This window comes from Bos indicus, chromosome 18, assembly GCF_029378745.1.
Source record: "Bos indicus isolate NIAB-ARS_2022 breed Sahiwal x Tharparkar chromosome 18, NIAB-ARS_B.indTharparkar_mat_pri_1.0, whole genome shotgun sequence".
NCBI lineage: Eukaryota > Metazoa > Chordata > Mammalia > Artiodactyla > Bovidae > Bos > Bos indicus.
Genome location: NC_091777.1, coordinates 40,148,516 through 40,204,305, shown reverse-complemented (window position 1 = coordinate 40,204,305; position 55,790 = coordinate 40,148,516). Strand labels below are relative to the sequence as shown.

General features: G+C 41.6%; 2 protein-coding genes across 11 annotated transcripts; both read right to left on the bottom strand.

The window, feature by feature from the left end:
• Positions 1-1,386: 1,386 nt before the first annotated feature.
• Positions 1,387-15,969, bottom strand: ZNF23 (zinc finger protein 23). 7 transcript variants are annotated; one of them, XM_019979769.2, is made up of 6 exons: positions 15,850-15,938; positions 15,335-15,451; positions 10,387-10,451; positions 7,841-7,967; positions 7,064-7,177; positions 1,387-3,677 (listed from the first exon to the last, which is right to left on the bottom strand). In XM_019979769.2, the coding sequence occupies exons 3-6, from the start codon at positions 10,417-10,419 to the stop codon at positions 1,879-1,881; spliced, it is 2,073 nt and encodes a 690-aa protein (XP_019835328.2). In that variant the 5' UTR covers positions 10,420-10,451; positions 15,335-15,451; positions 15,850-15,938; the 3' UTR covers positions 1,387-1,878. The 7 variants fall into 7 exon arrangements, with proteins under 7 accessions (XP_019835328.2, XP_019835330.2, XP_019835331.2 ...); XM_019979771.2 differs by lacking the exon at positions 15,850-15,938 and adding an exon at positions 15,563-15,843 and having other exon boundaries at positions 7,841-8,017; positions 10,318-10,451; XM_019979772.2 differs by lacking the exon at positions 15,850-15,938 and adding an exon at positions 15,563-15,843 and having other exon boundaries at positions 10,318-10,451.
• A 2,346-nt stretch (positions 15,970-18,315) lies between these two features.
• On the bottom strand, positions 18,316-39,108 carry ZNF19 (zinc finger protein 19). 4 transcript variants are annotated; one of them, XM_070770872.1, is made up of 5 exons: positions 39,007-39,108; positions 36,334-36,397; positions 33,601-33,727; positions 32,943-33,056; positions 18,316-31,827 (listed from the first exon to the last, which is right to left on the bottom strand). In XM_070770872.1, exons 2-5 carry the CDS (start codon positions 36,364-36,366, stop codon positions 30,740-30,742), a joined length of 1,362 nt encoding a protein of 453 aa, XP_070626973.1. In that variant the 5' UTR covers positions 36,367-36,397; positions 39,007-39,108; the 3' UTR covers positions 18,316-30,739. The 4 variants fall into 4 exon arrangements, with proteins under 4 accessions (XP_070626973.1, XP_070626975.1, XP_070626974.1 ...); XM_070770874.1 differs by having other exon boundaries at positions 36,139-36,397; positions 39,007-39,076; XM_070770873.1 differs by lacking the exon at positions 32,943-33,056.
• Between the last annotated feature and the right edge of the window lie 16,682 nt (positions 39,109-55,790).

Here is a 55,790-nt window from a genome sequence, read left to right as displayed (position 1 = left end):
TGGAAGGCCTCGACTGGACCCAGGCAGCTTCTTCACTGGAGTAGTGAACATCGAGGCGACAGGGTGTCAGGACTTCTGGGCCATAGAGGCCACATGACTTCATGAGACTGCGGTTATCTGCTTTCTTCACCCCCGTATCCTTGGGATCTAAGCGGGGGACTTGCCATGGATAGTAACAAAGCTACAGAGAGGGAGAAAACTCTCAGGAGCCGTCTGGGTGAGATGGGCCTTACGCCCTAGGTCCAGCCCCAAACCTGCAGATCAATAACCTTGAGACCCAGAGGCCAAGTTCACACAGGATTTGGGGGCAGATCTGGAAGATAGGTTCTGTCCTCAGTGATTTTCAGCCTTCCTAGAGTCCCTGCCTTGGTCCTGCCACAGCAGAGACAGTGCTAAGACTCTACCTGGAGCCAGGACTGCAGGACTTCCTGTCCCCATCTCCCCTGTCACATCCAGAGACTAGCTAGAGAATATTCATGACCTAGGTGGGGTGGGGTGAGCCACGGCCTTCTACCCTCTTCTCTGGCCTGGGTAATGGGACACATTAGCTAGCCACTGATTTGCTGAGTGACCAGGGGCAGTGGCATCTGTCTCTGGTTTTCAGTGTTTCTGTAAATAAATGAAGAACTTGGATCCTATGGCCTGGGGCACTTCTGGGTCTGTGTGGTCTAGATCTGCCCAGAGGAGGAGGCAGATGATTGGGTGAAGGACTATGCTCTCCCGTGTCCGGGGGCCTCCAGGGTCTGCCTCCACCCATGTGCAGCTTCCAGAAGCTGGAGTCGGGTGGGGAGGGGTCACTTACACAGTGGTCCTGGACATTCCGCTGAGGTGCTACACCATGTCATTAGTTTTCTGGCAGGAGTGGTTCCTCTGAGATACACAAGACAGTACTCCCAGAAAACACTGGTCTTCTGAGCTACAAAGTGCAGGAGCAGCTATGGGGTAAGTGGTGCTGTGGGGCATATGGTGTGTCTGAGAGTCTGTGTTCATCTTGATGTGGGACAGAGGTCTGAGGGCTTACTATGTGTGACTGTATGCTTTTAATATTTACTCCTTAGAGTACTCCTGAGACTGAACATCTTCCTTTATTAGTCACTTTTATATCTTTTTTAAAAGCTGCCTGCTATTGTTGTTTGCTGGGTTTTAGAATTTCTCTTAACTATAAGATTTCTTTGTATATTACATACATGTTAATAACACACATTTTAGAAATGTATTCCCACTTTTGGTGCTTTATCTTTTATTTGGAATTATTCAAAATGGAAGCATAAAGATTCCATTTTGAAAAGCCAATTTATCAGTATTTTCCCTCGTGGTTGGTGTCTAGCTTTCATCTGATGCTTAGAAAGGTTTTCTCCATTCCATGAAAATAAAAAGATTTACTCATATTTTTCCTTTAAGGAAAGCTTTATTGTTATACCTCTTTACAAACTGATGCATGCTTGTTGTCAAAAATTAAAGGGCAATTAATTTAGGTAAGTAGTTAAAGAGTTTTTCTAAGAAGAAGGTATTGCTGTCTTCCATTTATTTAACTTCCTTTCTGTGGCCCTCAGTGGAGATCTGTAAGTTCTCCACATAAGTCCTACATAATAAGTTTATATCCGGAAAATTGACTCTTCTTGATGCTGTTGGCAATGGAATATTTTCCTTCATTGTATTTTCTATTTGTTGTTGGTATAAACCAAACTATTTATTTTTGGATGTTATTTGAAAACTGGTCATCATTCTTGATTTAAAATTGAGTAAAATGAGAAAGTTTTGTTTCCTTATGAAGACTCGGCCATATTAATTTCCCTTTCAGAGTTTTCCACCATGGTGAATCTGAGGACACTTGATCCAGTTCAGCATTAATGCCGACAATTTTATACATCCCTTTCATTAGGACTTTTCTTCACTGTGGATGCTCTGATGCTGACTAAGTTGGAAGCTAAACCTGAAGGCTTTCCCACACACATTACACACAAAGGGTTTCTTCCAAGTATGAACTGTCTGATGTATAATACAGTCAGAACTATAGCTGAAGCCTTTGCCACACTCCACACATCTGAAGGGTTTCTCCCCAGTGTGGCTTCTTTGATGCCGAATTAAATGAGCATTAACATGGAAGGCTTTTCCACACTCCTTACACTGAAAGGGTTTCTCTCCAGTATGGATTCTCTGATGCACAATATAGTCAGAACTACAGCTGAATGCTTTCTCACATTCCATACATTTGAAAGGTTTTTCCCCAGTGTGTATTCTCTGATGCCTAGTTAGTTTTGCATTGATGCTAAAGGCTTTCCCACATTCCTTACATTGGTAGGGCTTTTCTCCAGTGTGGATTCGGTGATGATCGAGTAGGTTTCTTTTAGAAGTAAAGCATTTCCCACACTCATTACATTCAAATGGTTTCTCCCCAGTGTGAATCCTCTGATGCTGCATTAATTTTGCATTAACGTTGAAGGCCTTTCCACACTCATTACACTCATAGGGCTTCTCCCCGGTGTGGATTCTCAGATGCTGCCGAAGCTGGGAGTTACATCTGAAGGTTTTGCCACATTCTTTACACTCATAGGGTTTCTCACCCGTGTGGATTCTCTGGTGCTGGATTAATTTCCCTTTGACGCCAAAGGCTTTTCCACATTCAGTACACTCATAGGGTTTCTCCCCTGTGTGAATTCTTTGATGTTGAATGAGTTTTGCATTACTACTAAAGGCCTTTCCACACTCCTTACACTGAAAGGGCCTCTCTCCAGTGTGGATGTTCTGATGCTGCCTAAGCTGGGAACTGCACCTGAAGCCTCTCCCACACTCAGTACATTCATAAGGTTTCTCTCCAGTGTGGATCCGCTGATGTTGAATTAATTTTGCATTAACATTGAAAGCTTTCCCACAGTCATTACACTCATAAGGTTTCTCTCCAGTGTGGATTCTCTGATGTATGATATATGCAGAACTGCAGCTAAAGCTGCTCCCACACTCCTTGCACTGATAGGGCCTCTCTCCTGTATGGATTCTCTGATGCCTACTTAGACTCCCATTAACACTGAAGGCTTTTCCACACACCTTACACTGATACGGCTTCTCCCCACTGTGGATTGTCTGATGTGTAATATAATGGGAACTGTAACTGAAGCTTTTACCACACTCTACACATTTGAAGGGCTTCTCCCCACTGTGAAGTCTTTGATGCCAAATTAATTTTGCATTGATGCTAAAGGCTTTGCCACAATCCTTATCCTCATGGGGCTTCTCCCCAGTGTAGCTATCTTGACCCTGATTAAGTTGAGAGTTACAGCTAAAGTTTTCCATTAATTCTTCACATTTAAAAGGTCTTTCCCCAGAATTAATTATTTCCTGTTGAATAAGTTTTGTGTCAAAGCTGAAGGCTTTCTCCAGTCCTGTACACTCAGGGGGCTGCTCTCCAGTGGAGATGATATGACACTGATTCAAATTTGGACTCTGACTAAAAAAACACTCCTCCATGGGGCTAGTACTGTCTTTGACCATCTTGTCAATGACATTGCTGTTTTCTTTCTTCACACTTCCTACTGAGTGGATGTCCTGCTGTTTCTCTAGAATATAGGTTTCTGAAAAGTCTGTTTCCTTAAAAGAGTTCCTCTGAAGTTCGTATGATATATTATATTTTTCTTCATACATTTCTTCTGTCAAATTATTGTTAGTCTGGATATCAATATCTAATATAAAAAACAAAACATAAAATATCATGTAAGAACCATGTTAAAAAAAAGAAAAAGAACTGTGACAGAATACATGATCAAAGTAATCGAGAGGGCTCTTTAAAATCATCAGATTGGGCCAAAGAATCTAAAGCTGGAATAATATGTAGCTATTTAAAAAAATGAAATAAACCCATGTGTGCTGATGTGAAAAGATGTCAGATACATTTTTTACTGGAAAAACAACTTGAGATATGGTATGTAAAATATCTTCCATTTGTGTACAGAAAGTAAAAAGGGCCGACGTACGTCTATTTGAATATGCCTAGGAGTCTACTGCAGGAATACACAAGAAACTGAGCAAACTGGCACAGGAATTTTGGGAACCTTCCCCACTGCTTCCACTTTATGCACTTTTTGTACTGTTTTGAGCATGTGCAAATATTACAAATAGTAAAGTAATGATTTTTAAAGATCACCAGTCTCTAAACCAATAGCCAATAACAAGAAGGTTAAGAGTAACAGCAGTGAGACAAAATTCTAGGTCCTATCTGCCAGATCAAGATTCCTTCTATCACATCATATTTTACTACACTTTGCAGTTTCTGTTAATAAAAATGGAAACTGCTTAAGAAGGAAAAGGCACAGAATCCAACATGTGGCAACAAGGGATGGCAAGTATTGACAGCACTAGGAAGCAAGTGGGAATGAATTTTGTTTGTTTTCTTAGAACTGAATTTCTAGGCTTTCCAAACTTTCTCCTTTAACTTCTTTTTCTGTACTTGTGAATGGCTCTGTTCAGGCCCATTTGATCCCTTTGACCCAACCTCTTCCCACCCATACCAGAACACTGCTGCATTCACCTTGTCTTTCCTCATACCTCCTACAATCCTAAAATTGGTCACTCTCCAACATTCTTTCTGTCATCTTGTTAGTTCTTCTATAATCCCCACAGTTCTAGTAGAACTAATGATCTCTATACTTATTCTCAAATTTCTCAAAATTGGCCCCAAAATGTTGCCTCCATTTTTTCATGTCTCATCTCTTCTCAATCACATGTAATAAGCCCCATACCCCAGTATTTCATTATAATACCAAGATGATAATGCGAAACAGTAATCCCAAGTCATCTTTCTCTTCCTGCAGGACATGGGTTCAGTCCCTTGTCTGGGAAGATTTCACATGCCATGGGGCAACTAAGCCTGCATGCTGCAACTACTGAAGCCGGCAAGCCCAGAGCCCATGCTCCACAATAAAAAGTAGCCTCTGCTTGCCACAAGTAGCAAACACCCACATGAAGCAATAAAAGACCAAGTGCAGAGATTAATTAATTAATTAAAAAAGAAATCAACTCTGCTGACATAGGTCTTGTGCCCTATGATTTCCCCTTCTGCCTGCCTAGAACCCATTTGGTTCCTTATCCCAATTAACCTACATACACTGATGAGATGAATGTTTCTATCCTCTGCTGACATCATGATGGGTTGTTCAAAGACTTCAGGACTGTGGGCTGCCTACAGAATGAAATCTAGACTTCTCTGACTGAGAATCTCCACAACATCACTGACTTCCCCCTCTGTTTGGTCAAACACTTTAAACTCTCCATTTCATTTCCAAAACATGTCTTCCTTTGTCAGTAAACATCTGGTTGTACAATCACAAGGAACAAAAATCCAATAAAACCATCTTTAAAAAAAAAAAAAAAAGATTTATCAAAAGGATGCAAGAGTATCTTGTGGACCCCAAAGACAGGAATTAAAGTTGGGCCTCATGAGAAATAGGAAATCACCTGGCAGCTACTCTGTGTGAGCCCATGAGAACCTCATTACTTCAAAAGAGAATCTTGGCCCTGCCCCAAACTAACTGAATGACAACCTGCACATCTGCAAATGCCCAGGTGATGCATTCATTCTTCTTTTGAGAAATGCCAAACTGATAGCAGTACTTCCTCCCACCTTACTTCCTACAGCTTATTATATACAGCTTTCTGCTAAAATACATTCAGTTCAGTTTAGTCGCTCAGTCGTGTCTGACTCTTTGTGACCCCATGAACTGCAGCACGCCAGGCCTCCCTGTCCATCACCAACTCCTAGAGTTTACCCACACTCATGTCCATCGAGTCAGTGATGCCATCCAGCCATCTCATCCTCTTCGTCCCCTTCTCCTCCTGTCCCCAATCCCTCCCAGCATCAGGGTCTTTTCCAATGAGTCAACCCTTCGCATGAGGTGGCCAAAGTATTCGAGTTTCAGCTTCAGCATCAGTCCTTCCAATGAACACCCAGGACTGATCTCCTTTAGGATGGACTGGTTGGATCTCCCTGCAGTCCAAGGGACTCTCAAGAGTCTTCTCCAACACCACAGTTCAAAAGCATCAATTCTTCAGCCCTCAGCTTTCTCACAGTCCAACTCTCACATCCATACATGACCACTGGAAAAACCATAGCCTTAACTAGACAGACCTTTGTTGGCAAAGTAATGTCTCTACTTTTGAATATGCTATCTAGGTTGGTCATAACTTTCCTTCCAAGGAGTAAGCGTCTTTTAATTTCATGGCTGCAATCACCATCTGCAGAGATTTTGGAGCCCCAAAAAATAAAGTCTGACACTGTTTCCCCATCTATTTCCCATGAAGTGATGGGACCAGATGCCATGATCTTACTTTTCTGAATGTTGAGCTTTAAGCCAACTTAAAGCTCACTTAAGCTTAAGCAACTTAAGCCACTCTCCTCTTTCACTTTCATCAAGAGGCTTTTTAGTTCCTCTTCACTTTCTGCCGTAAGGGTGGTGTCATCTGCATATCTGAGGTTATTGATATTTATAATGAAACGAAATTTAACATACACTATAAGTTAGGCGCTTGGTACATGTTCTCTTTTTATCACCAAGCCACAACCCACAGGACTATTACCTCATTTTATAATTATTACTCCATTTTCAAGAGTGAGAATACTATTAGAGAAGGCAAATTACTGACCTGCTCAAAGTCACACAACTATGAAGTAGCACAGTTAGGACTGGATCTGAGAAAGTCTACTCCAAAGCCTAGGTTAAAAGACTTAATTCTGTATCCTTCATATTAAGTGGATAGTGCACAGGAAATAGCAAGGACCCAAAGAAGTACTGAATCCATTCCTTTTGTTTCAGATAGAATAACAAAATTAGGATTGAAAAGAATTAGAATGAAGCATTCAAAAAAAGATCTGTTCTTGGAATTACAAAGAAATAGCGAACTACAAAAACAGAAAGGTCTCAAATGTTCCTATCTCTAGAAATCAAAATTTATTTAAATGTTACTCTGTACATCTGGCCAATAAACATGGCATGCTTCTATGTTGCTGAAGTTGACTTTCTTCCTAAAGGGTTAAACTACTTTCCAGCATAAGGGCAATATGTGCCTCCCTTACCAGTCCAGAGGCCCTGGGGGCCTGTGCCTGCTGCAGAGGCCAGTGGAGATGGGCCCTCCAGCTCACCTCCTCCCTCCAGTTGTGAGATCACAGCAGGTTTGAGAAGGGGAAATCCTGTTTCAGGGAAAGGAAAAAGGAAAGGCAGGTGAATAATCTCTCACAGCTGATTTCTTGAACCTCTTCTCAGATTGTGTCAGTAATGGGGAGAGAAGGAACAAGCCCTAGGGTGGTCCTGTGTCTAAGAACTATGGGAAAGGGGTGGGGTGTATGGGTAGGAAGGTGTATGTGTAGGGTGGGGTGGGAGGCAGAAGCTTGAGAAGACGTGGGAGGATTTGGGCAGGGCCAGACTGAGACACTTCATGCAGGGCAAATAAAGACATTCTGCCTAAAGGGACAGATACCATTTTTTGACCATGGCCTAAATAATATTCCAAGTACACTGATATTCCTAGAAAGACTCAAGAGATGCAGTATGGGTAGGGGGAACCTGAAGGTAATACCGCAGAACAGGAAGCTACTTTTTTTCCTCTCTGTATCCAGAACAGCCTATAGGGTGAATCAAGAGTGCATGCCAGTCCCAGCAGAGTCCTATATTGGCCCCAAAAGGGCTTAGGGTTCATCCTTCCCAGCAACCCCTGGGTCTAGGGGATTAGGAATCAGCTCCTGAGGTTCCTACTCCGTAAAGGATTACCAGAAGCCCCCTTGCAACCAGTAAAGGGAAAGGAAGCCAGGAAACCCTAATAAGCAGTCTGAGCCCTGGGGAGAGAAAGTGCTTACCCAGGGAAGCCATATTGCCATAATTCTCCAGCATCACATCCCTGTACAGGGCCCTCTGTGCAGTGGACAGGCCATCCCACTCCGTCTGGGTAAAGTACACAGCCACGTCCTCGAAGGTCACCGACTTCTGAAACAACAGGTTCCTGCTGCCCTACGGCCAATTCCATGGCTCATGCCCTAGGTGAGGGGCAGAGGGCAGTATGAGGGCTTGAAGAGGCGCTTGTGGAGAGCACAGAGGTAATAGGGGAAAATATTTACAAAAAATACCTGGAAAGTAAGGCATGGCATATCTGGCTTACAGCAGAGAAACCTCATGCCATATTTCATACTTACAAAAGATGACATTAAGTTGAAATGAAAGAAAACAAATTCGCATGACTGAGTTCTCCCAATGCAATTGCTTTCTTTCAGTTAAGGTACCATGCCCCTCGCTGGCAGCAGCAGCACTGGACCCACCCATAGGCTCAACACTCTGGCCTTGAGGTCTTGCCTTCTGCGCCCAGCTTACCACACCTCACCCTCACCCTCAAGCCAGCTCCAAAGCACATCCATGGCTTCTATCCCATCCACCCCCAACCTGCCACAGATTCCTATCATGTTCCCTCTATAAGAGGATACACAGCCTCTGCTCCAGCGCCTCCAGCAGAGGAAGCTCAGTGTTGCCCAGATCAGCTGGGTGGCGTGGGGGTGGAGAGTAGGGAAGAGGAGGCTGCCCATTCTGCTTCCAAATGGGTTTCACTGAAAGCCTGTTTTCTGTTACCCTCTCCCATTCAAGCCTCGTCCTGTCCAACTTCACCCAAGACTTCACTGTCTCTCCAAGGAGGTTTGGGAAAGAAGAAAGGTCACCATCTTTTCAGTTACTCCTCTGCATCACTCCACACTCAGCACAGACTCCTTCCTCAGCCTTCTGAAACACCTTTGGGACACACTGGCAGCGATCTGCCTCTCAACTATTCTCTACCAGGATGTGTCTTGTTCAATTGTACTGGCCTTCAACCCATCAACCATTGTAGTCCAACCTGTAAGCATTTCTGTGAGTCACTCATTGTGTGACCTGGATAAGTCAAATAACTTTGCAGTACAAAATGAAATGCCCTCAACACCAGCCACCACCCACTTTATCCCACAACCAGTGCTTCTTCCTGAATTCAAATCTCAGCTGGTGTCTCCCACCATAATCCGCATAAAAAAGAAACCTGGTGATTCATTCCTGGCTCCTCCCTCCTTTACCCCACCCCAATCCTTTGACTCACTGTCCTAGAGATTTATATGTTAAGCATTACCTGAATTATGTTAAGCATCCTCCTCTTTAGCAACCAGTTGTCTTAATGAAGCCTACATCACCTAGACTGACGGGATTTTTTCTGAAATGGTCACTCTCCTTTCAAATCTCCCCTCAAAACTATTCCATATATAGCCATAAGAAATCTGAATACATTATGGTCCCACATGTGACACAGGGCTGAACAGTAAAGAGTCATGCAATGACTGTGTGACTGTGGACATGTCACTTCGATCCCCTTTGCCTTTTGTTTCTTTTGTGGCAGAATGAACACAACACAGTGCCTATCTCCCAGAGCTGCAGTCAGGACTGAGTGATCCACGTAAACTGCTTACTATGGTGGCTGCAGTATAGTAAGCTTCAAATGGTGTAACTAGAGTCACTGTGACTATGATTATTCCCAAATTATGTGAAGAGTTGACTCACTGGAAAAGACCCTGATGCTGGGAGGGATTGGGGGCAGGAAAAGAAGGGGATGACAGAGGATGAGATGGTGGGATGGCATCACCGACTCAATGCACATGAGTTTGGGTGAATGCACATGAGTTGGTGATGGACAGGGAGGCCTGGTGTACTGTGCATCATGAGGTCGCAAAGAGTCAGACATAACTGAGTGACTGAACTGAACTGAACTGGTAGTCCATGGAGGTCCATGGATGAACATCAAGGGGTCCATGAAATCCCTGAAATTGTATGGAAAATTGTGTTTGCTTGTTATTCTGGGGGAGAGTATCCATAGCTCTTAATAGAGAACTAAACTTTGACCACTGCACCCCAAGCCCTGAAAGCCTCTCCAGGACACAGTGAGACATCCCACCCCACAGTATATCCTTTCTTTTTTACTTCACTTGACCCCACTCTCATCTTCTGCTTGCCCTGGAATTATAGGCGTAACCATTATGTGGATCTGGTCCTGCTGTCCCTCTTTATCTATATTCCCCTTCCTGGAATCCTAGACCTCTGCTATTTTCCTCCATTCACAGGCAGCTTCCACTTCTCTTATTCACCAGAGCCCTCTGCCGGTAGAGCAAGACAAACCGCTGTGCAGAACACTATACCTCTGCCTTCCCCTCACTCGTGTCTTTCCTTTCCTGGTCTCTGGACCCCATCCCTCCACATCACCCCTCTTTCCACAAGCTCCAGCCCAGCAGGCGGAAGCATGGAGGCCCCCTCCAGCTTTCACAGCAAGGCTCACCGGCTTCCCTTCTCAGTTTTCTTCAATGTGAAACTGCTCAGAGGAACAGATGAAGGACCCACAGCTCACCTCGGGCCAGGATGTCAGGAGCATGGCTGCCATCACCTGATCTCCCTCTCAGAGGAGGACTGGAGCTGAGGGAAAACAGGGGAACAAGTACAAGACAAGTCACCCCCACCAGGAACCATACAGACCCCCACAGAAGGTTTGAGACACAGGGGAGCCAACATCCAGACAGACGTGTGAGCAGAAGCTACCAGCCATGGTAAGAAAGGAGTGATCTGTTCAATGGTTCTGTGCCCAGGGTCCTCCCAGCCATGATATCGATGCTCACTGCCAGAACTCTGGGATTTTTACAGTTCTGACATATACTGTACACATTAAAGTGTGTACATAAAATGGAGGTAGAGCCTGAAGAATACTAAAACAAACTCATGTAGCAACAGTTCAAATCAAGGGACAGAACATTCCCAAGGTCTTGGGCTTATTTGTCTTTCTCTAAATAAGCTTCCCCTTCTATTTTACAGAGAAGCCAAGATAGAGAGGCTGCAGCCCCCATACAGAGGCCTGAGTCAGGCCCCAGGGAGGCAGTTCATGCAGAAAGGTACAGCCGCTCTCTCCCATGTGCCTGTTCCCCAATACAGTTGAGAGCCCTCAAGAGTACTGATATCTCTGTAGAGATCTTGGAAGTTAGGCTCCTGCCAGGCCCAGCATTACAATGAGGATGCTGGGCTGCAAGTGAGATACCAGGCTGGCTCCTCATACCTTCCAGGCTTCTGATGGCAAAGAAGCCAAGGCCTCAGCTGCCTGAGAGAGGGAGTCACTATACTATCCAGGGTCCCATGACGTAGCACTCCTTGTTCATTATATTCCAAATGAAAGGAGTGATTTGTTCAATGGTTCTGTGCCCAGGGGTCCTCCCAGCCATGACATCGATGCTCACTGCCAGGAACTCTGGGATTTTTACAATTCTGACATATACTGTACACACAAACATGGACTGGTTATTTCCTGATTTTTACTGATTCCAAAGTCAGTCTTGAGATGTTATATTTTCTTAAAATATCCATGTCTTTCAGAATTTAAACAAATGTAGGATTATGGGAAACACTGGCTTGTGATTTTTTTTTTTTCCACTTTTTTCCATATCTGAAGCTTCTCTTCTTTTCCTATTTCTTTTGATATATGTGTTCTCGAGACCTTTTAGCTTTAGTTAATGTTATGGACTGAGTGTCTCCCCTCAAGATTTGAATGTTGAAGCCTTAATTTCCAATGTGACTATATTTGGAGACGGGACTCATGAAGACGTAATGAGGTTAAACGAGGTCATAATCTGATAGGACCAGTGCCCTAAGAAGAGGAAGAGACTCCAGAGCGCTCTGTCTCTGCCATGTAAGGACACAAGTGAGAAGCAGCCATCTGTAACGAAAAAGAATCCTTACCAAGAATCAAATTATCTAGTACCTTGATCTTGGACTTCTAGCCTTCAAAATTAAGAGAAATCACTTTGTTGTTTAAGCAAACAGTGTATGGTGTTTTGTTATAGCAACCCAGGCAGACTAAAAACATTAGGCTGAATTGTGGTTTATCTATGTTAACTTTGTTTTATTTTTAAACAACCAGCTTTTTAATTTTGAACACCACTTCCTTTTCTACTTTTTAATTAAGCTCTGCTTTTTTTTAATTAATTAATTCATTTTAACTGCAGGATAATCACAATATTGTGTTGGTTTTTGCCATATATCGACATGAATGCATGGGGGCACAAATGTCCCCCTAAGCTCTGCTTTGTAAAATTTGTTTCTCTAGCTCTGTAAGAGATACCTTATGCACCTTACCAAGTCCTCTTGTCCACTCTTAATCCAGTTCCAGAGGCTCTGACCGGCTTTGCACAAGTACAACCTACCAATGCTTCCTCAAGGGTCTATACCACACATGGTAGTGGCTCCTGCCCTGGGGCTTCTCTGTCCTGTGTGCAGACATCTGCACACATCCACTGGGTCCTGAAGGACAGGGGAGTTAAAATCTGTGATGCCACCCTTGACCAACAGCAGATAGAGGTCATTGGATAAACATTTTCCCCTTTAGTCTCCCAGGTGGGCAGCCATGAGACTCCAAGGCTCTTCAAAGACCCTGTAAGTCAGAGCACCACTCTCCCATTGAGAGACCAGTCTGGCGACGCGTCCTTGTGTTGGTCCCGCCTTCTCTGTTTCATTGCCCTTGTCTTTAACTCTGTCCCAGGACTAAATTTCGAAAATAAACAGCCTGCCCACAAGCCTCTGTCCAATGTTCTGCTTTTAGGGAATGCTAAACTACAAAAGGTTCTACCAATTTTATTACATAACGTTTTCTCCATAACCCATGATTACTTTTACCTAATTGTTTAGAGACCCAGTAAAGACTGAACTCTCACAAAACTCTGAGTCCTTATATATCATGGGCAAATCCTTTCAAATCTTTAAAAAATGAATAATTCTAACACTTTTAAACTGTAGCAGATACCAGCAAAATAAGTTAGTAGTAGTTTATTAACAGGACATCATGACTAAGAGGGAACATCCCATGAATGCAAGTAAAGTTCAATACTGGCATACAGGTTATACTTTTCACATTAATAAATCAAAGAAATAAAAACATACTCTCCATCTCAGTGGATGTCAAACATGTTTGATAAAATTCAACATTCACGCCTAAATTTTAAAACTAATACCCTAGGGAACCTCTCATATGTAGGTGATATACATACAAAATTATTCATTATCAGCAGTATTTTAGTAACAAAATAATTGGAAACACCTTACATGTCCACTGAGAATACATGAACAAGCAGTGTTAGGGAAATTAAATAGTCTTGTTTAGGCTTCAGAGACAACAGAGCAGGCCTCTGATCTCGCTTCTGACCTACCTGCACACTGCCCTGACTACTGCTATGGGTGCCAGCCATACCTGCTCTGAGTGTCAGAAGAGAAACACAATAGATAGATAGGGAGCAGATCTTGGAAACTGTTAAGTCCCTGGAGGAGGTCTGGCCAAACACTCCCAGACTTAGCAACATTCCAAGATTTGCAGAACAAAGCAAACAGCATTGTAAAAAAATTAACATCACTACCAGTGCTGCAGTTTTGCTCAGATTGACAATGATATCAGTTTGCTTCCTGGATCATAAAGGACAACCCAAACTGCAATCTTTGAAGTCTCACCCATGCAGAGGATGTCCTGCCTGGGACCTTTTCCCAATTGGGACTCCAGATGTGCTGTGACACAGGACTTCTCAGTGCTGTTTGAGTCTGGATGTTGGTCAAAACCCAATTTGGTGATGTATCCTCTGCTGTTTCTCTTTTCTTTTAATGTTAGTATATTAAAAGTAAGCTATATAATTCTCTAATATTGCTATTGTTTACTTGTATGTAACAAGTGGCTTATTTTGTTAACAAATCCTTTGACCCTGAGATGAAGCGAAGACTTTCAGCAAAACAAGCTGTCATACTATTTTTACAATGGAACATCACCCAGTAGCAAAAATGAATGACTCAGCAACACACACAATCTGGATGAATTTAGGATCATAATACTGAATTAGGTAAGTCTCAGAAGACTTGCCCAGAAGACTTACAGACACCATGACACTACCTTCATAAAACTCAAAAACAAACAGAATTAATCACATTATTTACAGAAACAAGTATATGTGATAAAATTATTTTTTAAAATAGGTAAGGGAATGATGGATTTCCCTAGTGGTTCAGTGGTAAAAAAATCTGCCTGCAATGCAAGATCGGATTCGATCCCTGTGTCAGGAAGATCCCTTGAAGAAGGTAATGGCAACCCACTCCAGTATTCTTGCCTGGGAAATCCTATGGACAGAGGAGCCTGAAGGGCTACTGTCCTTGGGGCTGCAAAAGAGTCAGACATGACTCTTAGCAACTAAACAACAACAGCAAAGGCTATGATTAACACAAAATTCAAGAGAGTACCTCTAGAGGACAGAAAGTGGGAGCTGGAGTGGAGAGGAGCATAAGAACACATGCAGCCATATTGGTAATGTTCTCCTTTTTATTGGAGTGTTTCATGGGTGCTCACATGACTACTATGCTTCATAAATGCCATGCTAGATCAATCTTCTGAATACATGAATTACATTTAAAATATATACTTATCTATATGATATGAAATACTTTTTAACATGCAAAAGGTACTGTGCTATCTTTTGTATAAAACAAAAAGGAACTGTAAGAAAATATATGTATATATGTGTATCTGGTGATTTGTGCAAAAAGAAATAAAAGGAAAAACCAGAAACTAAGGAGAATGGGTGCCTCAGGTGTGGATTGGAAGTCGGTGAAAGCAACTCAGGGAATGAAAACAGGGTAGAAGGAAACCTGGGGTGTAGAAGTAGAAGGGGTGACAGGAAATGACACCTGAGTGTGTCTTTTTGTTCTTTCTAACCATAGTACTGCTTTGCATATCAAAATACACACACACACACACACACATACATATACACACATACATATATTAAAAAAAAAAAAAAATCAGCGGTGGGATGGGGGTGACAACTTCCAAAAACTAAAAACAACAGCAAGTGAGCCTAACCATACCACAACATAACTGCACTGAAGCAGTAATGGGAAGTGATGGCTCTGAAAAATAGTATTTTAACTAAATACTGTAAGGCTAAAAAGACCTGTACCCAAAGGTTTCTTGAGGTTGTATGATTTTTAAATTTATTTCCATTCTTCCCTATTTGGCAGTTAAAACCTAAGACCACAAATTTTCCTTTGAATACACTACAAACCACATTCCAAAAGCTTTTCAAATATATATATGTGTGTGTGTGTGTGTCTTCATTACTACTTTACATTTTTAGTAAACATGCTTTCCTGAGGGTATAAATGAGCAATTCAACAACTGTTTTATGGGTATTCTAGGACTGAGAAAATCAGTATATTCCACATTGTAAAAATCATTCCCAGGTCATCGTCATCCCACAGCCCCAGAGACGTTGGGGCCAGGTTACCTTTTAGAACTAACATCGCTCCAGAAGACAGTGCCCTCCAAAATCCGGGCTTCTTCCGCTCTCAGGTGCACTGGAGGGGCTTGGCTTTTTCTGTTCCCCCACTGACCTCGATTCACCCTGTTAGGAAGTAAGGCACATAAAGCTTATACTTGAAACGCATACAGATAAAAACCCCTGCACTAACCCAACACGTCAAAAGACTCGTGATACTATTTTAGGCCTCTTCACCTCTGCGAATATTCCACCCTCTGGCCGCTCCAACACAAGCTCCCAAAAGGCGAGTAGCATCTTCTCCAAAGTGCTAATTGCTCGAGGATTCGCGGCTGTGACAATAACCCAGACTTCGCCTTCTACCCGACGGAACGTAATCGGCTACTAAATCTAAAGTAGGCGCGAAGAGGAGCGGAAGAAGCCCACAGACACAGGAGATCCACCTCAACGGAGATTGGAGCATCACAACCGCAACCAGAGGTTTTGACCAGGCACCGCCCCCGCCTCCCGCAGCCCACACTCACCTCCGTAGCTGGCCGCTCCACGGCGCGGCCGGAAGTACGTCACTAGACCGCGGCCGAGTCTCTCTAGCAGCAGCATCGCTCCTTCTCGGATGTGCTCTGCCCCCGCCCCCTGCAGCGGAATCCCGGGAACTCTAGCCTGACTTCCTTCTCCCGGCTGCGGATCTATCTAATAGAGAAAGCAGTGCTCCTCGAGGTGGGATAGGGAAGGCAAGAATGAGGCGAGCGATGGACCCAAACCAGGGGCTGGCGTTGGGGATCTTTATCGTAGTAAAGCTGCAGGTATAACCAGATTTGGGAGTTGCCGGACTGGACCCCTGATCACACGATGTCAAACCTAAGGCCCCCTTTTAAAACAAATATTTCCTAATGACCACCATAAGCTCCTGTCATGAAACTCATAGATAATAGCTTAGAAGATCATAGTATAAACAACCTACTCTTTAAAAAGTAATGTTAAGTAATAAAGGAGAAATAATTTATAAAGTGTATGTATTTCAGTAGGTAAATGTTTGGTAAGTCTGCTGTAGACCTAATAGTGAAATTGCTGTCGTGTCCGACTCTTTGGATCTCATGGACTGTGGCCTACCAGGCTCCTCCTTCGTGGAATTTTCCAGGTTAGAGTACTCGAGTGGGTTGCCATTTCCTTCTCCAGGGGATCTTCCCACCCAGGGATTGAACCGAGGTCTCCCGCATTGCGGGCAGGTGCTTTACCTTCTGAGCCACCAGGGAAGCCCGTAGACCTAGTAAGTCCTCAGAAAACTTGCCTCTACATATAGAACATGCAGGGTCCACAGCCATAATGCTGTATCTTATATTGGTATTTCAAAAAACTACAAGGTGTGATCCAAAATGGTTTATCACAGAATCTCCTGATTACACATACACAGTAGTTTGATTTCTGGAGAATCAGCTATGTCAAAACTGTGCAAAAATACACTGTGTTTATCCTGATTAAAAAAAAAAAAAAAGCTCTAGATTCAGGTCATCTGTAAGCAGTTTTTACCTATGTGAATGTCCATCAAGACGTATGAAAGCCTGTGAAAACTTTTCATAGGCAGGTCTGTGTTGTGCACTGCAGGATTTGTTACTCCTGGCTCCCAATCAACACTGCCAAATCTTGTGACAAAAATAGCCCTGTTAAACTCCAAAATGATCATTAAAATGTAATTTTTACTTTTAATTTTGTTGAAGGTAAATGGCAGATTGAGGTAGCTGGCTGTCTATATAAGCCTTATATATGTAAATAACTCAATGGTGCAGTTAGGAGGCAAGTTTGGAGTTCAACTAACTTTGGGTTGGTGAATTGAGGGCAGTATGTTTGTTAGGTGAGTTAGCAGAATCTTATATGCTTTGACTTATTTGGGGGGTTTGGCAGGGTGATAATGGTATATAAAGTATGAGAATTAGTGGGAGGATGGTAGGGGTTTGGTTAGGCAAGCTATTTATCAGATATAAGTGTGCATGTAGATATAAGTGTGCATGTGTGGTATGTGTGTAACTGCTCTGTATCCTGTGACCACTGACACAGTAATGTATTGTGATAGATGATGTTGGAAAATAATACTCAATTTAAGCTCAGCTACTTCTTGTACAAGGGCTTCCCTTTCAGCTCAGCTAGTAAAGAATCCACCTGCAATGCAGGAGATCCTGGTTCAATTCCTAGATCAGGAAGATCCACTGGAGAAGGGATAGGCTACCCACTCCAGTATTCTTGGGCTTCCCTGGTGGCTCAGCTTCCCTGGTAAAGAATCCACCTGCAATGTGGGAGACCTGGATTCAATCCCTGGGTTAGGAAGATCCCATGGAGAAGGAATACTTCACTCTAGTATTCTGGTGTGGAGAATTCCATGGACTGTATATCCATGGGGTTCGCAAAGAGTTGGACAAGACTGATCAACTTTCATCTTCACTCTCAAAGCTCAGCTACAAGATTCTTGACTGTGTTAAGGCCTCTGATGGCTATAGCTGAGTCCCAGCATCCTGCTCAACTTAAAAATGCCAGAAGCATGAAACGAGTGAGCATGGCTGATTAATCATTAATCTATTGAGGTGTATTACTGAAGGGGAAAGAGTGGGTGATTTTAAGTGAGATAATCTTGAAGTAAGAACCAGATGCCAGATATAGTTCATTTATAGAAATCCTAATGCTTCACTGGCCTAGTACAAGGAAAGAGGCACATTTTTGGGTGGGCTGATGATTTATCACGGCTTGATAATTATGCTCTGCCTAGTAATTATGATAAGCATGATGACTGGGAATGATTAGCTTTATGTGATATGCATGATTAAAAAAATATGTCCTGTGCAATATTAATCACTTCAGTTACCCCTGTGAATGTTTGTGGGGACTGGAACCTAATGTGAGTTGAATTGTTAATGTGTATGTAATATCAACAGGCTGATGTACATACTTATATACATAGGATACATAAATGATTCATGATTATACATATCATATACTATGCATGAGAAGGCATATATATTTATTTACATTAGTGGAAGGGCACAAAATGCACAAAGCACACCATAATATTAGTTTTTAGATGTCATTTTTAAATACTTACACAGTACTTAAAGATAATGTAAAATGTTCCGTAAGCAAGTTGTTCAGGGAATCGTTGAAGTAGAGTTCAGCTTTGGGTGTTGATGGAGGGCTGGAACATCTTCCTTGAGTCTTAGGGAAAAATGTTATTTTCCTTTTCTGTTGTAGAAGAACAAACTAATAAATACACTACAAAGACTCTTCATTTTAGGAGGTTCTCTATAATAATGCTTGTTAGTGGTATAAGGACTACAATTATAGGAAAATGCAGAACAGATCCTCTTTGTCAAATGATAATAAATGAGTGATCAACAGTTTGTCCTCCAATTCATGTCACTGTTAAGAGGTCCCCTACAAGTATGCTGTTAATAGATCCCCTACAAATACTTTGGCCACCTGATGCAAAGAACTAACTCATTGGAAAAGACCCTGATGCTACGAAAGATTGAAGGCAGAAAGAGAAGGGGATGACAGAGGATGAGATGGTTGGATGGCAATCACCGATGAGATGTACAAGTTTGAGCAAGCTCCAAGAATTGGTGATGGACAGAGAAGCCTGGCGGAGAAGACAATGACAACCCACTCCAGTTCTCTTGCCTGGAAAATCCCATGGGCGGAGGAGCCTCGTGTGCTGCAGTCCATGGGATCGCGAAGAGTCGGACACGATTGAGCAACTGAACTGAACAAGTACTCAGGATAAACACTGGCTAAGAGGTTATTATGTTATACTTCGTTGTTTTACTATATGAAGTATTGGGACCACTGATAAAATTAGGAATGAGATGGTTAATGCTAGTACACCTCGTATTTGTTGTAAATGGATCACAGAATTGCATATGAAAATAAAAAATATCATTCTTATTTGATGTGAGGGAGAGCAGTGAGGAGATTGAGACTAGTATTAGTAATATTAAGATTAGAAATAGGAACAAGGCACTCAAGATATCTTTAATTGTATAGTATAGTATAGATGAAATGTGATATTGTTCATTCAGGATGAGATCCATTTTGGACTATTAGAGCCTGTTTCATGAAGGAATAATAGGTGAAGAACTGCTAAAACTGCAATAATGAAACTCTGGGCTGGATGAAGCACAAGCTGGAATCAAGATTGCCGGGAGAAATATCAATAACCTCAGATATGCAGATGACACCACCCTTATGGCAAAAAGTGGAAGAATTAAAGAGCCTCTTGATGAAAGTGAAAGAGGAGAGTGAAAAGGTTGGCTTAAAGTTCAACATTCAGAAAACAAAGATCATGGCATCTGGTCCCATCACTTCATGGCAAATAGATGGAGAAACAGTGGAAACGATGGCAAACTTTATTTTGGGGGGCTCCAAAATCACTGCAGATGGTGATTGCAGCCATGAAATTAAAATATGCTTGCTCCTTGGAAGAAAAGCTATGGCCAACCTAGACAGCATATTAAAAAAGCAGAGACATTACTTTGCCAACAAAGGTCCGTCTAGTCAAGGCTGTTTTTTCCAGTAGTCATGTGTGGATGTGAGAGTTGGACTATAAAGAAAGCTGAGTGCCAAAGAATTGATGCTTTTGAACTGTGGTTTTGGAGAAGACTCTTGAGAGTCCCTTGGACTGCAAGGAGAGCCAACCAGTACATCCTAAAGGAAATCAGTCCTGAATGTTCATTGGAAAGACTGATGTTGAAGCTGAAACTCCAATACTTTGGCCACCTGATGCATAGAGCTGACTCATTTGAAAAGACCTTGATGCTGGGAAAGATTGAAGGTGGGAGGAGAAGGGGACAACAGAGGATGAGATGGTTGGATGGCATCACCGACTCAATGAACATGAATTTGAGTAAACTCTGGGAGTTGGTGATGGACAGGGAGGCCTGGCGTGCTGCAGTCCATGGGGTCGCAAAGAGTCAGACACGACTGAGTGACTGATCTGACTGACTGACTGACTGCGCTATTTGATAGGGCTAGTAGATCAGTAAATGCATTGTTAACAATTTTGATTAATGGGTGGGATTTAATTAATGTTGGTCATTAGTGTTACTACAGTTGGGACACAATGATTTTTCAAGTCATTGGCTATGAATACATTGCATCTAAGACTAATGATGACACACATTATATTTGCTTTAAGTACTATTTTGGTAGTTTTGTAGGTTTTTCTTCAAACCCTTCACAAATTTATTGTGGGCTTGGGTATTCTAGATTGAAAAATTCCATGGACACAGGAGCCTGGCGGGCTACAGTCCATGAAATTGCAAAGAGCCAGACACAACTGAGCACACACTTCTATGGGTTAATAAAGTGGTTGTGTACTGTAATAAATTTTGGTGTATTGTTTTGTGCTTAATGATTTTTAAAATTTGTTTAAGGGGAATATGTTTAATAGTTTTAAGGGGAATGTTTAATACTGTTTGGTTATACAACAGCTATGTCTACTGAGCAGTATCCTGAGGTTTGAGATTCTAATAAAACCTTCTTACATATACTTCTTTCATGTTACGATAGAAATGCAAATTAAAACCACAAAGGGACATCCATTCACATACAATAAATGGTTATAATCAAGAACAAACAAAGATGTTGGCAACAATGTAGAGAAAATGGAACCTTTACACGTTTTTTGTGAAAGTGTAAAATGGTGTGGACAATATGTACAATAGTTTAGCATGTCTTCAAAAAAGGTAAAGTACAATTCGAGTTTGGTTTAAGAACTCCATGCCGAGGTATATGCCACAAAGAACTGAAAACAGTTGTTCAAACAAAAACTTATAGATGAATATTCATAGCAGCATTGTTGACATTGGCCTAATGGTAGAAATAATTCAAATAACCCATCAGTGGATGAATAGATAAGTGACATAGGGTGGATCTATAAAGTTCCATATTATTCTGCCATACACAGAAATAGAGTAAAATGGTGCATCTGCTGTGGAAAAGAATACAGTATGGTGGTTCGTCAAAAACATAAATTAATGTATGATTTGTCAATGCCACTTCAGGATATACATCCAAAAGGTTTGAAGGATGGAGTGAAACAGATATTTGTACACCCATATTCACAGCAGCATTACACTGGCCAAAAGGTGGAAGCAACCCAAGTGTCCATGATACATGAACTAATAAGCAAAATGTGATATATACACAAAGGTATATTATTTAGCCTTAAAAACGAAGGAAATTCAAACACATGCTACATCATGTATAAGCCTTAAAGTCATTATGCTAAGTGAAATAACCTGGGCATAAAAGGATGAATATTATATGATTCTACTTCTATGAGGTATTCAGAGAAGTGAAATTCAGAGACGGTAGAATGCAGCTGTCAAGGGTTAAATGGAGTTAATGTTTAATGGATGCAGTTTCACTTGGAAAAACGTAAAAAGTATGGGAGATGGATGGTGAGGACACATTTGAACAATGAAAATGTAGTGAATGTCATATAACTATATACTTTAAATGGTTTAACTGGTAAATGTTATGTTCAATAGATTTAATCACAATGGAAAATGTGACTGAAGTATTGACACAAGTTACAACATGCAGAACACTGAAAATACCCTAGAAAGAAGCCATATAGAAAAGGCCACCCAGATCATACTCGTCTTGTGTGCTTTAAATCCATCAAGGTTGTGAAAATGAAAGTCTCAAGATCACTTCCAGAAAAAGAAAACTGGACAGAATGGAAAAAGACATTTTCATACTTTGGGACAAGTGGTAGAAGTGGGCCTGCAGATTGTATCAGAAGGTAAAAATCATAATGATTTCTCATCCTGGGGTTACAGGGGCGTTCCCCGGGACAGTGTTCCTTTGGGGGGTAAAACATAAAGAAAATTATCATTTAAACTGGCAAATGTGGCAAATCAGTGATGACTGGGAAATGTGAAGTGAAAAGTTGCTCCGTCATGTCCAAGTCTTTGCAACCCCATGGACTATATGGTCCATGGAATTCTCCAGACCAGAATACTGAAGTGGGTAGCTCTTCCCTTCTCCAGGGGATCTTCCCAACCCGGGGATAGAACCCAGGTCTCCCACATTGCAGGTGAATTCTTTACCAGCTGAGCCACAAGGGAAGCCCAAGAATACTGGAGCAGGTAGCCTATCCCTGATATCATGAGCTACCAGGGAAGCCCAGGAAATGTGAACCTTCAGATAAAGAATACATTATACTGCTACTTCAAGTTTTCTATATGTTTGAAGTTAGCAGAAAGTAAATAACTTTTCAAAACAAACACGTCATCTACTTTTCTGACACAGTATTAAGACATCAAACATCATGATAGGTGCCAAGCCCTACCCACATTCAGCTCTCCTAAAATGGTTAAGCTAATTACTCTTATAGGAATCCAAATATTATTAAGAGGTACTGTGGGAAGATTATATTAGTAGCCACTATGTCTTGGGTGTTGTGGATGACTTAGAATGTGGTAGAAATAATGAGATTTTTGAATTACAATTTTTCACATCAAACTTCCAAAAGTTACAAGTAATACATAAATTTAGTAAAGCTGTATAATACAAAAGTAATACACAAAAGTCAGTTGAGTTTTTAACACACTAATAAAGAAGTATCAGATAGAAAAATTAAGAACAATCGCATTTACAACTGCATCAAAAAGAAAATATCTAGGTGTAAATTTAACGAATGATGTGAATGAAACACTTGCAAAATGAAAATTGGAAGACAGTAATAAAGAAACTGAAGAAGAAATAAACAAAAACATTCCATGATTGAGCATTGGAAGACTATTGTTAAAACATTCCACCAGCCAAAGCAGTGTACACATTCAATTCAAACACAATTAAAATGGCATTTTTCACAGAAAAAGAATTAACAATTCTACCATGTGTGTAGAACCAAAAAAGACCTGAAAGAGCCAAAGCGATTCTAAAGAAGAAAGCACAGCTGGAGTCGACTTACTCCCTGACTTCAAATTACACCACAAAGCTTCAGGAACCAAAACAGTGTGGAATTGGCACAAAAACAGGCACACCCACCAGAGGAACAGAACAGAGAACCCAGAAGTAAACTCAAGGACATACACTAGGATCAAGTCCCCTCAATAAACTGATGCCCAGGAAACTAGATACTACACACCAAAGACACTGGAAACTGTCCACACCACACACAAAATTACCAAAAATCCACAATTTTCCACATCAAGTCCTTTTCTGGCTCCTGTGAAAATGGATCACTGCCCCCCACCCAAGAGTCAGCCACATACAGGAAGCTTCACCACACTTTTTCTTTGCTTTTTACTCCTGCAGCAGTGCCTCCCAGCAGGTCTTGAAAACACTGAACTCCTGTCTGCACATGTGAGTGTGTCTTGAGGAGACTGAACTTCTGTCTGCGTTTTAACTCAGCCAGGCACAGTTTGGAAGTCAAAGCCCTGGCGAATCCTGAGACAACCAAGCTCCTGTCAGCTGCATGGAATCAAGTCCTCCAGATGAACATGCAGGTACCTCAAAAGTCAGAGAGGCAGACTTGGCTCTGCCTGCTGGGAAGTGCAGGCTTCATCCACTCAGACCTTTCAGTTGAGGCCCTGTGCCCATCTGAGAGGTCTGATGAATCCACTAAGTTTCAAAACTCAAATTCCATGACAAGCCACAAATGGAAAGAAAACGAATTTCAAAACACTTACCTGATAAAGGATTTGTACTCAAATTATACCAACAACTATAGAACAAACAGCCCCATTAGAAATGGCTTTATATCTGAACAGGAGACCTACTTGGCCAATGAAGATAGTTAAGTGAAGTGAAGTGAAGTCGCTCAGCCGTGCCCGACTCTTTAAGACCCCATGGATAGTAGCCTGCACCAAGCTCCTCCATCCATGGGATTTTCAAGGCAAGAAGTACTGGAGTGGGTTGCCATTTCCTTCTCCAGGGAATCTTCCCAACCCAGGGATCAAACCCAGGTCTCTCACATTGTAGACAGACGCTTTACCCTCTGTTCAGTATCACATACCTTTAGGGAATTACAAATTAAAACAATGAGGAAGTACTGTACAACTATTAAAACTGCTGAACTCAAAAAAAAAAAAAAATGATACCAATTGATGCAAGTGTGAGGAACAACAGAAACTATCCTTCACTGCTGGTGAAATGGATATACAGCTACTTTGCAAGACATTTGGGAAGATTTTTGCAAAGCTATACAAATCTCACTATGGAAAACAATATGGTAGTTCCTTAAAAACTTAAAGTTAATATATCAATTTCACTCCAGTATAAATATCCTAAATATTTGAAAGCAGAAACTGAAACAGGTATTTGTACAACCATTTCATAGCAGCATTATTCACAATAGACAAAGGTGGAAGAAATTCAACTACCCACTGAATGAAAATGAAGATATGAAGGTGAATGAAAAACAAGATATGGTACAAATGAACAAACACAATGGGATATGATTCAGCCTTTAAAACTAAAGTAATTCTCAAACATGCCACAACGTGAATGAAGCTTGAAGTCACCACACTAAGTGAAATAAGTCAGTCACAGAAATACAAATATTGTACAATTCCACTTACACAGATATCCAGAGAGGACAAAAATAATGTGGTTTCCAGGGGCTGAGGGCACCATGTTAACAGATAGTTTTACTTGAGAAAGATAAAGTTCTGGAGATGGAGGGTGAGGATATTTGTACAACAGTATAAAGGTAGGTAATGCCACAGAACTGTACACTTAAAATGTTTAAATGGTAACTGTCATGTTATATATTTTTAATCACAATACAGAAAAATGAATTAAGTACTGATAATTGTTACAATATGGATGAACACTGAAAATGTTCTCAGTAGAAAAAAAGCCATATAGAGAAGGCCACCCAGATCACATGTTCATCTTGTGGGCTTTAAATCCATCAAGGTTATAAAAATAAGGGAAAATCTAAGTAATCATTCCAAAACAAGAAAACTGGATCAGAACAGAAAAAATTATTTTCACACATTTGGACAACTGTTAAAAGTTGAAGTGGGCTTGTGGATTAAATTATAATGTGGGAACCACAGAATTTCTTGATTGGAGGGTTATGTGTCATTCTGAGGAGAGAATTTCTGTTGTGGGTAAAACATACTAGAGTATTCTGTGTGAAGTGGCAAATGTGAATACTTTTTACTGCTATGAAATTTTGTGTGAAATTATTAGAAGGTAATTTACTTTTCAAAACAACCATGTCAATACCATGCCAGAAAAACAGAAGACCTTAACTCTGTTATAAATGAGACTTACCTAGATCCAGTTTAACCAAAGTTGTGATATTAACTGGCCTTGTAGGGGCCACAAGTTAGTAAGACATATCATAAGAAGATTACATTAGGAGCCACCATGTCTTTGGTATTATGGATGACCTGAAATACAGTAGAAACAGTGGGATTTTATTTTTTTAATAATTTTAAAAATAATTTATTTGGAGGCATCAGGTCTTAGTTGTGGCATGTGGGATCTAGTTCCTTGACCAGGGAGCAAGCCTAGACTCCCTGCATTGGGAGCAGAGTTTTAGCCACTGAACCACCAGGAAAGCCCAAGAGTGGGATTTTGAATTACAATTTTCCACTTCACTTCACATTAAAAAAAAATTGCTGGAATAAAATTCAATAAAGTTGCAAAATAGAAAATTAATATATAAAAATCAGCTAACTTTCTATGCACTAATAACGAACCATGAGAAGGATAAATTTAAAAAGCAATCCTACTTATAACTTCATAGAAAAGAAAAGAAAATCTAGGATAATTTTAACCAAGGATATGAGACTCCTACTTGTACTTGGAAAACTATAAAGCCCTGATTTAAAAAATGAAAGAAGACATAAAAAATAGAAAAATATTCTGAGCTCATGTACTGGAAGAATTACTATTACTAAAATGTCCATTCTACCCAAAGCCATCTGTAGATTCAATGCATTCTTGATCAGATTTTCAAAGGCTTTTTTCATAAAACTAGAAATAATCATCTTAATATTTGTATGGAACCAGAAAGGACCCTGAACAGCCAAAGAAATCCTGAGAAAAAAGAAAACAGCTGGGTCAGAAGTCTGCCTCCGACTTCAAACTATATCGTGGAGCTAAAGTAACAAAAACAGTGTGGAACTGTCACAAACACAGATGTGCAATAAAGGAAAAGAATACAGAGCAAGCCCAGCAAAAAACTCACATGCAGATAGTTAATTCATGAGAAAAGGGCCAAGAACATACAACATGGACAGTCCCCTGAAAAGAATGGTGTTAGGGAAACTAGACACTATACACCAAGTAATTAATTAGAAAACACATGTGATGAAATGAATATAGACAAACTTTATAACTTACACCCAAACTTACCCCAAATTGTCCACAGACAAACTTAAATTAGGAAACTATAAAAATTCTGAAAGAAAACATAAAAAAAAGGAATCTATATGACCTTGGATCTGGGGATGACTTTCACACACACCACCAAAAGCCTATAACAAAAAAGTTAATAATGTGGATTTTATAAAATTAGAAACTTCTATTCTGTGAAAGATCTTATTCAGAAAGCCAAGACAAACCCGCAAATAGAAAGATGTTTGCAAAACACATATCTAGTAAAGGATTTGTTCTCATTTTGTCCTAAGAACTCTAGAACAAAAAACCTCATTAAAAATGGGCAAAGATCAGAACAGACTCCTGGCCAAAGAAGATATGCAGAGCAGACATAAGCACACAAGAATACACTCAACATCACAAAAACTGTTGTTGTTCAGCTGGTAAGTCGTGTCTGATTCTCTGCAACCCCATGGACTGTATGTACCCCATCAGGCTCCTCTGTCCATGAGGCTCTCCAGGCAAGAATACTGGAATGGGTTGCCATTTCCTTCCCTATCACATACCATTGCTGCTGCTACTGCTAAGTCGCTTCAGTCGTGTCTGACTCTGTGCGACCCCATAGACGGCAGCCCACCAGGCTCCCCCGTCCCTGGGATTCTCCAGGCAAGAACACTGGAGTGGGTTGCCATTTCCTTCTCCAGTGCATGAAAGTGAAAAGTGCAACTGAAGCCGCTCAGTCGTGTCTGAATCTTAGTGACCCCATGGACTGCAGCCTACCAGGCTTCTCCATTCATGGGATTTTCCGGGCAAGAGTACTGGAGTGCGGTGCCATTGCCTTCTCCGTCACATACCATTAGGGAGATACAAATCAGAACGTGACAGTACTGCACATCTATTAGAACTGCTAAACTTCAAAACATGACAATAGCTATTGCTGGAGGGGGGAAGAACAGGAACTCTATTTCTCTGCTGGTGGAGTACAGGTACAATCATTCTGGAAGACAGTTTGGAAATTTTTCCTTTAACTAAACAAGTCCTACCATGGATATAAAAACCAGACCTCCAGTATTTAGACAATTGTTTTGAAAAACTGTGTTCAAACTGCCATAAATTATATACATCAGCTGTATTCATAATGGGTAAAAGCTTAAAGATATTAGGATGTTCTTCTGTAGATGAAAGCATAAGCATATTGGGGCACTGACATGTGAAGGGCAAGAGCATATGCACCCCAAATATGCCTGTTTAATGTAAGAATTATTTTAGGCTGATTAATTTTTTAAACTGCAAACACATATCTATAAATCCATCAGAAGTTACCTTTTTATGAGGTCACTACAGACGGGGCCTCAGCCAAGAATGAAGTATAGGGAAAATCATTTTTCCCATCCTACATAGGCAATGGAATAGTTTAGCTATTCAAAGAAATGAACCACAAACCCAAGCAGAGACAAAGATGACTCTACATATATATTGCTAAGTGTTAAAATATAAAATAACATAATGCAGGAGACAAAAAACAAAATAATTTATTTGGGGTCCTAAGAATTGCTATTCGGAAGACAGATTGAGGTAACCCTGAAAGTGTTCTTAGTGAAAGGTTCTTGTTTTATCCCAGAAAAATTCAGAGATAAGACAGAGAAATCAAGGATTTATTTAAGTTAAAGTACCCTCCCAGTGGGAAGAGCAGACAGGCTCAGGTGAATAGCTGCCCTGAGTTTTTTTGGCAAGCCAGGTATGTGGAACATAATATTCACTGGGTTTGGGGGTCAAGTTATCTGATTTTTATTGCAGCACCATCTTCCTGGAGGAAAGAAGGACTTTTGTCCTTATTTAGCATTGATCAGAAATGTCATGGCATCAGTGCAGGATGGACACTTATCTGCAAGGCTTATTTTATTGTAATGAAAGCATAATGAGCAAAAGGTTACTTTCAGACACCAGATATTCCTGCATTTCCCCACATTTCTTTGTTCTGCCTCCAGGACACTTATCTCCAAATGTATGGCTTTCAGTATGGAGGTTCCAAGGATCCCCCTCTCCTCTGCACAAGATGCATAGCTTCCTGCCATCTGGCCCATGCTCCCCTTTCTCTGCTCACATCTAGCTTTTTTTGTTGTTTAGCTGCCCAGTCATGTTCGCCTCTTTGTGACCCCATGGACACAGGCTCCTCTGTCCATGGAATTTCACAGGCAAAATAGTACAGTAGGTTGCCATATCTAGCTACCTTCCTGTTTTAATAAAAAGATTCTGGAGGGAGAGACAGGGACTTTTAAAAACAAAAGGCAATGAGGCTGATAAAAGTGGCCTGGCGACAGTCATGACTCTGTTGGAAATCTGGAAATGTTTGTCCTTAAAGAATCACCAGTTGTTTCAGGGTAGAGGTAAAAAAAAAAGTTGATAGATTTTCATGAAATACAGTATAAGAAGCCAATAAGTAAATAGGCTGTCATGAGTTTCTGGCAGATGTGCTGAAAGACTTCAACAGGTGAAAGACACAAACAAAATAAACCCTAAAATACGGAAAATACAAACAGACCAACTGACCATCCTCTGGCCCTTTCTCCCTGCTAGTTCTCCTCTCAGTGTTCTGGGACATCAAGAAATTAGGGAGAGCTGTCTGGCAGCTCCCCTTAGACCTGACTGCTCCTACTGTCTCCACCTCCCCTAAACATGCCCCACCCATCAGAGGCACCATGCCAGAGGAAGCCTCAACAATCAATGATCCTGATGTGTCAGGGCTTTTTTGATTACAAGGGACTAGACACACTCAAGTGAAATAATTATATTATAGATGATAGAAAGCAATCTTTACAAGAGACAAGTTGAAGAGTGGGTTCAGAAGTGTCAGATCCAAGGGCTCACATAGTGTGTGACCTGGCCCCTCTCTGACTGTCAGTCCTGCTGAGTGCCTTACAGTGACTCCACTCAGGCAGTCTCTCACCCAGCACCTCCAGGATGACACAAGCTCAAAGTCCATTCTACTGGGAATGGTTTCTCCTTCACTAGGGTTCCATGAAAACTCATGACTTGGAATGCCTTTGGCCTGGCTTGGATAACATTCTCACCCTCATAGCAATCAGAGGACAGAAAATGGAACTGGCTAGACATGCATCATATAAGCATCTTCCAGATGGGTGGAGTGTGGGGTCAGCCCTCTGATACTGTCTGGACTGGAAGCACGTGAGATGTAGCTCCTTAAGGAAAGCTGAGGTGCTGTACTTGGACATGTGGACAGATTCTGGCTTGGTGAAAGCAGCAGATCCCATTGTACAGCACAGAATCTAAAGCACAAGGTAAAAAGAGATTTACTTAAGAGTCGGTGGCTACAGCTACCTGTCAAATGCTCTTGCTATCCAGCCACAGCAAGTTCTTCCATTTGCCGAAGAGCAAGGATGATGATGGTGGTAAACTCCAGGCTCCAGCCTTGAACATCAGGTTCTTGCATCTCAAGAGACTGGCTCAGAACAGGTCTTGTGCCCTTGCAAGGCCCACAGACCTCTCTTGTTCCTGGGAGGTGGGAGCTCAGGTTTCAAGCCTACCCCCGGCCACATTAATCAACCACTCCCCCAAACCGCTCATTTTTCCAGCCTCTCCTCCCTGTGCTGCAAAGAACAGACACCAAATGCTAAGGGTGTAAGGAAATCCTTGCTCAATGAAGAAATGGGAGTTTCAAGGATTATTCAATACCATGGAATTCATAACTGGCAGGCTTTCCAAAGTCCACATGGGTGCACATGGTTCTCCAAACACCAGGAAGCCGGTGAAACCATCCATTAGGAGGCCGCATTGTTCACGTATCTTTGACTCTTAAAAAGTACAAATGCCAAAAGTTTGCAACTGGAAGGTGAAAGGATTACAGGGCCACAGTCTGCTGTCTGGTTGCTGTGGCCAGGGCCACGCTCAACATTAGGAGGGTTATTAACTCAGTCTGGGATTCTAACTGGACTATCCTGGGTCATCTACTGACATGTGAACCAACAGCTATAGTTTGAGGGAAATAATCTGCAGCTAAGCTGGGCCTGTGTCACACATTCTACCCGAGTGGAAGATGGAAGGCAAAGGAAATATAGTGTACTGTTACCAGTAAAAGGGGGTAAAAAATTCTGGGAGCCCAAAACAACCAACATCCAGCACAGGCTTCTCTCCAGGGTGAGCACAATCTAGCTGGGAAGATGTCCTAAAGGTTTTTTCATACTTGACGTATTCACGGGGTTTCTTTCTAGTATGGACTCTTTGATGCTGAAGCAGATTTCTTTTGCTAGTGAAGACTTTTCCACACTCATCACAGGAGGTCTCCTGAATATGGATTCTTAGATGCCTTTTCAACTGAGCCTGAGTACTAAACACTTTTCCACAACATATACAGTCAAAAGGTTTCACCTCACTGTGGACTCGCTGGTGCCGAGTTAATTTTGTATGGAAATTGAAGGCTTGCCCACATATTGTACAAGAGTAAGGCTTTTCCCCTGTGTGAATACGCTGATGCTGACTAAGATGAGAAGTCCTTCCAAAGCTTTTTCCACACTCATTACACTCATATGGTTTCTCTCCAGTGTGGATTTTCTGATGTCGCAGAAGTGGTGAATTACCAACAAAAGCTTTTCCACACTCATTACATTCATAAGGTTTCTCTCCAGTGTGAATTCTCTGGTGTATAATAAACTCAGAACTACTGGTGAAACCATTTCCACACTCCCTACAGAGATAGGGTCTGTCCCCACTGTGGATTCTCTGATGCCTGATCAGATTTGCATTATCATTAAAGGCTCTCCCACACTCTTCACACTGATAGGGTTTCTCACCGGTGTGGATTCTCTGATGTCGAATTAATGAAGAATTGCCATTAAAGGCTTTTCCACACTCATTACACTCAAAGGGTTTCTCCCCAGTGTGGATTCTCTGATGTCTAACATAGTAAGAAAAATAGCTGAAGCATTTCCCACACTCCTCACATCTGAAGGGCTTCCTATCGTAGTGGATTCTTAGAACCTTTCCTCTAATATTTTTCACTGTAGGGATTTCCTGGTGTTGCTCCAGTTCACATGTTTCTAGGAAGCTGCTTTTGTTAAGAACATTCTTCTGTGGCCCATGTGACATCATCAAGTCTCTTTCTTCAGAAATTCCCCATGTTGGTGTTAACTCACTGTCCATGTGGGTCCTGGAATCTGATATAACAAACAGAAAACAAAAATGCCACCTAAGAATTATAGCAAAAACAAAAGAATATTGAAAATTATAGTGGTTCCCCTTATCTGCAGTCCCTCTTTCCATAGTTTCAGTTTCCCTGTCAACCACAATCCAAAAATATTAAATGTAAAGTTCCAGAAATAAATAATCCTTAAGTTTTAAATTGTGCACTGTTCTGAATAGCATGAAACCTAGCACCAACCTACTCCAACCAGATGTAACTCATCCTTTTGTATATGCTACCTGCCTATTAATAAGTAGCTGATTCAGTTATCAGATAGACCTTTGCAGGATTTCAGTACTTGTATTCAAGTAACCCTTATTTTACTTCATAATGGCTCCAACATGCAAGAGGAGTGACACTGGCAACCTGGATATTCTCTTACTGTGTCTAATTTATCACAGGTATGCATATATAAAAAAAGACATGATAGATACATAGTTGATTTTCTGTACCCAAGAAAGCAGACCCCACAGTTACAAAGGTCCTGGAGTCAATCCCCTGTGGATACCCAGGGATAACTACATAGGGTTTGATACTACCTGCAGTTTCAGGCATCCACTGGGGATCTGAAAACATATGCCCCATATGTAACTATCCTTGGTGGCTCAGTCAGTAACGAATTTGCCTGCAATGCACGAAACCTGGGTTCAGTCCTTGGGTTGGGGAGATCCCCTGGAAAAGGAAATGGCTACCTACTCTAGTACTCTTGCCTGGAGAATTCCATGGACAGAGGAGCCTGGTGGGCTACAGTCCATTGGGTTACAAAGAGTTGGACATAACTGAGTGACTAACACTTTCACTTTCACAACAGAGATTTTAGAGATTACTAAACTCCCAACATCAGCCTGCTGTTCAGATAAGGCTAATAAAATCAAAGTGTCAAATATTTACAGGTAGAGAACGGTTGACAAGGAAATAGATCTGAGAATTATGAGATGCATTAATTGGAAATATGTGGAAAAGAGTTATGGTTGGTGGAAATGGTTTCATATTTGGCTATTTTAAGAAATCATCTATTTAAATCCTTCCCAGCATGGTTCATTTAAAACATACTGCTCTGTAAAGCTCTATAGTCACTGCCTCACTTACTTTTATAGATGTCTCTGGTACCCTGTGCAGGAGGATTATCCTGTGTCTCCAGGCCCACAGGCAAATCCCCTCTCTCTAGAAGTGAGATTAACGCAGGTTTGGGAACTGGGTATCCTGAAAAGGGCAGAAAATGGCACCTGTCAGTCCTGTGTCTGCTGTGTCAAAAGAATGAAAAGCTCAAGACTCTCAGTGAGACTAGAACAGATCCACAGTAAAGGGCTCAGGACTGGGGAAAGCCAAGATTTTTGCTTAAGTGGAAAATAAGCATTTGTGATGGCTTCCTAAAACTAGACCCACGAGTAAGTTAGTGATCCTGAGGGACATATGCAAACAAAGGGAAGGGGTCATACCCTTCCCTAGACTACAGGGAGACAAAAGTAAGGCGAAAACTTATCTAACAACAGACACTACTTACCCTGCAGAAGCCCTGGGAGGATGGAGCATACTCATACCAGGCGACAACAATTCCCTACATTGGGACCAAACTGACCCAAGACTTACCCAATACCTCTCAAGTGGGTCATTTGGTCTCAGTCCCAGGACCATGGAGGGTATAAGAGATAATTCCCCACTTTCCACACCACACCCCTGGCTGATAAGGAGGAAAAAAGGAAACAGGAAAGCACAGATCTGAGCACCAAGAGAAAAGCAGCCTTACCCAAGGATGTCAAGCTCCTATAGATCTCCAGCATCACACTTCTGTACAGGGCCCTCTGTGCAGGAGAAAGGCCAGCCCATTCTGTCCGGGTGAAGTAAACAGCCACATCCTCAAAGGTCACTACCTCCTAAAACAAGAGGTTCCTGCTATGCCAGAGCCAATTCTCTGGCTCAGGGTGTGGGGCACAGGGACAGGGACAGTGAGCTGATTGTTAAATGACTGTTGCTACAACAAAAAATCTGGAACTTCTCTCACTAAAAGTTAGAGCTTCCATTTGGACACAAAATTTAGTCTCATGAAACATAACATCATGTTTTGAAAACCCTGGAAAGTCTCCCATGAATTAAAATCCCTAGAGCAAAATCTCTTTGATTCTATAAAACTTTCAATCTTTTATTGTTGCACCTACAAGCTAACAGTTAGCTTTAATCTCTTCAGACACCTACTCAGAAGTGACATTGGAGGACCAACCTGTTCCCCTTCATTGCCCCATGTGCCCAATCAATCCATATGCTCCCCACGCATGCTCATTCTACCCCAGACCTCAAGTTCAAATGACAGGAACAGAGTCATGGTTTGCCCTGATGACTGGCCTCATCCGACCCTCATCTCCTGCTTGAAGAAGGGGTTGTGCAGCCTGTGCTCAAGAATGTCCAGCAGAGAGAACTCAGTGCTGCATGGGACAGTGTATTCTGCTTCCAGATGGGTTTTCCTGGGAGAATATGCTTCTGGAATCAAATTGCTGCTGGGTAGTTCTTTTAACTGCTTTTCTTCATACACCTCCAAAACAATCTGTAAATGTTTCTGTCAACTAAGTATCATGCTTTTTCAATAGCCACTGTTTCCCATCCCTGATGGCCCCACTCTACCTTGCCAGAAAGCTCAGGATCTGGCTTAGAATTTTTATTCATTCCCCAGACTTTGGTATCAAACTTGGTTTCCTAAATATGCAGGGAATGCCCCTCCACCTTTTAATACCTCAACTTGACTCTGCAGATCTCGTCAGCACTGTCACCATCTAACACCAAATGAATCCACTCTATCTGCCTCCTGCCAAACTGCTCTATCTTCATGTAACTAACCAGCACAGAGAGTGAAAGTGTTGTTTCTCAACACAGAAATAGTATGAATTTCATCCCAGTCTCCTAAGTTAGAAATTTGAGATTCATCCAGGACTAATTTGCCCTACTCACTGCTCATTTCCAATAAGTAGTCAGTAATCAAATCCTGTCAATTTTATTTTCTAAATATTTCTGGAATCGGATTCCTCTTCACTATCATACAATCAGTTCACTAGTACCTGCTAGGAATACTTAACTCCAATTCTAGGCCTGTCCTGCATTGAATCCATCCTCAGCCAGCTATACAATCATGGACTTGTAAGGACAAACTGACTCAGTCAACTGAATGACTTCCTTGAATGAGTCATCAGGAACTACAACAATGGTTCTCAAGGTGTGGTAGCCCACCACACTAGCAGGATCACCTAGGAACTTGCCAGAAAGGCAAATTCACAGGCCCCATCCGAGTCCAATCTGTGCTTTCATAAGCCCTCCAGGTGATTCTTATGTGCACTAAAGTCCAAGAATCCTGGACTACAGGATAAAATCCGAGCTCAGGAAACCAAGCTCTATCAGGTAACAAATGATGAGGGGAAAGCACAAGACTGTACAGATAAACTATCTAGGAAGCTCTGCAAACAAAATCTAAGAAAAGGAATGATAAACCCTGAAGGAGGTCAATATAAAAGATGGGACAAATGGAAGATAGAGTAGCCAGAAAGAGTCAGACTCTGAAAATGGTATCAAGCGAGAACAGAGTCAACAACTACTCAGCAACCTAGAAACTGAGTGGTCAGGCTTGTGACCCGGTGATACCAGTAACTGACAACTTTTGTAATATCAGAAGATGGGAGCAGCAGGGTAGACAATGTCAGGCAGAGGGACAAGCCAGATATCAGAAATCCAGGACAGGGACCTGGGATATGGTTCATAGATGCTGAGTTAGTAGATAAATAAATCTCAGAAAGAAGGAAATAGTTAAGGAACACCCAGCAATTCATCAGTCTCAAAAAGTGAAATCAACTCAAGAAATCAATTTCCTTATCCTATATATGTATTTAATGTTCACTTTACAGATGAAGTTAAGGTGCAAAGAAGCTAAGTGACTGGCTCAAGGCCACAATGTCACAGAGGCTTTATAGGATCCCTAACTTCAGGTGTTTTGTCCTAGTGCAGATTTTTCCTGTCATAGGCCCCTGCCTTGATTAGCCAAGTCAACTTCTGAATAAATGGTACAAGCTCCCTTCTTCTTGTCTTCTTCTCGCTACTGCTCTACCCCTGCTTCCCAAAAACCTTGTGGTCTCCCTGATCTTGATTACTCCCACTGTGTAATGGACACCTACAATGCCAATCTGAGTCCCTCATTCTCACAGGGCCCTCTGCAGGAGGAACCACTAAACCTGGGAACCCACTAGCTCAACAGAGATCCTCAGAGTACAGGAGACTATCCTTTTGCATCCCTGGACACTCTACGCACCCACTGTTGCTGGACTTCTGGCTGCTCATTCCCGCGTCATCAGCTTTCCCCCAGCATCCAGTCCTACTGATGAGAATCAACAAGGGTCTTCCGATTGCTTAGGCTCTAAGACTTCTTGCCAGAATCATCTCTCTCATCCCCCTCTTTCTTCACATCAGATCTCTCCAAGGCTGACCTGAGGGAATCACAGCTCACCTGGTGCCAGACTTTCAGGGGCATGACAGCCATTATTGAGCTCTCTCTCAATGAAGGGCAGGGGCTGAGGGAAGAAGCAAAGAGAAACAAAAGTGAGCCAATCCAGAAAAAGGCTCTTTTTTAAAACAAATCTGCCAATAACAGCAACAACCATTTACTAAATGCCACTGAGTAAATGGTATATGAATATTTCCCCACAATATGCCATGAGGTTTGAATTCTTAGGAAATTAAGATTTTGAAAGGTAAGTAACTTGACCTTGGGTACCAGAGCTTGTACTCACCAACATCGTGCAACACTGTCTGTCCTAAGACATGAGAACAGGGGAACACGAATACACAAAAAGCAAACAAGCAAGACATCAGAAAACTCAAAGCAAACCCTGTAAGAAGCAACCTAGATCTTTATTTTTAAAAATAAACTTTTACTGAGAACATAAATGGTTAAAAAAAAAGAAATATGTTTTTGGATGATAAATATATATCCACTCATTCAATCACCTCAATAATTCTTTAAACCTTTTCTTTTTCCCAAATAAGAAAACAGTCTTAAGAGAATAATTTTCTCTATGAAGGTCACTCAGCCAGTGGATGGATGAACTTGGATCCCAAACCAGATGGGCCTGATTTCCAGAGGCCAAGCTTTTAATAACTACATCAAATTGCTTCCAACAGTAATCCCAACAGGATTTTTTCTTTTAGAACTCAATAAAGGGATTCTAAGGCTAAAAAAACAGATAAAGGTAGCCCCCCAAATCAGAAAAATCATCTTAAAGTAAGGTTTCCTTTTCTTGATCTTGGGGCACACATCTTTTTCTGTTCACCACCCTCTTCTAGGACCCAGTGATAACCAGAAACCAATTAGCAAAAGACCATGAAAAGACCACTTCAACAGGCAAAAATGTCTGGGTCACCACTTTAATTATATCATCCCCTACAGATCAGATCAGATCAGATCAGTCGCTCAGTCGTGTCCGACTCTTTGCGACCCTATGAATCGCAGCACACCGGGCCTCCCTGTCCATCACCAACTCCCGGAGTTCACTCAGACTCACGTCCATCGAGTCAGTGATGCCATCCAGCCATCTCATCCTCTGTCGTCCCCTTCTCCTCCTGCCCCCAATCCCTCCCAGCATCAGTCTTTTCCAATGAGTCAACTCTTCGCATGAGGTGGCCAAAGTACTGGAGTTTCAGCTTTAGCATCATTCCTTCCAAAGAAATCCCAGGGCTGATCCCCTACAGACACTTTGTATTCTTGTTCCGCAGTCATATCCTACCAAAAAGCCAGGGTTTTCCCAAATGAAATTCACTGCATGTGGCCATTTCCTGCTAGCCTCATCTGCCACACTGGCCTTTCAGCTTCTCTATAATGCTAATTTAGGACCTTTGTACCTGCTGTTTCCTCTGCATGAACCACTCTTCTCCAACCTTTAGAACCTTTGTAACTGATAGACTGTGTGCAACACTTTTCAGAAGTCGGCCCTCTGTTCATATAGGTAACTGCCAGCTCACCACAGCCTGTCTCTACAGACCAGGTCAGGGCCCCTGGCTACACACTCCACTAGCACTGTATTCTCTTTCTTGTATACCACCTCTCTCCGTTTAAGACACTGTGTTTTCTTTATCCAACATTTATCACAAACTTATTTCATTCCAGGCCAAGTGTGAGACACAGGACAAACAGTAGAGAAAGAAGGGTGTGATCCCTTCCTTCACGGGGCTTAAACTAAAAGAAACACAAATAAGAATCAAAGATCCTCGGAATTAGCTTTAAGACCACAATCGTGACTAGTGACAGGGATACCTTATCCTAGATGCGGAAGCTTAAGAATAGGAATTACTCAAGTTGAAAGGAAAATCTTTCCAAAGTTAACAGTATGTGCAGAAACATGTTCTTGAAGTGAAAGTCCAAAGAATCAAGGGGAATGTGCTTAAGACGAAGGTGAAGTTGTAAGAGATCAAGTCCTGCAAGAACTTGTGCACGTCAAGAATGATCGCACTGGATTAACAGAGGACTTTTAATTAAACTGAAAGGTCCCTGGGAGAGGGGCCCACGGCCCTCTCATTCGCAGCTGCATCTTGGGAACCTAGAACAGCAACTAGCATTTAGCGGCTCAGTTAGTAGTTGCTAGCCCAGGGAGAAGGCAATGGCACCCCACTCCAGTACTCTTGCCTGGAGGGTCCCATGGACGGAGAAGCCTGGTGGGCTGCAGTCCATGGGGTTGCGAAGATTCGGACACGACTGAGCGACTTCACTTTCCACTTTCAAGCATTGGAGAAGGAAATGGCAACCCACTCCAGTGTTCTTGCCTGGAGAATCCCAGGGACGGGGGAGCCTGGTGGGCTGCGGTCTATGGGGTCGCACAGAGTCGGACACGAGTGAAACGACTTAGCAGCAGCAGCAGCAGCCCAGGGAGCAGGGGAGGCTGTGGCTGTGTGAGATCAAACGGCGTCTCCTTTTCATCCACAGCCTTACACAAGGCGGCCACTAAGGACTGGGGCGAAGGCACCGCGGGCTGGGGGAGACTGGCCGGCGGGCGCGTTAGCTCCCCGGACCAGGTGGCGCCGCCCGACTCCCTCCACCTGGACACGAGGGACTAAGCGGACAGCCTTCTCCAGGGTGAAAGGTGTGCTCCCAGCAGGCTCGCTGAGGCGACAAGACCCAGAAACTCACCTCAGGAAAAGGGCAATATGTGGTGTGAGCAGAAGTGCGTCACTACGTCGGCCGTGGCACCCAAGTATCGCGAACTTCCTCTCTAGGAAGCCACAGCACACGTCTCTGTGGTCCCTGGCTTTCCTCTCCAGGCGCGTGACTTTAACGGACGATATCAAATAGAAAAAGCTTATCGTTAAGCTAATCTCTAGCTGAAATTTAGAATTTCCTTCCATTTTGTGTTGGCGAGGACCACAACAGTATCAGCAGTGCTGACTTTGTCAGCAATAGGAATCCTACGTTTTCCTATCACATTACAATTGCAGTTATAGGGGAACTTCGGTTTCATGCACGATCATTTTTGCCTTAGCCGACCCAAAAGTATTTAAACTGTTTTGTTGCAGTGTGTATATTGATATGATTTGACGTGATTATGTCTTTGCTGCTGAAAACATAATGGTCAGAGACAGAATGCCTTCCCTCTAAGATTGGCAACAAGGCAGGTATGACAGCTCTTCCCACTATTATTCAACATCTCACTGGAGTCCTAGCAAGTGCAGAAAGGCCAGAAAAGGAAATAAAAGGCATAGAGATTAGAAATAAAACTGTTAAGATTTGCAGAGGACGTTATTATCTACATTAAAAAAAAATCCAAAGAACGCTACAAAACTGCTAGAACTAACAAGTGAGTTTAGCAAGATCACAGAGTTAAAGGTGCAAAAAGATAAAACTATGGAAACTGAAATATGCAGCAATAAAATTTCCTGTACTACAATAAAATTTTTTAAATAGTACCATTTACAACAGCACAGAAAACATGAAATAGGTATAAATCTAACAAAATATGTGTAAGATACACATGATGAAAATTATGATAGAAGAGATGAAAGAACACCTAATAAACTGAGAGAGATACTCTGTTCACTGATTGAAAAACCAGTACTAAGATGTCAATTATCCCCAAATTGCTCTATGTATTTAAAGCAATCCAATCAAAATCCCCAGCAAGACCCTTTAACAGAAATCAACAAGCTGATTCAATTCAATTGTATGTCAATCATTTGATAGAGCTGAAAAAAAGCAGTGGAGAAAGGAGGGGTTTCTTAGTAAACTATGCTGAAACATTTGGATATTACAATAGGAAAAGAAAATAAGATTCTTCACGCCATACTAAAATAAATTCTAACAAGGGTGTCCAATTTCACCACTATTATTCAACATAGTTCTGGAAGTCCTAGCTACAGCAATCAGAGAAGGAAAAGAAATAAAATGAATCCAGATTGGAAAAGAAGAAGTAAAGCTCTCACTGTTTGCAGATGACATGATATTGTACATAGAAAACCCTAAAGATGGTATCAGAAAATTACTAGAGCTAATCAGTGAATTTAGCAAAGTTGCAGGATACAAAATCAATAGACATAAATCATTTGCATTTCTGTATCTAACAATGAAAAATCAGAAAAATTAAGGAATCAATCCCATTCATCACTGCAACAAACAATTAAATATCTAGGAATAAACTTACCTAACCTGATCTGCCTCTTGAGAAATTTGTATGCAGGTCAGGAAGCAACAGTTACAACTGGACATGGAACAACAGACTGGTTCCAAATAGGAAAAGGAGTTCGTCAAGGCTGTATACTGTCACCCTGTTTATTTAACTTATATGCAGAGTACATCATGAGAAACGCTGGACTGGAAGAAACACAAGCTGGAATCAAGATTGCCAGGAGAAATATCAATAACCTCAGATATGCAGATGATACCACCCTTATGGCGGAAAGTGAAGAGGAACTCAAAAGCCTCTTGATGAAAGTGAAAGAGGAGAGTGAAAACGTTGGCTTAAAGCTCACATTCAGAAAACGAAGATCATGGCATCCGGTCCCACCACTTCATGGGAAATAGATGGGGAAACAGTGGAAACAGTGTCAGACTTTATTTTTTGGGGCTCCAAAATCACTACAGATGGTGACTTGCAGCCATGAAATTAAAAGACGCTTACTCCTTGGAAGGAAAGTTATGACCAACCTAGATAGCATATTCAAAAGCAGAGACATTACTTTGCCAACAAAGGTTCGTCTAGTCAAGGCTATGGTTTTTCCTATGGTCATGTATGGATGTGAGAGTTGGACTGTGAAGAAGACTGAGCGCCAAAGAATTGATGCTTTTGAACTGTGGTGTTGGAGAAGACTCTTGAGAGTCCCTTGGACTGCAAGGAGATCCAACCAGTCCATTCTGAAGGAGATCAGTCCTGGGATTTCTTTGGAAGGAATGATGCTAAAGCTGAAACTCCAGTACTTTGGCCACCTCATGCGAAGAGTTGACTCATTGGAAAAGAGTCTGATGCTGGGAGGGATTGGGGGCAGGAGGAGAAGGGGACGACAGAGGATGAGATGGCTGGATGGCATCACTGACTCGATGGACGTGAGTCTGAGTGAACTCTGGGAGTTGGTGATGGACAGGGAGGCCTGGCATGCTGCGATTCATGGGGTTGCAGAGAGTCAGAGACGATTGAGTGACTGATCTGATCTGAAGGAGACAAAAGAACTGTACACATAAAATTATAAGACACTGATGAAAGAAGTCAAAGATGACGTAAACAGATGGAGAGATATTCCATGTTCCTGGGTAGGAAGAATCAATATTGTGAAAATGACTATACTACCAAATGCAATCTACAGATTCAATGAGATCCCTATCAAATTACCAATGGCATTTTTTTCACAGAACTAGAACAAAAATTTCACAATTCATATGGAAACACAAAAGACCCCAAATAGCCAAAGCATCTTGAGAAAGAAGAATTGAGCTGGAGGAATCAACCTTCCTGACCTCAGATTATACTACAAAGCTAGTCATCAAGACAGTATGGCACTGGCACAAAAACAGAAATACAGACCAATGGAACAAGATAGAAAGCCCAGAAATAAACCCATGCACCTATGGGTACCTTATTTTTGACAAAGGAGGCAAGAACATACAATGAGGCAAAGACAGCCTCTTCAATAAACAGTGCTGGGAAAACTGGACAGCAACATGTAAAAGAATGAAATTAGAACACTTCCTAACACCATACACAAAGATAAACTCAAAATGGATTAAAGACCTATATGTAAGACCAGAAACTATAAAACTCTTAGAGGAAAACACAGGCAGAACACTCAATGACATAAATCAAAGCCGAGATCCTCTATGACCCACCTCCTAGAGTAACCAAAATAAAAACAAAAGTAAACAAGTGGGACCTGATTAAATGTAAAAGCTTTTGCACAGCAAAGGAAACTATAAGCAAGGTGAAAAGACAACCCTCAGAATGGGAGAAAATAATAGCAAATGAAACAACTGACAAAGGATTAATTTCCAAAATATACAAGCAGCTCATACAACTCAATGCCAGAAAAACAAACAACCCAATGAAAAAGTGGGGAAAAGACCTAAACAGACATTTCTCCAAAGAAGACCTACAGATGGCTAACAAACACATGAAAAGATGCTCAACATCACTCATCATTAGAGAAATGCAAATCAAAACCACAATGAGATATCACCTCACACCAGTCAGAATGGTCATCATCAAATAGTCTACAAACAATAAATGCTGGAGAGGGTGAGGAGAAAAGGGAATGTTTTTGCACTGTTGGGGGGAATGTAAATTATACAGCCACTATGGAAGACGGTATGGAGATTCCTTTAAAAACTAGGAATAAAACCACCAAATGACCCAGCAATCCCACTCCTAGGCATATACCCTGAGGAAACCAAAATTGAAAAAGACACATGTATCCCATTGTTCATTGCAGCACTATTTACAGTAGCTAGAACATGGACACAACCTAGATGTCCATCAACAGATGAATGGATAAAGAAGTTGTGGTACATATACACAATGGTATAATACCCAGCCATAAAAAGGAACGCATTTGAGTCAGTTCTGATGAGATGGGTGAACCTAGAACCTATTATACAGACTGAAGTGAGTCAGAAAGAGAAATATCATATTCTAATGCATATATACGGAATCCAGAAAAATGGTACTGAATAATTTATTTACAGGGAAGCAGTGGAGAAACAGACATAGAGAATAGACTTATGGACATGGGGAAAGGGGAGGAGAGGGTGAGATGTATGGAAAGAGTAACATGGAAACTTAATTACCATATGTAAAATAGATAGCCAACAGGAATTTGCTTTATGGCTCAGGGAACTCAAACAGGGGCTCTGTAATGACCTAGAGGGGTGGGGTGGGATATGGGGAGGGAGGTTCAAAAGGGAGAGGATATATGTATACCTGTGGCTGATTCATGTTGAGGTTTGACAGAAAACAACAAAATTCTGTAAAGCAATTATCCTTCAATAAAAAATTAAAAAATAAATTCTAGTTTGGAGAAAAATCTGTGACAAATCTACATCTTTAATGAGAAAGTAATGGCAGAATCCCTGGTGGTACAGAGGATAGGAATCCACCTGCCAATGCAGGGGACACAGGTTCAGTCCCTGGTCCGGGAAGACTCCACATGTGGAGGGGCAGCTAAGCCTGTGCACACAGCTACTGAAGCCCAAGCACCCTAGAGTCTGTGCTCTGCCACAAGAAGCCACTGTAATAAGAAGCTCACACCCAAAGAGCTCTCGCCACAACTAAAGAAAGCCCGCATGCAACAAAAGACCAAGCACAGCCAAGACAAAATAAATAACTTTTTTAAAAAAGAAAGTATGGGCAACATGATTTCTACAATGTGCTTTATTTTGTCTGTCCCCACATGTCATTTCTGAACCCCATAATGGATACCTCAACACAGGGCTGCTCAAGCTACACCCCAGCACTCCCGGCAGACGGACATGTGCATTCAGAGGCATCTCACATGGCCTCCCTGCACATGCTTGTACCCACTTGCTGCCTACTGTGCCATAGTACCCAGTGGGACTGATAACCTCTTCATGGTCTGGGTTGTTTTCCATGACTGCCCCTCATGCCCTTCTGCAAGCCAAGGAGAGAAGCCTCAGGAGAAATCAAACCTGATAACACCTTGATTTTGAAATTCCAGCCTGCAGAACTGTGAGAAGATAAATTTTTGTTACATAGCCTCACAGTCTGTGGTGTTTTGTCATGGCAGCACATGCAAACTACTTTAGACATCTGAAGTTAAGACATACTGGTAGTGTCAGAGGCTGCCTACACGAACATCCATTCATCCATCTTGTTTAGTAACAGAAAACTGAATTAGGGATTGGCACCTTGCCTCTCAGCCAAGGACATTTCTTGCCACCCTTGTAAGTCTGTGGGTCTCCCAGGACCAAGGTCTACACAATGAAGTGGGAATATTTTCAGTACTCATAGAATATTCCCTTGAAAGGAAGGTGACATGATCTTCTTCCTTCCCTCCATCCCACATCCTGGAATGGCTAGAGCTCCAGTTGTTGCTTTAGACCATGAGAATATGGCCACATCTGATGGATGGCAGTGTGGTGAACCTGAAGGAACCAGGATTCCCGCTGATGGTGTGCAGCTGCCTATCTCCATATCTCTTTTTTAAAAAGGAAAAAATCAACTCCAGTCTTATTTTAAGCTCTATTATTTTGGATTTTCAGTTATATGCATGTGAACCTAACCAAGTCTGAGCCAAAGATGTAAATCAGTTGGAGAGGGCCTCCAGCAGTGGCCCCTAGGTCACATATCATGGATAATCTGCTAGGTGCTCAAGTTCCAGGAAGAGGGAGGTACTCCAGTGCCTCAGAAATGAAAGGCACCTCGGGGGTCCAGCTCTCTGGCTCAGACACTTACTATGAAGGCACTATTTTCGAATAGTGTAGCAACAAAAATGCCAGTGCCACACTGCCACTAAGCCTTAATGGGGAATCTAGGAACTGGGTCCACTGCCTCCTAGAGCTGTATTTTCTTCCGCATGCACCTGGTCTTCTTGGAGCCTACCCTGTGAGGTGGTCCTCCTATCTTCTTGCAAGGTCTCCTATGGTTTTGGCATCACCACATGGCTAACTCAGATACCCTAGCAACTGTAAAGAAATAATGTTGCCTGCCATTTCAGTTCTACAAGGATCAAGACACTAGCCACTGCAGACTCCTACCCATAATACACCTGAGGGCAATTTAGGGTGGAGAAAAATAGGAAGCATTCTGTGCTTTGGGTAGAACCCCTGGTTACATAGATACATATTCAAGGAAAATTTTCAGTGAACCCAAATTCTTGAATCTTTCCATACAAAGAAAAGCATTAAAATCATTAACTTGAGGTGCCTGTGCTCTGTGTTTAGCAGTAATCTTTTAATGTTTGATACGGTTTTTTTGTTATTGTTGTCCGCTACCCCCAGCAGAGGTTTATATATATATACACTGGCTCCTCCTTCCTTATCTCTTCAGAGTAGCAGAAAAAGTAAACTCCACTAGAGATAAGCACACAAACTTAAAAAAAAACAAGCAGTTTTGATTGAGGTTAAGTGGATGAGACAAAAAGCAAGGTCCAAGATCTAGGATTAATAAGAAAAGAGAATGTAAGATAAGTCTGAACATAAATAAAGACGTAAAAGAAGAAATCAAAACCTTGAGGAAAGTGATGTTTTATAAACAGACGTGAAAATGAACTAAATAGATTTTACAAGTGAATACAGACACCCTCAGTGGATGGGTTGGACAACAGAGCGCAGTCAATGAGAAAGTGAAACTGAATGCAGACCTAGACTATAGCACAGCTAGACAGAGATGGGAAATATGAAACCACGATACTAAACATCAGTGAAAATGAATGAACTTGAGCTATGCGGTTAAATACCAGTTCTATAAAGTTGAATTTAAAAAGTGAGTGGTGCTCTAGTGGTTAAGAATCCACCTTGTGGTGCAGGGGACACAAGTTCAATCCCTGGTCCAGGAAGATCCCACATGCCATAAGGCTACTAAAGCCTGTGTGCCACAGCTACTGAGCCTGTGCTCTGGAGCCCTCAAGCTGCAACTGCTGAGTCTGCGCATTTAGAACCCGTGCTCCACAACCACCACAATGAGAAGCCTGTACACTGCAACTGGAGAATAGCCCCTGCTTGCCGCAACTAGAGAAAACCCACAAGAAGCAACGAAGACCCAGAGCAGCCAGAAATTAAAAGCGATATTTTTTAAAAAGCAAGCTGCAGAAGAAAACATCAAGTTTACTACTTATGTAGATTCAAACATGTAAAATAGTATTATGATGCTTATGGAAATAACCGTATATAACAAGTGTAAAAGCATCTATGGGCATGAATAACACCCAATTCATAAGGTAACTACCTCTGGAACCACAGAGAGGGAAAGCAATTCAAAAGAGGTACACAGGGGGCTTCAATTCCATCTGCAGTGGTTTAGTTCTAAAAAACATATGTAACAGCCATGACAAAATGGTCAGAAACAAAGCTGAGGGCAGGTACACAGGTGTTTGTTATTCTCTTTGTTTTCCTACATCTGAAATACTTTAAAGAATTTTTTTTAAACCTCAACAGTTTTTCTAGTAAAATAAAACCAGGAGAAATATCTTTTTTTTAAAAAATTGATGAAAAAGCAAAAGGGACACAAAACAGGATAAAAGTAATCATTACAAATTAAAGGCATTCAAGATGACAGACATCACATCAAAATTTATCACAAGTATAAGTTGGGGGACTTCCCTGATGGTCCAGTGGTTAAGACTCTGTGCTCCCAATGCAGGGGGCCTGGGTTCTATCCCTGGTGAGGGAATTAGATCCCACACGCCACAACTAGAGATTCCAAATGCTGCAACAAAGATCCTGATTGCCACAACTAAGACTGGGCACAGTCAAACAAATTTAAAAAAAGTGGGTTAAAAATTCTTAGATGCATCAATACAGAAAACAGATGAAACATACTCTGCCTAGATGACTGGGGCTAGTTTCCTTAAATCAAAGGTAAATAAGCCTGTGAATAAGCCTTTACCAAGGCATCCCTTCCAAGCCAGAGCAGTTCTGTTTCTAATACGTGGAGAGCCCTTACTCTTTTCACTGAAGGCAAGACCCTATATACTCATGAACTACACTACCCTAAACATAAATTTCTAAATTACTAATGCAACAAATTAAATGTGAGGTCTCATGAACCATTTTCCTATATTTCATATGCAATACATATTTCTTGCCAAAGCCCAGGAATCATTAAAGACTTTGGGGACAATAAGTTCTGTGTTACATGTGGATTCTTGTACCAAACTGGTGGGTTTGGATGCTCCAAGACCACTGGACACTTCAACAACTGTGGTTAAAGCCTTAGCTTTTGGTAACAGAACCCAGGGGACTGTTCATTTCCCAGGGCTGAGGCAGAGACTCCAAGGTGGGAACCACGGCACCAGAGAGGCCCTCCACCAGGAGCACTGAGGCCAGTGCCCTCCCTGGCCTCTTCCTTCCAGCATGGATAGCCTCCAGCATCACCCAGCTCAAGGCATATAGAATGAATCATATACAAGACACAGTCAGGGTTCAGGGAGTTTTAATAAGGCCACAGCAATCGCATCCTGCGATAAGGAGAGGGGAGAAATGGAACAATTTGAAACACTGGATGGCCTCCCTTGGTTCAGTTCAGTTCAGTTGCTCAGTCTGTCCAACTCTTTGCAACCCCATGAACTGCAGCACGTCAGGCCTCCCTGTCCATCACCAACTCCCAGAGTTTACTCAAATTCATGTCCATTGAGTCAGTGATGCCATCCAACCATCTCACTGTCTGTCGTCCCCCTCTCTTCCCACCTTCAATCTTTCCCAGCATCAGGGTCTTTTCAAATAAGTCAGCTCTTCACATCAGGTGGCCAAAGTATTGGAGCTTCACCTTCAGTATCAGTCCTTCCAATGAACACCCAGGACTGATCTCCTTTAGGATGGACTGGTTGGATCTCCCTGCAGTCCAAGGGACTCTCAAGAGTCTTCTCCAACACCACAGTTCAAAAGCATCAATTCTTTGGCGCTTAGCGTTCTTTATAGTCCAACTCTCACATCCACACATGACTACTGGAAAAAACATAGCCTTGACTAGACGGACCTTTGTTGGCAAAGTAACGTCTCTACTTTTTAATATGCTGTCTAGGTTGGTCATAACTTTTCTTCCAAGGGGTAAGCGTCTTTTAATTTCATGGCTGCAGTCACCATCTGCAGTGGTTTTGGAGCCCCCAAAAATAAAGTCTGCCACTGTTCTACTGTTTCTCCATCTATTTGCCATGAAGTGATGGGACCAGATGCCATGATCTTCGTTTTCTGAATGTTGAGCTTTAAGCCAACTTTTTCACTCTCCTCTTTCACTTTCATCAAGAGGCTCTTTAGTTCTTCCTCACTTTCTGCCATAAGGGTGGTGTCATCTGCATATCTGAGGTTATTGATATTTCTCCCGGCAATCTTGATTCCAGCTTGTGTTTCTTCCAGCCCAGCGTTTCTGATGATGAACTCTGCATGTAAGTTAAATAAGCAGGATGACAATATACAGCCTTGACGTACTCCTTTTCCTATTTGGAACCAGTCTGTTGTTCCATGTCCAGTTCTGACTGTTGCTTCCTGACCTGCATACAGGTTTCTCAAGAGGCAGGTCAGGTGGTCTGGTATTCCCATTTCTTTCAGAATTTTCCACAGTTTATTGTGATCCGCATAGTCAAAGGCCTGGCATAGTCAATAAAGCAGAAATAGATGTTTTTCTGGATCTCTCTTGCTTTTTCGATGATCCAGCAGACGTTGGCAAGTTGATATCTGGTTCCTCTGCCTTTTCTAAAACCAGCTTAAATATCTGTAAGTTCACAGTTCATGTATTGTTAAAGCCTGGCTTGGAGAATTTGGGGCATTACTTTACTAGCGTGTGAGATGAGTGCAATTGTGCAGTAGTTTGAGCATTCTTTGGCATTTCCTTTCTTAGGGACGGGAATGAAAACTGACCTTTTCCAGTCCTGTGGCCACTGCTGAGTTTTCCAAATTTGCTGGCATATTGAGTGCAGCACTTTCACAGCATCATCTTTTAGGATTTTAAGACCTTCCTTGGTCCTGAATATTAAATAGCACACATGACCATCAGCTACATTTTTTTAAAAAGCACAATGGTGACACTTAGTGTTAGCTAGATAAATCTCAGCTAGCCTTGCAACTGACTTGAAATTCAGAGAAACAGATGCCTCCTTTCCTTTCAGGATTCTGACTTCAACTTCCTGTAGGGCTGAGAAATTTGTTTCTGTTTTTTTTCCATTTTCTAATTTGCCTTTTAATTTTATTAACAACTGTTCTTTTTTCACTGTTGAAATAAAATTGATATACAATAGACTGAACATTTAAATTTTTTAAACTGAAATATACTTGACACAACATTGTGTAAACTTAGTTCAGTTCAGTTGCTCAGTCGTGTCTAACTCTTTGCGACCCCATGAATTGCAGCATGCCAGGCCTCCCTGTCCATCACCAACTCCCGGAGTTCACTCAGACTCACGTCCATCGAGTCAGTGATGCCATCCAGCCATCTCATCCTCTGTCATCCCCTTCTCCTCCTGCCCCCAATCCCTCCCAGCATCAGGGTCTTTTCCAATGAGTCAACTCTTCGCATGAGGTGGCCAAAGTACTGGAGTTTCAGCTTTAGCATCATTCCTTCCAAAGAAATCCCAGGACTGATCTCCTTCAGAATGGACTGGTTGGATCTCCTTGCAGTCCAAGGGACTCTCAAGAGTCTTCTCCAACACAACAGTTCAAAAGCATCAATTCTTTGGCGCTCAGCCTTCTTCACAGTCCAACTCTCACATCCATACATGACCACTGGAAAAACCATAGCCTTGACTAGACGGACCTTAGTTGGCAAAGTAATATCTCTGCTTTTGAATATGCTATCTAGGTTGGTCATAACTTTCCTTCCAAGGAGTAAGCGTCTTTTAATTTCATGGCTGCAGTCACCATCTGCAGTGATTCTGGAGCCCCAAAAAATAAAGTCTGACACTGTTTCCACTGTTTCCCCATCTATTTCCCATGAAGGTATATGTTAATTTGGGACATTTATATATTGTCATATGATTGCTATTATAGTGATAATTAGCACTTCTTCCAGATGACATAATTATCCTTTCTTTTTAGTGGTTGGAATTTTTAAGTTCTAGTCTCTCAGAAAGTTTGATGGTTATATAGTATATTTTTATATTCACTATGCGTGCATGCTAAGTGGCCTCAGTCCTGTCGGACTCTTTGCAACATTATGGACTATAGCCCACCAGGCTCCTCTGTCCATGAGATTCTCCAAGCAAGAATACTAGAGTGCATTGCCATGCCCTCCTCCAGAGGATCTTTCTGACCCAGGGATTGAACTCACGTCTCTTATATCTCCTGCATTGGCAGAAGGGTTCTTTACCACTAGTGCCACCTGGGAAGCCCTATATTCATTATTCATTCATTTGTTTAGTTGCTAAATAGTGTCTGACTCTGTGACCCTGTAGCACGCCAGGCTTCCCTGTCCTTCACTATCTTCTGGAGTTTGCTCAAACTCATGTCCATTGTGTCAATGATGCCATCCAACCATATCATTTTCTGTCACCCCCTTCTCCTCCTGTCTTCAGTCTTTCCAAGAATCAGGGTCTTTTCCAATGAATCAGCTCTTCACATCAGGTGGTCAAAGGATCAGAACTTCAGCATCAGTCCTTTCAGTGAATATTCACAGTTGATTTCCTTTAGGGTTGACTGATTTGATCTCCTTGCTGTCCAAGGGACTCTCAAGTGTCTTCTCCAGAACAATTAGAAAGCATCAATTCTTTAGCACTCAGCATTCTTTATGGTCCAACTCTCACATCTGTATATGACTACTGGAAAAACCATAGCTTCCCCGGTGGCTCAGACGGTAAACAATCTGCCTGCAATGCAGGAGATGTGGGTTCCTGGGTTGGGAAGATTTCCCTGGTGAAGGGAATGACTACTCACTCCAGTATTCTTGCCTGGAGAATTTAATGGACAGAGGAGCCTGTCAGGCTACAGTCCATGTGCAAACAGTCACACACGACTGAGCGACTAACACTTTCAAATTCACTATTTGTGCATTAAATCTCTGGGACCTATTTACTACTTGTTGCAAATTTGTAACTTTAAACAACATCTGTCATCCTTCCACCAAACAGGACATTTTTAGGGTGTATAATTTGATGAGTTTTGACCAGTAGAGAACGAAAGAGACAAAAATCCCTGGCATCATAGTCTTACATTCTTAACAGCCAAAATTATGTCACATGGCTATTTCCAACAGCAGAGGAATTAGGAAGGCAAGATTTTTGCTTTTTGGCTTCTATAACAGAAAGAAAATGGAAAGGGTTTGGTTTGAGCCAACCTACAGTTCCCTCCACAATAGAAGCACACTTGAAATGTGTAAATGCTTATGTACCCGAGTTAGGTTTAAAATATGTTTCAAAAGTATTAACATACCTACTCCTTCACTCAGTATCTTTCATTATGATTATTATTAACTTAGATTTCTTATTTGATGACATGTAAATAGAGTTCCCTAGACTTCCCGATGGCTCAGCAATATAGAATCCACCTGTAATGCAGGAGAAACAGGAGATGAGGGTTCTATCCCTGGGTCGGGAAGATCCCCTGGAGGAGGGTATGGCAATCCACTCCAGTATTCTTGCCTGGGAAGTCCCATGGACAGAGGAATGTGGCAGGCTACGGTCCATGGGGTCGCAAAGAGTTGGATATGACTGAAGTGACTAAGCACGCATACACACACACATAGATCCCCTAACACAAATCCTTGCCCACAGGGCTCCTCCGCTCAGTGGTAAATACTATCTTGGCACCAATAAGGTACACACCCCAATGGTCCGCAAGTGTTGCTCAGGTCCCTTTCATTAGCTCACTGTAAAGATGCCCTGTTAAGTTATAGGCTAAGTTATAGGCTCAGCTGGCTTTGCTGACATCTCACCATACTCACAGCCTCTTTGCTTTCCAAAGTCCCCTTAACTGAAAGAAACGGATGCTTACTACATAGGATGAATGGAACTGCTCATGTGACTTAGAATATATCCATCCTTACTGAACCAATATTAAATAAGTTTATAAAAACCCATTCCAAAGGTCCCGGGACTTTCCACCAGGATACACTTCCCAAAGGAAATTCCATCAACACAGCTCTTAAACTGGGATGCACGCTGGAATCACCTGGGAAGATTTTTTAAAACTGTGATGCCTGGGTCTTGCCCCCAGTGCAGTGGTTTTCCTTCAGCCTGACACAGAAATGTCTCTCCCTTAGCACTCCCACTCAGTCCATGAGAAGCACAGTTCAGCACAGCTAGAGGTCTCTTCCGGTTGTCATGCCAAACAAATCAGCTTGGAGAAAGGTCGCTATGTGCAAGGGGCTAGCTAACTCTGGCACTATTTCATCATAGAGGCTTGGAAGCTTAGCATTTATAAGGATGTCATTAAAACAGAAAAGGGCTAATCTAGTAAGCAGCAAAGAAAGAAAATTTTGTTTTCTTTGCCTTTTTTTTTTTTTTTTTTTGGCTCTGCCGTGCTGCATGTGGGATCTTAGATCCCCAACCAGGGATTGAACTCATGCCCACTACAATAGAAGCAGAGTCTTAACCACTGAACCACCAGGGAAGTCCCTAGATTTTGTTTTCTAATTGTAGTTTAAATAGAATTCTCAGCAACTTCACTGCTAGGTATAGATCCAAAAGAACTGAAAGTAAGTATTCAAACAAATATCTGTACAACTATGTTCATAACAACAGCACTGTTCATAACAGCCAAAAGGTAGAAACAACCCAAAGGTCCATCAGCTGATGAATGAATAGCACAATGTGATATATCCACTCAGTGGAATATTAATCAACCATAAAAAGGGAATGAAATACTGATACATGCTACAACTTAGATAAACATTGTAAACATTACAGTAAGTGAAAGAAGCTAGTCAGGGTTATGGGTTGCATGATTCCACTTATATGAAGAGTATTAAATCAACAGAAACAGAAAACAGATTAGTGGTTGCCAGGAGGAATGACTGCTTAATGGGTCCAGAGTTTCTTTTTGAGATGATGAAAATGATGTGATGGAAATAGATGTGATGGTTGTACAACACTGTAAACATACTAAATGCTACTGAAATGCATACTTTAACATGGTTAATGGTTAATTTTATGTTTTGTGAATTTTACTCAATAAGAAATAAATAAAAGGAAAAAAGACCTAAGTAGTCTCCCTACTCATTCTTGAAAGTGAAAGTCGCTCAGTCATGTCTGACTCTTTGTGACCCCATACTATACAGTCCATGGAATTCTCCAGGCCAGAATACTGGAGTGGGTAACCTTTCTCTTCTCCATTGGATCTTCCCAACCCAGCAATCAAACTGGGGTCTCCTGCATTGCAGGCGGATTCTTTCCCAACTGAGCTATCAGGGAAGCCCCAAAGTGAAAGTGAAAGTCGCTAGGTCATGTCCGAGTCTTTGCGATCCCACGGATTACAGTCCATGGAATTCTCCAGGCCAGAATAATGGAGTGGGTAGCCTTTCCCTTCTCCAGGGGATCGTCCCAACCCAGGGATCAAATCCAGGATCTCCCGCCTTTCAGGCAGATTCTTTACCAGCTGAGCCACAAGGGAAGCCATTTTACTCATTTTTAGCTAATAATTAACATTTCTGAATTTTAAAGAGTTACAAAAGATGTAATTTCTGGTGTATTATACTTCACTGATGCTCTGTTGGCTGTGCTAAAAGGGCAGCTCTCTGGCATACTATAAATAATGATAATTTAAAATAAAACTGTTACATCATTCTTTTAAATATATCCATACAATCTTAATGCTCTAACTTGATACCCCATCATCTATTTGTAAAAATACATAAAACCTTCTTTAACTCTCAAATATTTTATGTTTCCAGAGTTGCTACATTATTTTACTTAAAATATTCAGTTTTCAACAACAAAAAGCCACTTATATATATGAAGAAACCAGAATGTATGGCTCATACACATAAGAAAAAAGAACTATCAATATTTTGCATCATTCCTATTTCTCCTTAAAAGGATACTGCCATTAAATTCCCCACGTATTTTTTTTCCTAATTTTATTTTATTTTTAAACTTTACATAATTGTATTAGTTTTGCCAAATATCAAAATGAATCCGCCACAGGTATACATGTGTTCCCCATCCCGAACCCTCCTCCCTCCTCCCTCCCCATACCATCCCTCTGGGTCGTCCCAGTGCACCAGCCCCAAGCATCCAGCATCGTGCATCGAACCTGGACTGGCAACTCGTTTCCTACATGATATTTTACATGTTTCATTGCCATTCTCCCAAATCTTCCCACCCTCTCCCTCTCCCACAGAATCCATAAGACTGTTCTATACATCAGTGTCTCTTTTGCTATCTCGTACACCGGGTTATTGTTATCATCTTTCTAAATTCCATATACATGCGTTAGTATACTGTATTTATGTTTTTCCTTCTGGCTTACTTCACTCTGTATAATAGGCTCCAGTTTCATCCACCTCATTAGAACTGATTCAAATGTATTCTTTTTAATGGCTGAGTAATACTCCATTGTGTATATGTACCACTGCTTTCTTATCCATTCATCTGCTGATGGACATCTAGGTTGCTTCCATGTCTTGGCTATTATAAACAGTGCTGCGATGAACATTGGGGTACACGTGTCTCTTTCCCTTCTGGTTTCCTCAGTGTGTATGCCCAGCAGTCCCCACGTATTTTTATCCTTGTGAATTTTTTAAGGTTTTTGTTTTTGTTTTAGTTTCCTGATACTAAGGGCTCCAAATATTAAAAATTTCTTCTGGATTGGATTATAATAATTGGTATTAGTATACATTTTTCAAAACAGCATAAGTATTATACATTTTGATATATAATACAATGATTAAACACAAAAAATTGTTGACAATACAGATCTCTTAATAGATGGATAGGGGTTTTTTTTTTCCTGTTTATTCTTGAATTCATGGGTAACTATTACCTCTTGCCAAATGAAAGAGTTCAACATAAACTCCTATTTCTTGATTTTGCTTCTATATGTTCAAGCACTGTTCACATAAACAAGTGGATGGGAATAGAGTTTTGTTATATCAGTGTCAGTCACTCAGCCCTTCCAAGGTATGTGCCAAAAGCCACTCAGTGGTTAATCATCAAAAAATTAGTTTCAGTGATCTATCTGCTGACAGCTAAATTAGGTATTCCTTCAGTGAGTTTATTTTTTTAGACTCCCTTTTTCAATCTATCTTTTCATTTTTTGTTATTGAAAAGCTCATGTATATAAATGTAGAAGAATAATAAAATGAACCTCAATGTGACCAGTATCAAGCTTTAGACAATTTTATCAACCTATGGCCAGTCCTGTTGGATCTCTCCACTCTCCCCTCTCCCCTAACTCCCACTCTTCACCACTGCTGGATTATTCTGAAGCAAATCCCAAGTATCATGCCATTTCATGTGTAAATACCTCTATATATAGCGCTAAGAAGAGCTGACTCATTGAAAAAGACTCTAATGCTGGGAGGGACTGGAGGCAGGAGGAGAACAGGATGACAGAGGATGAGATGGCTGGATGGCATCACCGACTCGATGGACATGAGTTTGGGTGAACTCCGGGAGTTGGTGATGCACAGGGAGGCCTGGCGTTCTGCAATACATGGGGTCACAAAGAGTCAGACACGACTGAGCGACTGAACTGAACTGATAGCTCTAAGAAATCAGGACTCATTTAAAAACAAACTAGTATCCCTAAAAACTGTGAGTAATCCAGTATTCAGCCAACATTCAGATCTCTGGTTGTCTCATACTGTGCTCTTGTTTTTTGTTTTGGTTTGGATTTCA

What these genes read in the sequence shown, in the direction of transcription:
- ZNF23 (XM_019979769.2), bottom strand. Translation starts at nt 10,419, where the DNA reads ATGGCAGCCATGCTCCTGACATCCTGGCCCGAG. An exon ending in TGGCAATATGGCTTCCCTGG is followed by an intron (nt 7,178 to 7,840) that starts GTAAGCACTTTC and finishes TCCCTGAAACAG; the next exon opens with GATTTCCCCTTCTCAAACCT. An exon ending in CCCCCAGGGCCTCTGGACTG is followed by an intron (nt 3,678 to 7,063) that starts GTAAGGGAGGCA and finishes TTTTTATATTAG; the next exon opens with ATATTGATATCCAGACTAAC.
- ZNF19 (XM_070770872.1), bottom strand. Translation starts at nt 36,366, where the DNA reads ATGGCTGTCATGCCCCTGAAAGTCTGGCACCAG. An exon ending in CCCTGAAAGTCTGGCACCAG is followed by an intron (nt 33,728 to 36,333) that starts GTGAGCTGTGAT and finishes CTCTTGTTTTAG; the next exon opens with GAGGTAGTGACCTTTGAGGA. An exon ending in TACCAGAGACATCTATAAAA is followed by an intron (nt 31,828 to 32,942) that starts GTAAGTGAGGCA and finishes TTGTTATATCAG; the next exon opens with ATTCCAGGACCCACATGGAC.